Raw genomic sequence first — 72,089 nt, forward strand, 5'->3', positions numbered from 1 at the left:
GCGTTCTGAACTTTCAAAGGGAGGATTTCGGCTCCAGGAATATATCCTGACCGTATACGAGTTGACCTTCTTGGCAGAGAGACGACGAAATCAGGGCAGGCGATCCCGGATCGAGCCCCCAAATTGTGGTGGAAGTCTAGGATTTACCACTCTGTACTTTAGCTCTTCGGAGGTAAGAATCAAGAAACAAGTCCTGAGTCGCCACAATATCTGAGTCCGGTATTTATTGCTTGCAAACAAGAGACAAGAGCGTAACAGCAGCCCAGCGTAGAACCGGGGTTCGTTCAGCACAAGTCTAAAGAGACAATGATCAGGTTCGTCTTTTATACAGTTTAAACATGATACAGGCGCCGCCAAGGCTATCGGCTGATGGGCCTGTGCTTACGTGAGAAAGGGCGGGAAAGAATGAACAATGGGGAGACTTTCTTATTGATTAATCGCCGTTCAACATTTCACACCTATCGACAGGATGCGCCTGTCCCCCCACTATTGCTCTCTCCTACCACCCCCTCAGAGATCACCGCTGTTCAAATGGTAAATCATACAGTGCTTCTCAGAACAATGGCTATAGAACTTTAGAGGAGTGGCAAGAGAAAATGTCATCACAGTAGTTACACAAGTTGTATCAGTCATATGAAAGTGTATAACCTGAAAATAGTTCTATGAATGTATTTTCCATAACAACACCTCATCACCTTTATCTGCAGCAGACGTTTTCGCCGGGCGCGGTGGCGCATGCCTGTAATCCAAGTCACCGGGAGGCTGAGGTTGGCGGATCGAGTGAGCTGAGGAGCTCTGCGCTGTAGTGGCCCATGTCGAATGGGTGTCCGCACTAAGTTCGGTATCGATATGGTGCTCCCGGGGGAGCCCGGGACCACCAGGTCGTCTAAGGAGGGGTGCACCGGCCCAGGCCGGGAACGGAGCAGGCCAAATCCCCCGTGCCGTCCAGTAGTGGGATCGCGCCTGTGAGTGGACGCTGCAGTGCAGCCTTGACAATAGATCGGAACACAATCTTTTCATTCATCCACTGAGGCTAAAGTCTTTATTTCAACTTTGGTGTCCTTCCCTCTGAGAGATGCTACAGCACACGCACACAATTCAGGCATACGATCACATTTATTATAGCCTATTCTATAATAATACCGCATAATGCGGTGATACATAAGTATAGGTAACAACAACAACTGTAGTTGCACTTAGTCCCAATTATTGAAACTATAGAATATTGAATTGATTTAGTTCACTAACTCAAATGGTTCACCATGTTTTTTTTTAATTTTTTTTTTTTTTATCTCCGTAATGTTGTCAATTGCGCGTCTGTATGGCAAGACGCCCATTATTCAGCCAAGTTTCGTCTAAATGTGGTATCGGAGATAAAGCGTGTGACTTTACCTGGATAGCTTCTATGAATTATTGTAAAGGACACCTCTCCTTGTACAATAAGACTGTTTGGGGTAAAACCCATGTCTTACTCCAATCTATATTCCCATAAAGATGACACCAAAAAAAAGGCTGTATAGCAGAGGGTAGCCTACTATGTCCCTTTGAATTGTATTCCATTTCTAAAGCACTTTTCATTTGACAAGAGTAATAGGAATTAAAAAGATGTATACATATCATAAAAGCACATCTAGGCTACTGTCAGGTCGCAAAATCCAAAATCCGAATGGTGTAATGGTTAACGCGGAAGACAATTCCGGGTGTTGGCAATCCGAAGGTCGCAGGTTCGAGACTGACTATGAACTCGGGTGCGACCTAGGTGCCCTCACCGTGGTGCCAAACAACTCACTTTCCCGAGAGCGGTCTTACCTTTTTCACAACATTTGATGACATGTATTCACCGTCAACTGTCTTCTTCGCTACTTTATTGGATGTTTTTGACCGCCAGATTTCAGCTATAATCAGAGACAACGGCCGGGAGCTACCGGTAAACTGGGCGGGGGGACTGGACCCTGTCGTCGTTAGCGGCTAGTTAGCATTCAACTGGAAGGGGAGTCTCCTATGCTAGGTGAAACTTGCAATCATGTCCAACTCTTTCTGATGAGCTAGCTAGCTAACTTAACATTGTTTACCTAGCTACTAACTAACGCTATGGTCAGCCTCATAGTCTTAAACATGGTCATGCTGATTCTTAATGTTAGCTTAGGCTAACTCATAATACGGCTAGCATTAACGTCAGGACAAGTCACATAATATATACGGCCCTGAGTAATTCGATATTGTTTAGAGAAATAATGACTTTGAAGTTGTAAAGACCAATTTATTTCCATGTCTAACCATATGATGTTAGCAAGCGGTGTGACTGTATTTGATAGCGAGTGATTCAGTCAACGTTCTGGCCATGACGAATTGACTAGGCCAGCAAGCGACCCTTTCATGTGAGGTTTAATGATAATGCTACTAATGCTAATGAGTCATGTGTGGGTGTCACTTGGTTTTTATTTCATTTGATCCAGATCTGTGCAGATGAGATTGCCATTGTTGCTCAATTCTATGCAGACAGTCAAGACACGGTGCTTGTGTTTTCTTCCAAGGTATGTAGCATTTTGAATGGAATATAACAATACAAGAGAAAAGAAAGACATCACTAAGTAATCTCTGCTCTGTTCTGCCAAATATGTTAAGGGTGCCTACCCCCTTTCAACACCAAATTCTTACTGAATAGATACTAAAGTTATCTCTTATAGTTGCCCAAATACTGCTGGGTTTTCAACGTAGCCCCTAGGGGCTCTAGACCATGTATCTATCTATAAATCAATCAATCAATCAATCAACCTACTTATCTATCTATCTATCTCTACCTATCTATATATATATATATATCATATCATATCACTTATCCTTAAAGCGAAATGCGAACCAGAACTGGAATCCTCATGTACAGGAATACTGGAGAACGCATTAGCTAGGTCGACCACTGAGAAATATGTAGCATTACTTCGTATATGTGTAATTAGTATATGGATCCGTAACAATAGGGGCGCGCGCTTGGACTGCTTCATTAACCTTTTTAAGATCCCGAACAAAGCGCCAGGTTTGTGGTTGGCCTTCCTGTTTGGCCTCTTTTATGGGGAACATGAGTACTACAAACGGCTGCCAGGACATGGAACAATAATGCCTCTTTCCAATAATGCCTAAAAAGCTAGTGTAAATATCCTCTATGGCTTCTCTCTGAACCAAACGTTTCCAACACTCATCCTGAATTTCCGAGACCTTAGCTATACAATGAAAATTATCTTTATCATACACTGTGAATCTCTCTTTTACCCCTCTTCCCTCTGCTCCGACTATGGTGATTACCCTTCCACTGAGTTTCGGTGGGGGTTGCCAATCTTCTGTTCTTAAGACAGAGTACCCTGCTCCTGAATCTATTAACAAATGTAACCGATCTGCCAGCCACCTTCAATGTTATTCTAGGTAGTACCTCATATGTACTTTCTTTCCTAATAGCCTGTATGTCTAGTTGTGGTGTACGTGTGTGCTTGCGTATTGGTTTTATCTCACCGGGTTATGCTGTCGATGGGACCTCTCCCGCCTCCTCTGACCGTCAACCGCCCTCTTGCTCCGTTCCCCTCGGATTGTTGACAGTAATCCCTTGTTTATAGCTCAGTTTCTTCTCCTTCCGCTGGCTCGGGACAGTCTTTTATCCAGTGGTCTTCCGCTCGGCAGCGGAAACACCCAGACCGTTTCTTGTACCTGTAATGATCGTTCTTGTTGCGCCTGCCTCCGAACTTTCCTCGCTCCCGATCACGTACTCCTCTGGCTTGGTCGTAGTGGTTAAGTTGGGCCAACTGCAACCTCGTTTCCCTTTTCTCTTTAGTTTTTCCTTTCTCGGCCTTCTGGTTTTCTACCACCCTCTCGGCGTGTTTAATGTACGGCCAGACCTCTCTCATCCTCCCGGTGTCATAGATGATGCAATTGTTCTTCACGTAATCCTGAATATCTGGCAAAAGTCCCGCTATAAAGTTATGTTTGCACTGTTGTTCCCAGGGAGTGTCATCCGCCCCATTGGGTCTGGCCTGGCCACTATGGTCCCCAAACACTTTCTCAAAGCGCAGTCGGAATTCGCTTACTTCCTCGCCCGCTTTCTGATGGCAGTCTTTGATTTTCTCCCAGTTCATTCGCAAAGGGAAAGTCTCTCTGATCCGATCATACAATGCGTGCACGGCCGTTCGGTAGTAGGTCCCCGCTTCGTTACTCCATACGACAGAATGCTGGGGCCAGGTCCCCTTTACTAATGTCCACCTGAGCATAAGGGCTTTCATCATTACCATCTCGATTTCGGCGGAGTTGGGTTTGTATTGGCTAATTAGCAGTTCGAGGGCTGTGACAAGCCTCTCTCCCCCTTCCATGTCGGGGTTCGGGAGTATTGCCGCCACCTCTCTCAGATCGGCGGGCGTCCAGGGGCGATACACCAGGACGGTATTTGGCTGACCGTCCACCCCGGCTTGTGGATTAGTCACCTCCACCATGGGGAAAGAGCCCTGGCTGTCCGGGTCGCGGTGGTGCTGTCTCGTTCTTGAAGATATAGGCGAGGTCAACGCTGGGTTCGGGCGAGCCGTATCTGCCCGTGGTGCTGTCAGGGGTCTGTAGGGTGGAGGACGGACAGAGGAGCAGTCGAGATCCGCATCAACCTGTTCGGACAAGAATACTACAGGACACTGGTTAGAAAGCCCTGGCCTATCTGACTCAACTGGCTTTGCCTTCTCTAATTCGACTTGTTTTACCTTCTTAAGCTGTTCAGCCTGTTCTTGTTGTGACTGTCTAATTGCCCCCTCCGCTTTCCATGCCCAAAACGCCTTCCAATCTACTCGACGTGACCCTTTTTGTAACTTCTTTATTTTACCCGCAGCATAATTTTCAAGCCTGTCTTCTAGCATGTTAATCTGTCGTTGGCTAAAACTCCCGTTCAATGGAAAACCCAAAATCTCCCACATAGGCAATTGTTCACATGTCCATCGACCATATTTTTCAATCATTATCTTAGCGCATCCCCCCGTGCTCAAAGGCAGCGGGTTGGCTTTACTGGCCGCTTCCCCCATTACCAATTAGTGTAGCAACTTTTTCAGGTATTTTAAAAAAGGTTAAGTGTCGTCAACAACAATAGGTGAGTTCCTTACCTTTTATTCACGTCTCCACACCGGTCTTTACGCGTTTCATAAACATTCTAACTATTAGGTATACCAAAAAATTATAATAGAAAATATATATATATTCATATATGTGTGCCTTCCACACGTTGAGTGCCCCCGACACCACTTCTCGAAGTGTCAATCAGCCCGTCGGCTCTTAGCAACACGTTTATCTAGATTAAAAACAAAAACAGAAACATACACAAACAACAAAACAAAAACAGAAACACAAACAACAAACTGCAGACCTATTACTAAAATAGGTTTTTCAACATTATTTTACAACTGCAGACCTATTACCAAAATAGGATTTTCAACAATACACCCACACCAAAATAGGATTTACACTGAATATCAGCGACCCAGCACCTAGCTGGGGTTTTTGCTAGCACCTCTCACCTTTTTTTTTTTTTTTTTTTTTACAAATATTGTGGTCTTACCTCTTCCGAGCTCAACGTCTTTTCGGACTCGCCATGCCTGAAAACGCCGCCTCTCTCCTTTCAGGCGCCTTTTCTCTCAACCTTTGCGTTCTGAACTTTCAAAGGGAGGATTTCGGCTCCAGGAATATATCCTGACCGTATACGAGTTGACCTTCTTGGCAGAGAGACGACGAAATCAGGGCAGGCGATCCCGGATCGAGCCCCCAAATTGTGGTGGAAGTCTAGGATTTACCACTCTGTACTTTAGCTCTTCGGAGGTAAGAATCAAGAAACAAGTCCTGAGTCGCCACAATATCTGAGTCCGGTATTTATTGCTTGCAAACAAGAGACAAGAGCGTAACAGCAGCCCAGCGTAGAACCGGGGTTCGTTCAGCACAAGTCTAAAGAGACAATGATCAGGTTCGTCTTTTATACAGTTTAAACATGATACAGGCGCCGCCAAGGCTATCGGCTGATGGGCCTGTGCTTACGTGAGAAAGGGCGGGAAAGAATGAACAATGGGGAGACTTTCTTATTGATTAATCGCCGTTCAACATTTCACACCTATCGACAGGATGCGCCTGTCCCCCCACTATTGCTCTCTCCTACCACCCCCTCAGAGATCACCGCTGTTCAAATGGTAAATCATACAGTGCTTCTCAGAACAATGGCTATAGAACTTTAGAGGAGTGGCAAGAGAAAATGTCATCACAGTAGTTACACAAGTTGTATCAGTCATATGAAAGTGTATAACCTGAAAATAGTTCTATGAATGTATTTTCCATAACAACACCTCATCACCTTTATCTGCAGCAGACGTTTTCGCCGGGCGCGGTGGCGCATGCCTGTAATCCAAGTCACCGGGAGGCTGAGGTTGGCGGATCGAGTGAGCTGAGGAGCTCTGCGCTGTAGTGGCCCATGTCGAATGGGTGTCCGCACTAAGTTCGGTATCGATATGGTGCTCCCGGGGGAGCCCGGGACCACCAGGTCGTCTAAGGAGGGGTGCACCGGCCCAGGCCGGGAACGGAGCAGGCCAAATCCCCCGTGCCGTCCAGTAGTGGGATCGCGCCTGTGAGTGGACGCTGCAGTGCAGCCTTGACAATAGATCGGAACACAATCTTTTCATTCATCCACTGAGGCTAAAGTCTTTATTTCAACTTTGGTGTCCTTCCCTCTGAGAGATGCTACAGCACACGCACACAATTCAGGCATACGATCACATTTATTATAGCCTATTCTATAATAATACCGCATAATGCGGTGATACATAAGTATAGGTAACAACAACAACTGTAGTTGCACTTAGTCCCAATTATTGAAACTATAGAATATTGAATTGATTTAGTTCACTAACTCAAATGGTTCACCATGTTTTTTTTTAATTTTTTTTTTTTTTATCTCCGTAATGTTGTCAATTGCGCGTCTGTATGGCAAGACGCCCATTATTCAGCCAAGTTTCGTCTAAATGTGGTATCGGAGATAAAGCGTGTGACTTTACCTGGATAGCTTCTATGAATTATTGTAAAGGACACCTCTCCTTGTACAATAAGACTGTTTGGGGTAAAACCCATGTCTTACTCCAATCTATATTCCCATAAAGATGACACCAAAAAAAAGGCTGTATAGCAGAGGGTAGCCTACTATGTCCCTTTGAATTGTATTCCATTTCTAAAGCACTTTTCATTTGACAAGAGTAATAGGAATTAAAAAGATGTATACATATCATAAAAGCACATCTAGGCTACTGTCAGGTCGCAAAATCCAAAATCCGAATGGTGTAATGGTTAACGCGGAAGACAATTCCGGGTGTTGGCAATCCGAAGGTCGCAGGTTCGAGACTGACTATGAACTCGGGTGCGACCTAGGTGCCCTCACCGTGGTGCCAAACAACTCACTTTCCCGAGAGCGGTCTTACCTTTTTCACAACATTTGATGACATGTATTCACCGTCAACTGTCTTCTTCGCTACTTTATTGGATGTTTTTGACCGCCAGATTTCAGCTATAATCAGAGACAACGGCCGGGAGCTACCGGTAAACTGGGCGGGGGGACTGGACCCTGTCGTCGTTAGCGGCTAGTTAGCATTCAACTGGAAGGGGAGTCTCCTATGCTAGGTGAAACTTGCAATCATGTCCAACTCTTTCTGATGAGCTAGCTAGCTAACTTAACATTGTTTACCTAGCTACTAACTAACGCTATGGTCAGCCTCATAGTCTTAAACATGGTCATGCTGATTCTTAATGTTAGCTTAGGCTAACTCATAATACGGCTAGCATTAACGTCAGGACAAGTCACATAATATATACGGCCCTGAGTAATTCGATATTGTTTAGAGAAATAATGACTTTGAAGTTGTAAAGACCAATTTATTTCCATGTCTAACCATATGATGTTAGCAAGCGGTGTGACTGTATTTGATAGCGAGTGATTCAGTCAACGTTCTGGCCATGACGAATTGACTAGGCCAGCAAGCGACCCTTTCATGTGAGGTTTAATGATAATGCTACTAATGCTAATGAGTCATGTGTGGGTGTCACTTGGTTTTTATTTCATTTGATCCAGATCTGTGCAGATGAGATTGCCATTGTTGCTCAATTCTATGCAGACAGTCAAGACACGGTGCTTGTGTTTTCTTCCAAGGTATGTAGCATTTTGAATGGAATATAACAATACAAGAGAAAAGAAAGACATCACTAAGTAATCTCTGCTCTGTTCTGCCAAATATGTTAAGGGTGCCTACCCCCTTTCAACACCAAATTCTTACTGAATAGATACTAAAGTTATCTCTTATAGTTGCCCAAATACTGCTGGGTTTTCAACGTAGCCCCTAGGGGCTCTAGACCATGTATCTATCTATAAATCAATCAATCAATCAATCAACCTACTTATCTATCTATCTATCTCTACCTATCTATATATATATATATATCATATCATATCACTTATCCTTAAAGCGAAATGCGAACCAGAACTGGAATCCTCATGTACAGGAATACTGGAGAACGCATTAGCTAGGTCGACCACTGAGAAATATGTAGCATTACTTCGTATATGTGTAATTAGTATATGGATCCGTAACAATAGGGGCGCGCGCTTGGACTGCTTCATTAACCTTTTTAAGATCCCGAACAAAGCGCCAGGTTTGTGGTTGGCCTTCCTGTTTGGCCTCTTTTATGGGGAACATGAGTACTACAAACGGCTGCCAGGACATGGAACAATAATGCCTCTTTCCAATAATGCCTAAAAAGCTAGTGTAAATATCCTCTATGGCTTCTCTCTGAACCAAACGTTTCCAACACTCATCCTGAATTTCCGAGACCTTAGCTATACAATGAAAATTATCTTTATCATACACTGTGAATCTCTCTTTTACCCCTCTTCCCTCTGCTCCGACTATGGTGATTACCCTTCCACTGAGTTTCGGTGGGGGTTGCCAATCTTCTGTTCTTAAGACAGAGTACCCTGCTCCTGAATCTATTAACAAATGTAACCGATCTGCCAGCCACCTTCAATGTTATTCTAGGTAGTACCTCATATGTACTTTCTTTCCTAATAGCCTGTATGTCTAGTTGTGGTGTACGTGTGTGCTTGCGTATTGGTTTTATCTCACCGGGTTATGCTGTCGATGGGACCTCTCCCGCCTCCTCTGACCGTCAACCGCCCTCTTGCTCCGTTCCCCTCGGATTGTTGACAGTAATCCCTTGTTTATAGCTCAGTTTCTTCTCCTTCCGCTGGCTCGGGACAGTCTTTTATCCAGTGGTCTTCCGCTCGGCAGCGGAAACACCCAGACCGTTTCTTGTACCTGTAATGATCGTTCTTGTTGCGCCTGCCTCCGAACTTTCCTCGCTCCCGATCACGTACTCCTCTGGCTTGGTCGTAGTGGTTAAGTTGGGCCAACTGCAACCTCGTTTCCCTTTTCTCTTTAGTTTTTCCTTTCTCGGCCTTCTGGTTTTCTACCACCCTCTCGGCGTGTTTAATGTACGGCCAGACCTCTCTCATCCTCCCGGTGTCATAGATGATGCAATTGTTCTTCACGTAATCCTGAATATCTGGCAAAAGTCCCGCTATAAAGTTATGTTTGCACTGTTGTTCCCAGGGAGTGTCATCCGCCCCATTGGGTCTGGCCTGGCCACTATGGTCCCCAAACACTTTCTCAAAGCGCAGTCGGAATTCGCTTACTTCCTCGCCCGCTTTCTGATGGCAGTCTTTGATTTTCTCCCAGTTCATTCGCAAAGGGAAAGTCTCTCTGATCCGATCATACAATGCGTGCACGGCCGTTCGGTAGTAGGTCCCCGCTTCGTTACTCCATACGACAGAATGCTGGGGCCAGGTCCCCTTTACTAATGTCCACCTGAGCATAAGGGCTTTCATCATTACCATCTCGATTTCGGCGGAGTTGGGTTTGTATTGGCTAATTAGCAGTTCGAGGGCTGTGACAAGCCTCTCTCCCCCTTCCATGTCGGGGTTCGGGAGTATTGCCGCCACCTCTCTCAGATCGGCGGGCGTCCAGGGGCGATACACCAGGACGGTATTTGGCTGACCGTCCACCCCGGCTTGTGGATTAGTCACCTCCACCATGGGGAAAGAGCCCTGGCTGTCCGGGTCGCGGTGGTGCTGTCTCGTTCTTGAAGATATAGGCGAGGTCAACGCTGGGTTCGGGCGAGCCGTATCTGCCCGTGGTGCTGTCAGGGGTCTGTAGGGTGGAGGACGGACAGAGGAGCAGTCGAGATCCGCATCAACCTGTTCGGACAAGAATACTACAGGACACTGGTTAGAAAGCCCTGGCCTATCTGACTCAACTGGCTTTGCCTTCTCTAATTCGACTTGTTTTACCTTCTTAAGCTGTTCAGCCTGTTCTTGTTGTGACTGTCTAATTGCCCCCTCCGCTTTCCATGCCCAAAACGCCTTCCAATCTACTCGACGTGACCCTTTTTGTAACTTCTTTATTTTACCCGCAGCATAATTTTCAAGCCTGTCTTCTAGCATGTTAATCTGTCGTTGGCTAAAACTCCCGTTCAATGGAAAACCCAAAATCTCCCACATAGGCAATTGTTCACATGTCCATCGACCATATTTTTCAATCATTATCTTAGCGCATCCCCCCGTGCTCAAAGGCAGCGGGTTGGCTTTACTGGCCGCTTCCCCCATTACCAATTAGTGTAGCAACTTTTTCAGGTATTTTAAAAAAGGTTAAGTGTCGTCAACAACAATAGGTGAGTTCCTTACCTTTTATTCACGTCTCCACACCGGTCTTTACGCGTTTCATAAACATTCTAACTATTAGGTATACCAAAAAATTATAATAGAAAATATATATATATTCATATATGTGTGCCTTCCACACGTTGAGTGCCCCCGACACCACTTCTCGAAGTGTCAATCAGCCCGTCGGCTCTTAGCAACACGTTTATCTAGATTAAAAACAAAAACAGAAACATACACAAACAACAAAACAAAAACAGAAACACAAACAACAAACTGCAGACCTATTACTAAAATAGGTTTTTCAACATTATTTTACAACTGCAGACCTATTACCAAAATAGGATTTTCAACAATACACCCACACCAAAATAGGATTTACACTGAATATCAGCGACCCAGCACCTAGCTGGGGTTTTTGCTAGCACCTCTCACCTTTTTTTTTTTTTTTTTTTTTACAAATATTGTGGTCTTACCTCTTCCGAGCTCAACGTCTTTTCGGACTCGCCATGCCTGAAAACGCCGCCTCTCTCCTTTCAGGCGCCTTTTCTCTCAACCTTTGCGTTCTGAACTTTCAAAGGGAGGATTTCGGCTCCAGGAATATATCCTGACCGTATACGAGTTGACCTTCTTGGCAGAGAGACGACGAAATCAGGGCAGGCGATCCCGGATCGAGCCCCCAAATTGTGGTGGAAGTCTAGGATTTACCACTCTGTACTTTAGCTCTTCGGAGGTAAGAATCAAGAAACAAGTCCTGAGTCGCCACAATATCTGAGTCCGGTATTTATTGCTTGCAAACAAGAGACAAGAGCGTAACAGCAGCCCAGCGTAGAACCGGGGTTCGTTCAGCACAAGTCTAAAGAGACAATGATCAGGTTCGTCTTTTATACAGTTTAAACATGATACAGGCGCCGCCAAGGCTATCGGCTGATGGGCCTGTGCTTACGTGAGAAAGGGCGGGAAAGAATGAACAATGGGGAGACTTTCTTATTGATTAATCGCCGTTCAACATTTCACACCTATCGACAGGATGCGCCTGTCCCCCCACTATTGCTCTCTCCTACCACCCCCTCAGAGATCACCGCTGTTCAAATGGTAAATCATACAGTGCTTCTCAGAACAATGGCTATAGAACTTTAGAGGAGTGGCAAGAGAAAATGTCATCACAGTAGTTACACAAGTTGTATCAGTCATATGAAAGTGTATAACCTGAAAATAGTTCTATGAATGTATTTTCCATAACAACACCTCATCACCTTTATCTGCAGCAGACGTTTTCGCCGGGCGCGGTGGCGCATGCCTGTAATCCAAGTCACCGGGAGGCTGAGGTTGGCGGATCGAGTGAGCTGAGGAGCTCTGCGCTGTAGTGGCCCATGTCGAATGGGTGTCCGCACTAAGTTCGGTATCGATATGGTGCTCCCGGGGGAGCCCGGGACCACCAGGTCGTCTAAGGAGGGGTGCACCGGCCCAGGCCGGGAACGGAGCAGGCCAAATCCCCCGTGCCGTCCAGTAGTGGGATCGCGCCTGTGAGTGGACGCTGCAGTGCAGCCTTGACAATAGATCGGAACACAATCTTTTCATTCATCCACTGAGGCTAAAGTCTTTATTTCAACTTTGGTGTCCTTCCCTCTGAGAGATGCTACAGCACACGCACACAATTCAGGCATACGATCACATTTATTATAGCCTATTCTATAATAATACCGCATAATGCGGTGATACATAAGTATAGGTAACAACAACAACTGTAGTTGCACTTAGTCCCAATTATTGAAACTATAGAATATTGAATTGATTTAGTTCACTAACTCAAATGGTTCACCATGTTTTTTTTTAATTTTTTTTTTTTTTATCTCCGTAATGTTGTCAATTGCGCGTCTGTATGGCAAGACGCCCATTATTCAGCCAAGTTTCGTCTAAATGTGGTATCGGAGATAAAGCGTGTGACTTTACCTGGATAGCTTCTATGAATTATTGTAAAGGACACCTCTCCTTGTACAATAAGACTGTTTGGGGTAAAACCCATGTCTTACTCCAATCTATATTCCCATAAAGATGACACCAAAAAAAAGGCTGTATAGCAGAGGGTAGCCTACTATGTCCCTTTGAATTGTATTCCATTTCTAAAGCACTTTTCATTTGACAAGAGTAATAGGAATTAAAAAGATGTATACATATCATAAAAGCACATCTAGGCTACTGTCAGGTCGCAAAATCCAAAATCCGAATGGTGTAATGGTTAACGCGGAAGACAATTCCGGGTGTTGGCAATCCGAAGGTCGCAGGTTCGAGACTGACTATGAACTCGGGTGCGACCTAGGTGCCCTCACCGTGGTGCCAAACAACTCACTTTCCCGAGAGCGGTCTTACCTTTTTCACAACATTTGATGACATGTATTCACCGTCAACTGTCTTCTTCGCTACTTTATTGGATGTTTTTGACCGCCAGATTTCAGCTATAATCAGAGACAACGGCCGGGAGCTACCGGTAAACTGGGCGGGGGGACTGGACCCTGTCGTCGTTAGCGGCTAGTTAGCATTCAACTGGAAGGGGAGTCTCCTATGCTAGGTGAAACTTGCAATCATGTCCAACTCTTTCTGATGAGCTAGCTAGCTAACTTAACATTGTTTACCTAGCTACTAACTAACGCTATGGTCAGCCTCATAGTCTTAAACATGGTCATGCTGATTCTTAATGTTAGCTTAGGCTAACTCATAATACGGCTAGCATTAACGTCAGGACAAGTCACATAATATATACGGCCCTGAGTAATTCGATATTGTTTAGAGAAATAATGACTTTGAAGTTGTAAAGACCAATTTATTTCCATGTCTAACCATATGATGTTAGCAAGCGGTGTGACTGTATTTGATAGCGAGTGATTCAGTCAACGTTCTGGCCATGACGAATTGACTAGGCCAGCAAGCGACCCTTTCATGTGAGGTTTAATGATAATGCTACTAATGCTAATGAGTCATGTGTGGGTGTCACTTGGTTTTTATTTCATTTGATCCAGATCTGTGCAGATGAGATTGCCATTGTTGCTCAATTCTATGCAGACAGTCAAGACACGGTGCTTGTGTTTTCTTCCAAGGTATGTAGCATTTTGAATGGAATATAACAATACAAGAGAAAAGAAAGACAAGTTTAATTTCCAATGCTGGAGATCTGTGCAGATTGCCATTGTTCATTTCTATGAGGACAGACTTGACTTGAAGTGTCTTCTTCCCAGCTTCCAGAATGAATTCTGGAAAGAGAGAAAGCCAAGTCCTGTCTGTCCATTATCACTGACCATATGACCACCATTACTTCTATCCACATGCATTTTGCGTCTGTGTTTGTTTAGGTGCCGTTCCTAAGAACAAGCCAGGGCAGCCCTGGTTGGACGGACTCTGGGAGTCAGGGCTGGGTGCCGAATGAGAGAGCTATGGTACCACCAAGGGAAACGCGCGTTCTTGTTTGTATATGTGTCAATATCGGACGTGCATTCTATCAATGTGATTTGAGTGAGTATGGTGCAAGAGTTGAACACAGTCTGTTTTTGTACAAATTGCCAAATTTCTACTTTAAAAGAAACACACACACACACACACACACACACACACATTAGTATTGTATATTTGCTTGTCTTGCTTTCATTAGACGGCCACACATATGTTTTGTATTTATTGCATGTCTCACTTTCATTACACTAGACTAACTTACTAAATGATGTTTATTCTTATTTTTATTCTTATTAATAATAATAACAATAAAAGTAATTGGACAGCTGGCTCATAAATAAACCCCTAAAGGGTTCATTGAGGAACCATTTCAAGGAGTTCTTTGAAGAACAACAGTTTCAACTTGAAGAACCTCTAAAAGAGCCTCCAGGAACCTTTTGTTTTTCGAGACCAAACTTCTTATCGCCTGTTTGCATTGTACAGTGCAGGCTATTGTATGATTTTCTATAGACCTAAAACACGTTTTGGATTCCTATGTAGGCTCAAAATAAGACCCCCACCTCACTTTTCTTGGACATGTTTTTGTATTGGACATTGTTTTTCAAACCACTGGATTATAGAAACGCTATTCATTTCAATAAATCTTCCTGCAAAAAATGTAGCCCGCAGTCTGCTTCAAATCCCCACCAATATTGTCACCCCTTCATGAAGGCTCGACTACGGCACTTTGGAAATGGTGACGTCAGTAGCGGACACCTCATCACCTTTATCTGCAGCAGATGTTTTCGCCGGGCGCGGTGGCGCGTGCCTGTAATCCAAGTCACCGGGAGGCTGAGGTTGGCGGATCGAGTGAGCTGAGGAGCTCTGCGCTGTAGTGGCCCATGTCGAATGGGTGTCCGCACTAAGTTCGGTATCGATATGGTGCTCCCGGGGGAGCCCGGAACCACCAGGTCGTCTAAGGAGGGGTGCACCGGCCCAGGCCGGGAACGGAGCAGGCCAAATCCCCCGTGCCGTCCAGTAGTGGGATCGCGCCTGTGAGTGGACGCTGCAGTGCAGCCTTGACAATAGATCGGAACACAATCTTTTCATTCATCCACTAAGGCTAAAGTCTTTATTTCAACTTTGGTGTCCTTCCCTCTGAGAGATGCTACAGCACACGCACACAATTCAGGCATACGATCACATTTATTATAGCCTATTCTATAATAATACCGCATAATGCGGTGATACATAAGTATAGGTAACAACAACAACTGTAGTTGCACTTAGTCACAAATTTTAGAATATTGAATTGATTTAGTTCACTAACTCAAATGGTTCACCATGTTTTTTTTAAATTATATTTTTTTTTATCTCCGTAATGTTGTCAATTGCGCGTCTGTATGGCAAGACGCCCATTATTCAGCCAAGTTTCGTCTAAATGTGGTATCGGAGATAAAGCGTGTGACTTTACCTGAGTAGCTTCTATGAATTATTGTAAAGGACCCTTTACAATAACCCTAACCCTCATTATGGCAATTTTCAGGAAGTTAACCATTACAAAAAAGCATTACGGTTAGGCTATAGGGTTTAGGGTAGGGACGTTCCAATGATCCCATTTAGCTTAGACCATTTACGAATCTGACTATACGTTTGTAAAGTGGAACGTCACTGGAGACACCCAAACAAGCGCGCACCGCTGTAACACTGACATGATAATGCAGATATTTGGCTGTCAAACTAGATACCACTGTAATTAAATTGACACGTGTTAATTATTTCGCTTTCCCCATCATCCCAGAAACGGAGACGGCGTTAAACATTGTGCAGGTTTTTCAACTATATTAGCGACTGGGCACGGTACTTCTACCAGTACAATGAATGGGTGTATGGAGTGTCAAATAAAAAATATGATATCACGCTCAAAAAATAGGTAGAATAGCTTTATTGATGAGTGTCGTAGAGAGCTTCCAACAGTACACACTTTCTATGTTTGTCCCAAGACAGCTTCGTTGTCATGGTGTTCTTTGATTATGGTCATTATGACGTCAAGTGGTCACTATCAAGATTTTGTCGTCAGTTGCGGTCAATATAATTACAGTGTTTGTCATACATTGAACACTATTGATACTAGTTGCATACTATTAGCTTATTGGTGTCTTTTTCAGTGATTTTTCTTCGCAATGGATGAACGTGCTTCACTTCAGTCTCTTACTGTAGACACTCTCTCTGAAGAAATGTCTCAACTTGTCCAGGAGGTTAGTGACCTCACTGGGCTCTTGGTGAGCGAAGTCCTGGACTCCTCTACTACCTTGAACAGACCAAGGCCTTCTGTTGATCAATTGCTGGCCTCTGTAATGTCCCTGAGCGCACCACCTCTGCCCAGAGAGGCCTGGGATACCAATGATAAGGAGGCTGAGGACCCTGAGATCCTAAGCCAGTCCTCCTCCGTGGACATATCCTGGCCCTTCGCCGTCTACCCTCGATGTGAGGAAAGAATGCCTGTGTTGGAGAAGTACCCCACCAGCCTTATTGTGAGGAAGGTATCCAAGAACAGGGCCAGATCTTCCCTGTCAGTGGGGTCAGGCTGCTCTGAGCAGACCCTGCCCAGTATCCAGGAAGAGGAGGAGATTCATGTGTTCTCCCTCATTGGGCAAGCTGTCCCTGAGAAAACGACTATGGAAACGGCTGTGGTGGAAGACATGGCTAGTAACACCAAAGAGAAGACCTCTCTCTGGAGGAGGCTGAGAAGTTTCTGCAGTCTGTGGAAGAGGGGGAGGGCTGCAACTTCAGATAAGAAGACCAAGGTGGTGCAGGAGTGCAAGAAGGTGAAATAGTCACTCTACTCATCAAGTCACTGATGTTGAGATACTGTGTATCATGTCTCTCTTTTATAATCTTTCTTCCCTTCTTCTATAGTCTCTGTTCGTTTTACAGGAGGAGGAGGAGGAGGAGGAGGAGGAGGACACAGAGGAGACACATGGATGCTGTTTTCCTTACATGGATTTCATTAAATTGCTTAAGAGATGATGTTCTTATTCTTCTTCAAAATGTTCCTAATAAAAAGTATGAACATTTAGACCCACAGTGTGGACAATAGTTTCCTTGGGTCAGAGGCAGAGGATTGAATTTTGGAATGGTAGTAATCTATTTTGTTATTCAACAGACAATTTCTTCCAATAACTTACAGTCTGTAAACGCAATAAAGGGGATGGACAACAACATAGATAAACAATCATTGATCCAATACAGTTCTAGCAAGTCACAAGGCAAGGTGGTGACAGTCTATTCTCTTGCCCTTGGTTCTTTGATGCCCTGCAGAGTGTAACAAATGGCCACAGGAATAGATTGGTTTTACTTTGTTATGAAGGAATTAGATTTCAGTAAACAAAACATTTGTTTAAACCACTTTTAATCATGGCATACTCAGATACTGTAAGTGGCAGAATACTCACCATTTCTAAAACATTAAAACATTACCGCGCAATTCTCTACCCCCGCTTGAAATGAAACCGTTCGTTAACAACTGCCCTACCAATATAATAATACCGCATAATGCGGTGATACATACGTATAGGTTGTCGATAGCGGACACCTCATCACCTTTATCTGCAGCAGACGTTTTCGCCGGGCGCGGTGGCGCATGCCTGTAATCCAAGTCACCGGGAGGCTGAGGTTGGCGGATCGAGTGAGCTGAGGAGCTCTGCGCTGTAGTGGCCCATGTCGAATGGGTGTCCGCACTAAGTTCGGTATCGATATGGTGCTCCCGGGGGAGCCCGGGACCACCAGGTCGTCTAAGGAGGGGTGCACCGGCCCAGGCCGGGAACGGAGCAGGCCAAATCCCCCGTGCCGTCCAGTAGTGGGATCGCGCCTGTGAGTGGACGCTGCAGTGCAGCCTTGACAATAGATCGGAACACAATCTTTTCATTCATCCACTGAGGCTAAAGTCTTTATTTCAACTTTGGTGTCCTTCCCTCTGAGAGATGCTACAGCACACGCACACAATTCAGGCATACGATCACATTTATTATAGCCTATTCTATAATAATACCGCATAATGCGGTGATACATAAGTATAGGTAACAACAACAACTGTAGTTGCACTTAGTCCCAATTATTGAAACTATAGAATATTGAATTGATTTAGTTCACTAACTCAAATGGTTCACCATGTTTTTTTTTAATTTTTTTTTTTTTTATCTCCGTAATGTTGTCAATTGCGCGTCTGTATGGCAAGACGCCCATTATTCAGCCAAGTTTCGTCTAAATGTGGTATCGGAGATAAAGCGTGTGACTTTACCTGGATAGCTTCTATGAATTATTGTAAAGGACACCTCTCCTTGTACAATAAGACTGTTTGGGGTAAAACCCATGTCTTACTCCAATCTATATTCCCATAAAGATGACACCAAAAAAAAGGCTGTATAGCAGAGGGTAGCCTACTATGTCCCTTTGAATTGTATTCCATTTCTAAAGCACTTTTCATTTGACAAGAGTAATAGGAATTAAAAAGATGTATACATATCATAAAAGCACATCTAGGCTACTGTCAGGTCGCAAAATCCAAAATCCGAATGGTGTAATGGTTAACGCGGAAGACAATTCCGGGTGTTGGCAATCCGAAGGTCGCAGGTTCGAGACTGACTATGAACTCGGGTGCGACCTAGGTGCCCTCACCGTGGTGCCAAACAACTCACTTTCCCGAGAGCGGTCTTACCTTTTTCACAACATTTGATGACATGTATTCACCGTCAACTGTCTTCTTCGCTACTTTATTGGATGTTTTTGACCGCCAGATTTCAGCTATAATCAGAGACAACGGCCGGGAGCTACCGGTAAACTGGGCGGGGGGACTGGACCCTGTCGTCGTTAGCGGCTAGTTAGCATTCAACTGGAAGGGGAGTCTCCTATGCTAGGTGAAACTTGCAATCATGTCCAACTCTTTCTGATGAGCTAGCTAGCTAACTTAACATTGTTTACCTAGCTACTAACTAACGCTATGGTCAGCCTCATAGTCTTAAACATGGTCATGCTGATTCTTAATGTTAGCTTAGGCTAACTCATAATACGGCTAGCATTAACGTCAGGACAAGTCACATAATATATACGGCCCTGAGTAATTCGATATTGTTTAGAGAAATAATGACTTTGAAGTTGTAAAGACCAATTTATTTCCATGTCTAACCATATGATGTTAGCAAGCGGTGTGACTGTATTTGATAGCGAGTGATTCAGTCAACGTTCTGGCCATGACGAATTGACTAGGCCAGCAAGCGACCCTTTCATGTGAGGTTTAATGATAATGCTACTAATGCTAATGAGTCATGTGTGGGTGTCACTTGGTTTTTATTTCATTTGATCCAGATCTGTGCAGATGAGATTGCCATTGTTGCTCAATTCTATGCAGACAGTCAAGACACGGTGCTTGTGTTTTCTTCCAAGGTATGTAGCATTTTGAATGGAATATAACAATACAAGAGAAAAGAAAGACAAGTTTAATTTCCAATGCTGGAGATCTGTGCAGATTGCCATTGTTCATTTCTATGAGGACAGACTTGACTTGAAGTGTCTTCTTCCCAGCTTCCAGAATGAATTCTGGAAAGAGAGAAAGCCAAGTCCTGTCTGTCCATTATCACTGACCATATGACCACCATTACTTCTATCCACATGCATTTTGCGTCTGTGTTTGTTTAGGTGCCGTTCCTAAGAACAAGCCAGGGCAGCCCTGGTTGGACGGACTCTGGGAGTCAGGGCTGGGTGCCGAATGAGAGAGCTATGGTACCACCAAGGGAAACGCGCGTTCTTGTTTGTATATGTGTCAATATCGGACGTGCATTCTATCAATGTGATTTGAGTGAGTATGGTGCAAGAGTTGAACACAGTCTGTTTTTGTACAAATTGCCAAATTTCTACTTTAAAAGAAACACACACACACACACACACACACACACACATTAGTATTGTATATTTGCTTGTCTTGCTTTCATTAGACGGCCACACATATGTTTTGTATTTATTGCATGTCTCACTTTCATTACACTAGACTAACTTACTAAATGATGTTTATTCTTATTTTTATTCTTATTAATAATAATAACAATAAAAGTAATTGGACAGCTGGCTCATAAATAAACCCCTAAAGGGTTCATTGAGGAACCATTTCAAGGAGTTCTTTGAAGAACAACAGTTTCAACTTGAAGAACCTCTAAAAGAGCCTCCAGGAACCTTTTGTTTTTCGAGACCAAACTTCTTATCGCCTGTTTGCATTGTACAGTGCAGGCTATTGTATGATTTTCTATAGACCTAAAACACGTTTTGGATTCCTATGTAGGCTCAAAATAAGACCCCCACCTCACTTTTCTTGGACATGTTTTTGTATTGGACATTGTTTTTCAAACCACTGGATTATAGAAACGCTATTCATTTCAATAAATCTTCCTGCAAAAAATGTAGCCCGCAGTCTGCTTCAAATCCCCACCAATATTGTCACCCCTTCATGAAGGCTCGACTACGGCACTTTGGAAATGGTGACGTCAGTAGCGGACACCTCATCACCTTTATCTGCAGCAGATGTTTTCGCCGGGCGCGGTGGCGCGTGCCTGTAATCCAAGTCACCGGGAGGCTGAGGTTGGCGGATCGAGTGAGCTGAGGAGCTCTGCGCTGTAGTGGCCCATGTCGAATGGGTGTCCGCACTAAGTTCGGTATCGATATGGTGCTCCCGGGGGAGCCCGGAACCACCAGGTCGTCTAAGGAGGGGTGCACCGGCCCAGGCCGGGAACGGAGCAGGCCAAATCCCCCGTGCCGTCCAGTAGTGGGATCGCGCCTGTGAGTGGACGCTGCAGTGCAGCCTTGACAATAGATCGGAACACAATCTTTTCATTCATCCACTAAGGCTAAAGTCTTTATTTCAACTTTGGTGTCCTTCCCTCTGAGAGATGCTACAGCACACGCACACAATTCAGGCATACGATCACATTTATTATAGCCTATTCTATAATAATACCGCATAATGCGGTGATACATAAGTATAGGTAACAACAACAACTGTAGTTGCACTTAGTCACAAATTTTAGAATATTGAATTGATTTAGTTCACTAACTCAAATGGTTCACCATGTTTTTTTTAAATTATATTTTTTTTTATCTCCGTAATGTTGTCAATTGCGCGTCTGTATGGCAAGACGCCCATTATTCAGCCAAGTTTCGTCTAAATGTGGTATCGGAGATAAAGCGTGTGACTTTACCTGAGTAGCTTCTATGAATTATTGTAAAGGACCCTTTACAATAACCCTAACCCTCATTATGGCAATTTTCAGGAAGTTAACCATTACAAAAAAGCATTACGGTTAGGCTATAGGGTTTAGGGTAGGGACGTTCCAATGATCCCATTTAGCTTAGACCATTTACGAATCTGACTATACGTTTGTAAAGTGGAACGTCACTGGAGACACCCAAACAAGCGCGCACCGCTGTAACACTGACATGATAATGCAGATATTTGGCTGTCAAACTAGATACCACTGTAATTAAATTGACACGTGTTAATTATTTCGCTTTCCCCATCATCCCAGAAACGGAGACGGCGTTAAACATTGTGCAGGTTTTTCAACTATATTAGCGACTGGGCACGGTACTTCTACCAGTACAATGAATGGGTGTATGGAGTGTCAAATAAAAAATATGATATCACGCTCAAAAAATAGGTAGAATAGCTTTATTGATGAGTGTCGTAGAGAGCTTCCAACAGTACACACTTTCTATGTTTGTCCCAAGACAGCTTCGTTGTCATGGTGTTCTTTGATTATGGTCATTATGACGTCAAGTGGTCACTATCAAGATTTTGTCGTCAGTTGCGGTCAATATAATTACAGTGTTTGTCATACATTGAACACTATTGATACTAGTTGCATACTATTAGCTTATTGGTGTCTTTTTCAGTGATTTTTCTTCGCAATGGATGAACGTGCTTCACTTCAGTCTCTTACTGTAGACACTCTCTCTGAAGAAATGTCTCAACTTGTCCAGGAGGTTAGTGACCTCACTGGGCTCTTGGTGAGCGAAGTCCTGGACTCCTCTACTACCTTGAACAGACCAAGGCCTTCTGTTGATCAATTGCTGGCCTCTGTAATGTCCCTGAGCGCACCACCTCTGCCCAGAGAGGCCTGGGATACCAATGATAAGGAGGCTGAGGACCCTGAGATCCTAAGCCAGTCCTCCTCCGTGGACATATCCTGGCCCTTCGCCGTCTACCCTCGATGTGAGGAAAGAATGCCTGTGTTGGAGAAGTACCCCACCAGCCTTATTGTGAGGAAGGTATCCAAGAACAGGGCCAGATCTTCCCTGTCAGTGGGGTCAGGCTGCTCTGAGCAGACCCTGCCCAGTATCCAGGAAGAGGAGGAGATTCATGTGTTCTCCCTCATTGGGCAAGCTGTCCCTGAGAAAACGACTATGGAAACGGCTGTGGTGGAAGACATGGCTAGTAACACCAAAGAGAAGACCTCTCTCTGGAGGAGGCTGAGAAGTTTCTGCAGTCTGTGGAAGAGGGGGAGGGCTGCAACTTCAGATAAGAAGACCAAGGTGGTGCAGGAGTGCAAGAAGGTGAAATAGTCACTCTACTCATCAAGTCACTGATGTTGAGATACTGTGTATCATGTCTCTCTTTTATAATCTTTCTTCCCTTCTTCTATAGTCTCTGTTCGTTTTACAGGAGGAGGAGGAGGAGGAGGAGGAGGAGGACACAGAGGAGACACATGGATGCTGTTTTCCTTACATGGATTTCATTAAATTGCTTAAGAGATGATGTTCTTATTCTTCTTCAAAATGTTCCTAATAAAAAGTATGAACATTTAGACCCACAGTGTGGACAATAGTTTCCTTGGGTCAGAGGCAGAGGATTGAATTTTGGAATGGTAGTAATCTATTTTGTTATTCAACAGACAATTTCTTCCAATAACTTACAGTCTGTAAACGCAATAAAGGGGATGGACAACAACATAGATAAACAATCATTGATCCAATACAGTTCTAGCAAGTCACAAGGCAAGGTGGTGACAGTCTATTCTCTTGCCCTTGGTTCTTTGATGCCCTGCAGAGTGTAACAAATGGCCACAGGAATAGATTGGTTTTACTTTGTTATGAAGGAATTAGATTTCAGTAAACAAAACATTTGTTTAAACCACTTTTAATCATGGCATACTCAGATACTGTAAGTGGCAGAATACTCACCATTTCTAAAACATTAAAACATTACCGCGCAATTCTCTACCCCCGCTTGAAATGAAACCGTTCGTTAACAACTGCCCTACCAATATAATAATACCGCATAATGCGGTGATACATACGTATAGGTTGTCGATAGCGGACACCTCATCACCTTTATCTGCAGCAGACGTTTTCGCCGGGCGCGGTGGCGCATGCCTGTAATCCAAGTCACCGGGAGGCTGAGGTTGGCGGATCGAGTGAGCTGAGGAGCTCTGCGCTGTAGTGGCCCATGTCGAATGGGTGTCCGCACTAAGTTCGGTATCGATATGGTGCTCCCGGGGGAGCCCGGGACCACCAGGTCGTCTAAGGAGGGGTGCACCGGCCCAGGCCGGGAACGGAGCAGGCCAAATCCCCCGTGCCGTCCAGTAGTGGGATCGCGCCTGTGAGTGGACGCTGCAGTGCAGCCTTGACAATAGATCGGAACACAATCTTTTCATTCATCCACTGAGGCTAAAGTCTTTATTTCAACTTTGGTGTCCTTCCCTCTGAGAGATGCTACAGCACACGCACACAATTCAGGCATACGATCACATTTATTATAGCCTATTCTATAATAATACCGCATAATGCGGTGATACATAAGTATAGGTAACAACAACAACTGTAGTTGCACTTAGTCCCAATTATTGAAACTATAGAATATTGAATTGATTTAGTTCACTAACTCAAATGGTTCACCATGTTTTTTTTTAATTATTATTTTTTTTATCTCCGTAATGTTGTCAATTGCGCGTCTGTATGGCAAGACGCCCATTATTCAGCCAAGTTTCGTCTAAATGTGGTATCGGAGATAAAGCGTGTGACTTTACCTGGATAGCTTCTATGAATTATTGTAAAGGACACCTCTCCTTGTACAATAAGACTGTTTGGGGTAAAACCCATGTCTTACTCCAATCTATATTCCCATAAAGATGACACCAAAAAAAAGGCTGTATAGCAGAGGGTAGCCTACTATGTCCCTTTGAATTGTATTCCATTTCTAAAGCACTTTTCATTTGACAAGAGTAATGGGAATTAAAAAGATGTATACATATCATAAAAGCACATCTAGGCTACTGTCAGGTCGCAAAATCCGAAATCCGAATGGTGTAATGGTTAACGCGGAAGACAATTCCGGGTGTTGGCAATCCGAAGGTCGCAGGTTCGAGACTGACTATGAACTCGGGTGCGACCTAGGTGCCCTCACCGTGGTGCCAAACAACTCACTTTCCCGAGAGCGGTCTTACCTTTTTCACAACATTTGATGACATGTATTCACCGTCAACTGTCTTCTTCGCTACTTTATTGGATGTTTTTGACCGCCAGATTTCAGCTATAATCAGAGACAACGGCCGGGAGCTACCGGTAAACTGGGCGGGGGGACTGGACCCTGTCGTCGTTAGCGGCTAGTTAGCATTCAACTGGAAGGGGAGTCTCCTATGCTAGGTGAAACTTGCAATCATGTCCAACTCTTTCTGATGAGCTAGCTAGCTAACTTAACATTGTTTACCTAGCTACTAACTAACGCTATGGTCAGCCTCATAGTCTTAAACATGGTCATGCTGATTCTTAATGTTAGCTTAGGCTAACTCATAATACGGCTAGCATTAACGTCAGGACAAGTCACATAATATATACGGCCCTGAGTAATTCGATATTGTTTAGAGAAATAATGACTTTGAAGTTGTAAAGACCAATTTATTTCCATGTCTAACCATATGATGTTAGCAAGCGGTGTGACTGTATTTGATAGCGAGTGATTCAGTCAACGTTCTGGCCATGACGAATTGACTAGGCCAGCAAGCGACCCTTTCATGTGAGGTTTAATGATAATGCTACTAATGCTAATGAGTCATGTGTGGGTGTCACTTGGTTTTTATTTCATTTGATCCAGATCTGTGCAGATGAGATTGCCATTGTTGCTCAATTCTATGCAGACAGTCAAGACACGGTGCTTGTGTTTTCTTCCAAGGTATGTAGCATTTTGAATGGAATATAACAATACAAGAGAAAAGAAAGACATCACTAAGTAATCTCTGCTCTGTTCTGCCAAATATGTTAAGGGTGCCTACCCCCTTTCAACACCAAATTCTTACTGAATAGATACTAAAGTTATCTCTTATAGTTGCCCAAATACTGCTGGGTTTTCAACGTAGCCCCTAGGGGCTCTAGACCATGTATCTATCTATAAATCAATCAATCAATCAATCAACCTACTTATCTATCTATCTATCTCTACCTATCTATATATATATATATATCATATCATATCACTTATCCTTAAAGCGAAATGCGAACCAGAACTGGAATCCTCATGTACAGGAATACTGGAGAACGCATTAGCTAGGTCGACCACTGAGAAATATGTAGCATTACTTCGTATATGTGTAATTAGTATATGGATCCGTAACAATAGGGGCGCGCGCTTGGACTGCTTCATTAACCTTTTTAAGATCCCGAACAAAGCGCCAGGTTTGTGGTTGGCCTTCCTGTTTGGCCTCTTTTATGGGGAACATGAGTACTACAAACGGCTGCCAGGACATGGAACAATAATGCCTCTTTCCAATAATGCCTAAAAAGCTAGTGTAAATATCCTCTATGGCTTCTCTCTGAACCAAACGTTTCCAACACTCATCCTGAATTTCCGAGACCTTAGCTATACAATGAAAATTATCTTTATCATACACTGTGAATCTCTCTTTTACCCCTCTTCCCTCTGCTCCGACTATGGTGATTACCCTTCCACTGAGTTTCGGTGGGGGTTGCCAATCTTCTGTTCTTAAGACAGAGTACCCTGCTCCTGAATCTATTAACAAATGTAACCGATCTGCCAGCCACCTTCAATGTTATTCTAGGTAGTACCTCATATGTACTTTCTTTCCTAATAGCCTGTATGTCTAGTTGTGGTGTACGTGTGTGCTTGCGTATTGGTTTTATCTCACCGGGTTATGCTGTCGATGGGACCTCTCCCGCCTCCTCTGACCGTCAACCGCCCTCTTGCTCCGTTCCCCTCGGATTGTTGACAGTAATCCCTTGTTTATAGCTCAGTTTCTTCTCCTTCCGCTGGCTCGGGACAGTCTTTTATCCAGTGGTCTTCCGCTCGGCAGCGGAAACACCCAGACCGTTTCTTGTACCTGTAATGATCGTTCTTGTTGCGCCTGCCTCCGAACTTTCCTCGCTCCCGATCACGTACTCCTCTGGCTTGGTCGTAGTGGTTAAGTTGGGCCAACTGCAACCTCGTTTCCCTTTTCTCTTTAGTTTTTCCTTTCTCGGCCTTCTGGTTTTCTACCACCCTCTCGGCGTGTTTAATGTACGGCCAGACCTCTCTCATCCTCCCGGTGTCATAGATGATGCAATTGTTCTTCACGTAATCCTGAATATCTGGCAAAAGTCCCGCTATAAAGTTATGTTTGCACTGTTGTTCCCAGGGAGTGTCATCCGCCCCATTGGGTCTGGCCTGGCCACTATGGTCCCCAAACACTTTCTCAAAGCGCAGTCGGAATTCGCTTACTTCCTCGCCCGCTTTCTGATGGCAGTCTTTGATTTTCTCCCAGTTCATTCGCAAAGGGAAAGTCTCTCTGATCCGATCATACAATGCGTGCACGGCCGTTCGGTAGTAGGTCCCCGCTTCGTTACTCCATACGACAGAATGCTGGGGCCAGGTCCCCTTTACTAATGTCCACCTGAGCATAAGGGCTTTCATCATTACCATCTCGATTTCGGCGGAGTTGGGTTTGTATTGGCTAATTAGCAGTTCGAGGGCTGTGAGAAGCCTCTCTCCCCCTTCCATGTCGGGGTTCGGGAGTATTGCCGCCACCTCTCTCAGATCGGCGGGCGTCCAGGGGCGATACACCAGGACGGTATTTGGCTGACCGTCCACCCCGGCTTGTGGATTAGTCACCTCCACCATGGGGAAAGAGCCCTGGCTGTCCGGGTCGCGGTGGTGCTGTCTCGTTCTTGAAGATATAGGCGAGGTCAACGCTGGGTTCGGGCGAGCCGTATCTGCCCGTGGTGCTGTCAGGGGTCTGTAGGGTGGAGGACGGACAGAGGAGCAGTCGAGATCCGCATCAACCTGTTCGGACAAGAATACTACAGGACACTGGTTAGAAAGCCCTGGCCTATCTGACTCAACTGGCTTTGCCTTCTCTAATTCGACTTGTTTTACCTTCTTAAGCTGTTCAGCCTGTTCTTGTTGTGACTGTCTAATTGCCCCCTCCGCTTTCCATGCCCAAAACGCCTTCCAATCTACTCGACGTGACCCTTTTTGTAACTTCTTTATTTTACCCGCAGCATAATTTTCAAGCCTGTCTTCTAGCATGTTAATCTGTCGTTGGCTAAAACTCCCGTTCAATGGAAAACCCAAAATCTCCCACATAGGCAATTGTTCACATGTCCATCGACCATATTTTTCAATCATTATCTTAGCGCATCCCCCCGTGCTCAAAGGCAGCGGGTTGGCTTTACTGGCCGCTTCCCCCATTACCAATTAGTGTAGCAACTTTTTCAGGTATTTTAAAAAAGGTTAAGTGTCGTCAACAACAATAGGTGAGTTCCTTACCTTTTATTCACGTCTCCACACCGGTCTTTACGCGTTTCATAAACATTCTAACTATTAGGTATACCAAAAAATTATAATAGAAAATATATATATATTCATATATGTGTGCCTTCCACACGTTGAGTGCCCCCGACACCACTTCTCGAAGTGTCAATCAGCCCGTCGGCTCTTAGCAACACGTTTATCTAGATTAAAAACAAAAACAGAAACATACACAAACAACAAAACAAAAACAGAAACACAAACAACAAACTGCAGACCTATTACTAAAATAGGTTTTTCAACATTATTTTACAACTGCAGACCTATTACCAAAATAGGATTTTCAACAATACACCCACACCAAAATAGGATTTACACTGAATATCAGCGACCCAGCACCTAGCTGGGGTTTTTGCTAGCACCTCTCACCTTTTTTTTTTTTTTTTTTTTTACAAATATTGTGGTCTTACCTCTTCCGAGCTCAACGTCTTTTCGGACTCGCCATGCCTGAAAACGCCGCCTCTCTCCTTTCAGGCGCCTTTTCTCTCAACCTTTGCGTTCTGAACTTTCAAAGGGAGGATTTCGGCTCCAGGAATATATCCTGACCGTATACGAGTTGACCTTCTTGGCAGAGAGACGACGAAATCAGGGCAGGCGATCCCGGATCGAGCCCCCAAATTGTGGTGGAAGTCTAGGATTTACCACTCTGTACTTTAGCTCTTCGGAGGTAAGAATCAAGAAACAAGTCCTGAGTCGCCACAATATCTGAGTCCGGTATTTATTGCTTGCAAACAAGAGACAAGAGCGTAACAGCAGCCCAGCGTAGAACCGGGGTTCGTTCAGCACAAGTCTAAAGAGACAATGATCAGGTTCGTCTTTTATACAGTTTAAACATGATACAGGCGCCGCCAAGGCTATCGGCTGATGGGCCTGTGCTTACGTGAGAAAGGGCGGGAAAGAATGAACAATGGGGAGACTTTCTTATTGATTAATCGCCGTTCAACATTTCACACCTATCGACAGGATGCGCCTGTCCCCCCACTATTGCTCTCTCCTACCACCCCCTCAGAGATCACCGCTGTTCAAATGGTAAATCATACAGTGCTTCTCAGAACAATGGCTATAGAACTTTAGAGGAGTGGCAAGAGAAAATGTCATCACAGTAGTTACACAAGTTGTATCAGTCATATGAAAGTGTATAACCTGAAAATAGTTCTATGAATGTATTTTCCATAACAACACCTCATCACCTTTATCTGCAGCAGACGTTTTCGCCGGGCGCGGTGGCGCATGCCTGTAATCCAAGTCACCGGGAGGCTGAGGTTGGCGGATCGAGTGAGCTGAGGAGCTCTGCGCTGTAGTGGCCCATGTCGAATGGGTGTCCGCACTAAGTTCGGTATCGATATGGTGCTCCCGGGGGAGCCCGGGACCACCAGGTCGTCTAAGGAGGGGTGCACCGGCCCAGGCCGGGAACGGAGCAGGCCAAATCCCCCGTGCCGTCCAGTAGTGGGATCGCGCCTGTGAGTGGACGCTGCAGTGCAGCCTTGACAATAGATCGGAACACAATCTTTTCATTCATCCACTGAGGCTAAAGTCTTTATTTCAACTTTGGTGTCCTTCCCTCTGAGAGATGCTACAGCACACGCACACAATTCAGGCATACGATCACATTTATTATAGCCTATTCTATAATAATACCGCATAATGCGGTGATACATAAGTATAGGTAACAACAACAACTGTAGTTGCACTTAGTCCCAATTATTGAAACTATAGAATATTGAATTGATTTAGTTCACTAACTCAAATGGTTCACCATGTTTTTTTTTAATTTTTTTTTTTTTTATCTCCGTAATGTTGTCAATTGCGCGTCTGTATGGCAAGACGCCCATTATTCAGCCAAGTTTCGTCTAAATGTGGTATCGGAGATAAAGCGTGTGACTTTACCTGGATAGCTTCTATGAATTATTGTAAAGGACACCTCTCCTTGTACAATAAGACTGTTTGGGGTAAAACCCATGTCTTACTCCAATCTATATTCCCATAAAGATGACACCAAAAAAAAGGCTGTATAGCAGAGGGTAGCCTACTATGTCCCTTTGAATTGTATTCCATTTCTAAAGCACTTTTCATTTGACAAGAGTAATAGGAATTAAAAAGATGTATACATATCATAAAAGCACATCTAGGCTACTGTCAGGTCGCAAAATCCAAAATCCGAATGGTGTAATGGTTAACGCGGAAGACAATTCCGGGTGTTGGCAATCCGAAGGTCGCAGGTTCGAGACTGACTATGAACTCGGGTGCGACCTAGGTGCCCTCACCGTGGTGCCAAACAACTCACTTTCCCGAGAGCGGTCTTACCTTTTTCACAACATTTGATGACATGTATTCACCGTCAACTGTCTTCTTCGCTACTTTATTGGATGTTTTTGACCGCCAGATTTCAGCTATAATCAGAGACAACGGCCGGGAGCTACCGGTAAACTGGGCGGGGGGACTGGACCCTGTCGTCGTTAGCGGCTAGTTAGCATTCAACTGGAAGGGGAGTCTCCTATGCTAGGTGAAACTTGCAATCATGTCCAACTCTTTCTGATGAGCTAGCTAGCTAACTTAACATTGTTTACCTAGCTACTAACTAACGCTATGGTCAGCCTCATAGTCTTAAACATGGTCATGCTGATTCTTAATGTTAGCTTAGGCTAACTCATAATACGGCTAGCATTAACGTCAGGACAAGTCACATAATATATACGGCCCTGAGTAATTCGATATTGTTTAGAGAAATAATGACTTTGAAGTTGTAAAGACCAATTTATTTCCATGTCTAACCATATGATGTTAGCAAGCGGTGTGACTGTATTTGATAGCGAGTGATTCAGTCAACGTTCTGGCCATGACGAATTGACTAGGCCAGCAAGCGACCCTTTCATGTGAGGTTTAATGATAATGCTACTAATGCTAATGAGTCATGTGTGGGTGTCACTTGGTTTTTATTTCATTTGATCCAGATCTGTGCAGATGAGATTGCCATTGTTGCTCAATTCTATGCAGACAGTCAAGACACGGTGCTTGTGTTTTCTTCCAAGGTATGTAGCATTTTGAATGGAATATAACAATACAAGAGAAAAGAAAGACAAGTTTAATTTCCAATGCTGGAGATCTGTGCAGATTGCCATTGTTCATTTCTATGAGGACAGACTTGACTTGAAGTGTCTTCTTCCCAGCTTCCAGAATGAATTCTGGAAAGAGAGAAAGCCAAGTCCTGTCTGTCCATTATCACTGACCATATGACCACCATTACTTCTATCCACATGCATTTTGCGTCTGTGTTTGTTTAGGTGCCGTTCCTAAGAACAAGCCAGGGCAGCCCTGGTTGGACGGACTCTGGGAGTCAGGGCTGGGTGCCGAATGAGAGAGCTATGGTACCACCAAGGGAAACGCGCGTTCTTGTTTGTATATGTGTCAATATCGGACGTGCATTCTATCAATGTGATTTGAGTGAGTATGGTGCAAGAGTTGAACACAGTCTGTTTTTGTACAAATTGCCAAATTTCTACTTTAAAAGAAACACACACACACACACACACACACACACACATTAGTATTGTATATTTGCTTGTCTTGCTTTCATTAGACGGCCACACATATGTTTTGTATTTATTGCATGTCTCACTTTCATTACACTAGACTAACTTACTAAATGATGTTTATTCTTATTTTTATTCTTATTAATAATAATAACAATAAAAGTAATTGGACAGCTGGCTCATAAATAAACCCCTAAAGGGTTCATTGAGGAACCATTTCAAGGAGTTCTTTGAAGAACAACAGTTTCAACTTGAAGAACCTCTAAAAGAGCCTCCAGGAACCTTTTGTTTTTCGAGACCAAACTTCTTATCGCCTGTTTGCATTGTACAGTGCAGGCTATTGTATGATTTTCTATAGACCTAAAACACGTTTTGGATTCCTATGTAGGCTCAAAATAAGACCCCCACCTCACTTTTCTTGGACATGTTTTTGTATTGGACATTGTTTTTCAAACCACTGGATTATAGAAACGCTATTCATTTCAATAAATCTTCCTGCAAAAAATGTAGCCCGCAGTCTGCTTCAAATCCCCACCAATATTGTCACCCCTTCATGAAGGCTCGACTACGGCACTTTGGAAATGGTGACGTCAGTAGCGGACACCTCATCACCTTTATCTGCAGCAGATGTTTTCGCCGGGCGCGGTGGCGCGTGCCTGTAATCCAAGTCACCGGGAGGCTGAGGTTGGCGGATCGAGTGAGCTGAGGAGCTCTGCGCTGTAGTGGCCCATGTCGAATGGGTGTCCGCACTAAGTTCGGTATCGATATGGTGCTCCCGGGGGAGCCCGGAACCACCAGGTCGTCTAAGGAGGGGTGCACCGGCCCAGGCCGGGAACGGAGCAGGCCAAATCCCCCGTGCCGTCCAGTAGTGGGATCGCGCCTGTGAGTGGACGCTGCAGTGCAGCCTTGACAATAGATCGGAACACAATCTTTTCATTCATCCACTAAGGCTAAAGTCTTTATTTCAACTTTGGTGTCCTTCCCTCTGAGAGATGCTACAGCACACGCACACAATTCAGGCATACGATCACATTTATTATAGCCTATTCTATAATAATACCGCATAATGCGGTGATACATAAGTATAGGTAACAACAACAACTGTAGTTGCACTTAGTCACAAATTTTAGAATATTGAATTGATTTAGTTCACTAACTCAAATGGTTCACCATGTTTTTTTTAAATTATATTTTTTTTTATCTCCGTAATGTTGTCAATTGCGCGTCTGTATGGCAAGACGCCCATTATTCAGCCAAGTTTCGTCTAAATGTGGTATCGGAGATAAAGCGTGTGACTTTACCTGAGTAGCTTCTATGAATTATTGTAAAGGACCCTTTACAATAACCCTAACCCTCATTATGGCAATTTTCAGGAAGTTAACCATTACAAAAAAGCATTACGGTTAGGCTATAGGGTTTAGGGTAGGGACGTTCCAATGATCCCATTTAGCTTAGACCATTTACGAATCTGACTATACGTTTGTAAAGTGGAACGTCACTGGAGACACCCAAACAAGCGCGCACCGCTGTAACACTGACATGATAATGCAGATATTTGGCTGTCAAACTAGATACCACTGTAATTAAATTGACACGTGTTAATTATTTCGCTTTCCCCATCATCCCAGAAACGGAGACGGCGTTAAACATTGTGCAGGTTTTTCAACTATATTAGCGACTGGGCACGGTACTTCTACCAGTACAATGAATGGGTGTATGGAGTGTCAAATAAAAAATATGATATCACGCTCAAAAAATAGGTAGAATAGCTTTATTGATGAGTGTCGTAGAGAGCTTCCAACAGTACACACTTTCTATGTTTGTCCCAAGACAGCTTCGTTGTCATGGTGTTCTTTGATTATGGTCATTATGACGTCAAGTGGTCACTATCAAGATTTTGTCGTCAGTTGCGGTCAATATAATTACAGTGTTTGTCATACATTGAACACTATTGATACTAGTTGCATACTATTAGCTTATTGGTGTCTTTTTCAGTGATTTTTCTTCGCAATGGATGAACGTGCTTCACTTCAGTCTCTTACTGTAGACACTCTCTCTGAAGAAATGTCTCAACTTGTCCAGGAGGTTAGTGACCTCACTGGGCTCTTGGTGAGCGAAGTCCTGGACTCCTCTACTACCTTGAACAGACCAAGGCCTTCTGTTGATCAATTGCTGGCCTCTGTAATGTCCCTGAGCGCACCACCTCTGCCCAGAGAGGCCTGGGATACCAATGATAAGGAGGCTGAGGACCCTGAGATCCTAAGCCAGTCCTCCTCCGTGGACATATCCTGGCCCTTCGCCGTCTACCCTCGATGTGAGGAAAGAATGCCTGTGTTGGAGAAGTACCCCACCAGCCTTATTGTGAGGAAGGTATCCAAGAACAGGGCCAGATCTTCCCTGTCAGTGGGGTCAGGCTGCTCTGAGCAGACCCTGCCCAGTATCCAGGAAGAGGAGGAGATTCATGTGTTCTCCCTCATTGGGCAAGCTGTCCCTGAGAAAACGACTATGGAAACGGCTGTGGTGGAAGACATGGCTAGTAACACCAAAGAGAAGACCTCTCTCTGGAGGAGGCTGAGAAGTTTCTGCAGTCTGTGGAAGAGGGGGAGGGCTGCAACTTCAGATAAGAAGACCAAGGTGGTGCAGGAGTGCAAGAAGGTGAAATAGTCACTCTACTCATCAAGTCACTGATGTTGAGATACTGTGTATCATGTCTCTCTTTTATAATCTTTCTTCCCTTCTTCTATAGTCTCTGTTCGTTTTACAGGAGGAGGAGGAGGAGGAGGAGGAGGAGGACACAGAGGAGACACATGGATGCTGTTTTCCTTACATGGATTTCATTAAATTGCTTAAGAGATGATGTTCTTATTCTTCTTCAAAATGTTCCTAATAAAAAGTATGAACATTTAGACCCACAGTGTGGACAATAGTTTCCTTGGGTCAGAGGCAGAGGATTGAATTTTGGAATGGTAGTAATCTATTTTGTTATTCAACAGACAATTTCTTCCAATAACTTACAGTCTGTAAACGCAATAAAGGGGATGGACAACAACATAGATAAACAATCATTGATCCAATACAGTTCTAGCAAGTCACAAGGCAAGGTGGTGACAGTCTATTCTCTTGCCCTTGGTTCTTTGATGCCCTGCAGAGTGTAACAAATGGCCACAGGAATAGATTGGTTTTACTTTGTTATGAAGGAATTAGATTTCAGTAAACAAAACATTTGTTTAAACCACTTTTAATCATGGCATACTCAGATACTGTAAGTGGCAGAATACTCACCATTTCTAAAACATTAAAACATTACCGCGCAATTCTCTACCCCCGCTTGAAATGAAACCGTTCGTTAACAACTGCCCTACCAATATAATAATACCGCATAATGCGGTGATACATACGTATAGGTTGTCGATAGCGGACACCTCATCACCTTTATCTGCAGCAGACGTTTTCGCCGGGCGCGGTGGCGCATGCCTGTAATCCAAGTCACCGGGAGGCTGAGGTTGGCGGATCGAGTGAGCTGAGGAGCTCTGCGCTGTAGTGGCCCATGTCGAATGGGTGTCCGCACTAAGTTCGGTATCGATATGGTGCTCCCGGGGGAGCCCGGGACCACCAGGTCGTCTAAGGAGGGGTGCACCGGCCCAGGCCGGGAACGGAGCAGGCCAAATCCCCCGTGCCGTCCAGTAGTGGGATCGCGCCTGTGAGTGGACGCTGCAGTGCAGCCTTGACAATAGATCGGAACACAATCTTTTCATTCATCCACTGAGGCTAAAGTCTTTATTTCAACTTTGGTGTCCTTCCCTCTGAGAGATGCTACAGCACACGCACACAATTCAGGCATACGATCACATTTATTATAGCCTATTCTATAATAATACCGCATAATGCGGTGATACATAAGTATAGGTAACAACAACAACTGTAGTTGCACTTAGTCCCAATTATTGAAACTATAGAATATTGAATTGATTTAGTTCACTAACTCAAATGGTTCACCATGTTTTTTTTTAATTATTATTTTTTTTATCTCCGTAATGTTGTCAATTGCGCGTCTGTATGGCAAGACGCCCATTATTCAGCCAAGTTTCGTCTAAATGTGGTATCGGAGATAAAGCGTGTGACTTTACCTGGATAGCTTCTATGAATTATTGTAAAGGACACCTCTCCTTGTACAATAAGACTGTTTGGGGTAAAACCCATGTCTTACTCCAATCTATATTCCCATAAAGATGACACCAAAAAAAAGGCTGTATAGCAGAGGGTAGCCTACTATGTCCCTTTGAATTGTATTCCATTTCTAAAGCACTTTTCATTTGACAAGAGTAATGGGAATTAAAAAGATGTATACATATCATAAAAGCACATCTAGGCTACTGTCAGGTCGCAAAATCCGAAATCCGAATGGTGTAATGGTTAACGCGGAAGACAATTCCGGGTGTTGGCAATCCGAAGGTCGCAGGTTCGAGACTGACTATGAACTCGGGTGCGACCTAGGTGCCCTCACCGTGGTGCCAAACAACTCACTTTCCCGAGAGCGGTCTTACCTTTTTCACAACATTTGATGACATGTATTCACCGTCAACTGTCTTCTTCGCTACTTTATTGGATGTTTTTGACCGCCAGATTTCAGCTATAATCAGAGACAACGGCCGGGAGCTACCGGTAAACTGGGCGGGGGGACTGGACCCTGTCGTCGTTAGCGGCTAGTTAGCATTCAACTGGAAGGGGAGTCTCCTATGCTAGGTGAAACTTGCAATCATGTCCAACTCTTTCTGATGAGCTAGCTAGCTAACTTAACATTGTTTACCTAGCTACTAACTAACGCTATGGTCAGCCTCATAGTCTTAAACATGGTCATGCTGATTCTTAATGTTAGCTTAGGCTAACTCATAATACGGCTAGCATTAACGTCAGGACAAGTCACATAATATATACGGCCCTGAGTAATTCGATATTGTTTAGAGAAATAATGACTTTGAAGTTGTAAAGACCAATTTATTTCCATGTCTAACCATATGATGTTAGCAAGCGGTGTGACTGTATTTGATAGCGAGTGATTCAGTCAACGTTCTGGCCATGACGAATTGACTAGGCCAGCAAGCGACCCTTTCATGTGAGGTTTAATGATAATGCTACTAATGCTAATGAGTCATGTGTGGGTGTCACTTGGTTTTTATTTCATTTGATCCAGATCTGTGCAGATGAGATTGCCATTGTTGCTCAATTCTATGCAGACAGTCAAGACACGGTGCTTGTGTTTTCTTCCAAGGTATGTAGCATTTTGAATGGAATATAACAATACAAGAGAAAAGAAAGACAAGTTTAATTTCCAATGCTGGAGATCTGTGCAGATTTCCATTGTTCATTTCTATGAGGACAGACTTGACTTGAAGTGTCTTCTTCCCAGCTTCCAGAATGAATTCTGGAAAGAGAGAAAGCCAAGTCCTGTCTGTCCATTATCACTGACCATATGACCACCATTACTTCTATCCACATGCATTTTGCGTCTGTGTTTGTTTAGGTGCCGTTCCTAAGAACAAGCCAGGGCAGCCCTGGTTGGACGGACTCTGGGAGTCAGGGCTGGGTGCCGAATGAGAGAGCTATGGTACCACCAAGGGAAACGCGCGTTCTTGTTTGTATATGTGTCAATATCGGACGTGCATTCTATCAATGTGATTTGAGTGAGTATGGTGCAAGAGTTGAACACAGTCTGTTTTTGTACAAATTGCCAAATTTCTACTTTAAAAGAAACACACACACACACACACACACACACACACACACACACACACACATTAGTATTGTATATTTGCTTGTCTTGCTTTCATTAGACGGCCACACATATGTTTTGTATTTATTGCATGTCTCACTTTCATTACACTAGACTAACTTACTAAATGATGTTTATTCTTATTTTTATTCTTATTAATAATAATAACAATAAAAGTAATTGGACAGCTGGCTCATAAATAAACCCCTAAAGGGTTCATTGAGGAACCATTTCAAGGAGTTCTTTGAAGAACAACAGTTTCAACTTGAAGAACCTCTAAAAGAGCCTCCAGGAACCTTTTGTTTTTCGAGACCAAACTTCTTATCGCCTGTTTGCATTGCACAGTGCAGGCTATTGTATGATTTTCTATAGACCTAAAACACGTTTTGGATTCCTATGTAGGCTCAAAATAAGACCCCCACCTCACTTTTCTTGGACATGTTTTTGTATTGGACATTGTTTTTCAAACCACTGGATTATAGAAACGCTATTCATTTCAATAAATCTTCCTGCAAAAAATGTAGCCCGCAGTCTGCTTCAAATCCCCACCAATATTGTCACCCCTTCATGAAGGCTCGACTACGGCACTTTGGAAATGGTGACGTCAGTAGCGGACACCTCATCACCTTTATCTGCAGCAGATGTTTTCGCCGGGCGCGGTGGCGCGTGCCTGTAATCCAAGTCACCGGGAGGCTGAGGTTGGCGGATCGAGTGAGCTGAGGAGCTCTGCGCTGTAGTGGCCCATGTCGAATGGGTGTCCGCACTAAGTTCGGTATCGATATGGTGCTCCCGGGGGAGCCCGGAACCACCAGGTCGTCTAAGGAGGGGTGCACCGGCCCAGGCCGGGAACGGAGCAGGCCAAATCCCCCGTGCCGTCCAGTAGTGGGATCGCGCCTGTGAGTGGACGCTGCAGTGCAGCCTTGACAATAGATCGGAACACAATCTTTTCATTCATCCACTGAGGCTAAAGTCTTTATTTCAACTTTGGTGTCCTTCCCTCTGAGAGATGCTACAGCACACGCACACAATTCAGGCATACGATCACATTTATTATAGCCTATTCTATAATAATACCGCATAATGCGGTGATACATAAGTATAGGTAACAACAACAACTGTAGTTGCACTTAGTCACAAATTTTAGAATATTGAATTGATTTAGTTCACTAACTCAAATGGTTCACCATGTTTTTTTTAAATTATAATTTTTTTTATCTCCGTAATGTTGTCAATTGCGCGTCTGTATGGCAAGACGCCCATTATTCAGCCAAGTTTCGTCTAAATGTGGTATCGGAGATAAAGCGTGTGACTTTACCTGAGTAGCTTCTATGAATTATTGTAAAGGACCCTTTACAATAACCCTAACCCTCATTATGGCAATTTTCAGGAAGTTAACCATTACAAAAAAGCATTACGGTTAGGCTATAGGGTTTAGGGTAGGGACGTTCCAATGATCCCATTTAGCTTAGACCATTTACGAATCTGACTATACGTTTGTAAAGTGGAACGTCACTGGAGACACCCAAACAAGCGCGCACCGCTGTAACACTGACATGATAATGCAGATATTTGGCTGTCAAACTAGATACCACTGTAATTAAATTGACACGTGTTAATTATTTCGCTTTCCCCATCATCCCAGAAACGGAGACGGCGTTAAACATTGTGCAGGTTTTTCAACTATATTAGCGACTGGGCACGGTACTTCTACCAGTACAATGAATGGGTGTATGGAGTGTCAAATAAAAAATATGATATCACGCTCAAAAAATAGGTAGAATAGCTTTATTGATGAGTGTCGTAGAGAGCTTCCAACAGTACACACTTTCTATGTTTGTCCCAAGACAGCTTCGTTGTCATGGTGTTCTTTGATTATGGTCATTATGACGTCAAGTGGTCACTATCAAGATTTTGTCGTCAGTTGCGGTCAATATAATTACAGTGTTTGTCATACATTGAACACTATTGATACTAGTTGCATACTATTAGCTTATTGGTGTCTTTTTCAGTGATTTTTCTTCGCAATGGATGAACGTGCTTCACTTCAGTCTCTTACTGTAGACACTCTCTCTGAAGAAATGTCTCAACTTGTCCAGGAGGTGAGTGACCTCACTGGGCTCTTGGTGAGCGAAGTCCTGGACTCCTCTACTACCTTGAACAGACCAAGGCCTTCTGTTGATCAATTGCTGGCCTCTGTAATGTCCCTGAGCGCACCACCTCTGCCCAGAGAGGCCTGGGATACCAATGATAAGGAGGCTGAGGACCCTGAGATCCTAAGCCAGTCCTCCTCCGTGGACATATCCTGGCCCTTCGCCGTCTACCCTCGATGTGAGGAAAGAATGCCTGTGTTGGAGAAGTACCCCACCAGCCTTATTGTGAGGAAGGTATCCAAGAACAGGGCCAGATCTTCCCTGTCAGCGGGGTCAGGCTGCTCTGAGCAGACCCTGCCCAGTATCCAGGAAGAGGAGGAGATTCATGTGTTCTCCCTCATTGGGCAAGCTGTCCCTGAGAAAACGACTATGGAAACGGCTGTGGTGGAAGACATGGCTAGTAACACCAAAGAGAAGACCTCTCTCTGGAGGAGGCTGAGAAGTTTCTGCAGTCTGTGGAAGAGGGGGAGGGCTGCAACTTCAGATAAGAAGACCAAGGTGGTGCAGGAGTGCAAGAAGGTGAAATAGTCACTCTACTCATCAAGTCACTGATGTTGAGATACTGTGTATCATGTCTCTCTTTTATAATCTTTCTTCCCTTCTTCTATAGTCTCTGTTCGTTTTACAGGAGGAGGAGGAGGAGGAGGAGGAGGAGGACACAGAGGAGACACATGGATGCTGTTTTCCTTACATGGATTTCATTAAATTGCTTAAGAGATGATGTTCTTATTCTTCTTCAAAATGTTCCTAATAAAAAGCATGAACATTTAGACCCACAGTGTGGACAATAGTTTCCTTGGGTCAGAGGCAGAGGATTGAATTTTGGAATGGTAGTAATCTATTTTGTTATTCAACAGACAATTTCTTCCAATAACTTACAGTCTGTAAACGCAATAAAGGGGATGGACAACAACATAGATAAACAATCATTGATCCAATACAGTTCTAGCAAGTCACAAGGCAAGGTGGTGACAGTCTATTCTCTTGCCCTTGGTTCTTTGATGCCCTGCAGAGTGTAACAAATGGCCACAGGAATAGATTGGTTTTACTTTGTTATGAAGGAATTAGATTTCAGTAAACAAAACATTTGTTTAAACCACTTTTAATCATGGCATACTCAGATACTGTAAGTGGCAGAATACTCACCATTTCTAAAACATTAAAACATTACCGCGCAATTCTCTACCCCCGCTTGAAATGAAACCGTTCGTTAACAACTGCCCTACCAATATAATAATACCGCATAATGCGGTGATACATACGTATAGGTTGTCGATAGCGGACACCTCATCACCTTTATCTGCAGCAGACGTTTTCGCCGGGCGCGGTGGCGCATGCCTGTAATCCAAGTCACCGGGAGGCTGAGGTTGGCGGATCGAGTGAGCTGAGGAGCTCTGCGCTGTAGTGGCCCATGTCGAATGGGTGTCCGCACTAAGTTCGGTATCGATATGGTGCTCCCGGGGGAGCCCGGGACCACCAGGTCGTCTAAGGAGGGGTGCACCGGCCCAGGCCGGGAACGGAGCAGGCCAAATCCCCCGTGCCGTCCAGTAGTGGGATCGCGCCTGTGAGTGGACGCTGCAGTGCAGCCTTGACAATAGATCGGAACACAATCTTTTCATTCATCCACTGAGGCTAAAGTCTTTATTTCAACTTTGGTGTCCTTCCCTCTGAGAGATGCTACAGCACACGCACACAATTCAGGCATACGATCACATTTATTATAGCCTATTCTATAATAATACCGCATAATGCGGTGATACATAAGTATAGGTAACAACAACAACTGTAGTTGCACTTAGTCCCAATTATTGAAACTATAGAATATTGAATTGATTTAGTTCACTAACTCAAATGGTTCACCATGTTTTTTTTTAATTATTATTTTTTTTATCTCCGTAATGTTGTCAATTGCGCGTCTGTATGGCAAGACGCCCATTATTCAGCCAAGTTTCGTCTAAATGTGGTATCGGAGATAAAGCGTGTGACTTTACCTGGATAGCTTCTATGAATTATTGTAAAGGACACCTCTCCTTGTACAATAAGACTGTTTGGGGTAAAACCCATGTCTTACTCCAATCTATATTCCCATAAAGATGACACCAAAAAAAAGGCTGTATAGCAGAGGGTAGCCTACTATGTCCCTTTGAATTGTATTCCATTTCTAAAGCACTTTTCATTTGACAAGAGTAATGGGAATTAAAAAGATGTATACATATCATAAAAGCACATCTAGGCTACTGTCAGGTCGCAAAATCCGAAATCCGAATGGTGTAATGGTTAACGCGGAAGACAATTCCGGGTGTTGGCAATCCGAAGGTCGCAGGTTCGAGACTGACTATGAACTCGGGTGCGACCTAGGTGCCCTCACCGTGGTGCCAAACAACTCACTTTCCCGAGAGCGGTCTTACCTTTTTCACAACATTTGATGACATGTATTCACCGTCAACTGTCTTCTTCGCTACTTTATTGGATGTTTTTGACCGCCAGATTTCAGCTATAATCAGAGACAACGGCCGGGAGCTACCGGTAAACTGGGCGGGGGGACTGGACCCTGTCGTCGTTAGCGGCTAGTTAGCATTCAACTGGAAGGGGAGTCTCCTATGCTAGGTGAAACTTGCAATCATGTCCAACTCTTTCTGATGAGCTAGCTAGCTAACTTAACATTGTTTACCTAGCTACTAACTAACGCTATGGTCAGCCTCATAGTCTTAAACATGGTCATGCTGATTCTTAATGTTAGCTTAGGCTAACTCATAATACGGCTAGCATTAACGTCAGGACAAGTCACATAATATATACGGCCCTGAGTAATTCGATATTGTTTAGAGAAATAATGACTTTGAAGTTGTAAAGACCAATTTATTTCCATGTCTAACCATATGATGTTAGCAAGCGGTGTGACTGTATTTGATAGCGAGTGATTCAGTCAACGTTCTGGCCATGACGAATTGACTAGGCCAGCAAGCGACCCTTTCATGTGAGGTTTAATGATAATGCTACTAATGCTAATGAGTCATGTGTGGGTGTCACTTGGTTTTTATTTCATTTGATCCAGATCTGTGCAGATGAGATTGCCATTGTTGCTCAATTCTATGCAGACAGTCAAGACACGGTGCTTGTGTTTTCTTCCAAGGTATGTAGCATTTTGAATGGAATATAACAATACAAGAGAAAAGAAAGACAAGTTTAATTTCCAATGCTGGAGATCTGTGCAGATTTCCATTGTTCATTTCTATGAGGACAGACTTGACTTGAAGTGTCTTCTTCCCAGCTTCCAGAATGAATTCTGGAAAGAGAGAAAGCCAAGTCCTGTCTGTCCATTATCACTGACCATATGACCACCATTACTTCTATCCACATGCATTTTGCGTCTGTGTTTGTTTAGGTGCCGTTCCTAAGAACAAGCCAGGGCAGCCCTGGTTGGACGGACTCTGGGAGTCAGGGCTGGGTGCCGAATGAGAGAGCTATGGTACCACCAAGGGAAACGCGCGTTCTTGTTTGTATATGTGTCAATATCGGACGTGCATTCTATCAATGTGATTTGAGTGAGTATGGTGCAAGAGTTGAACACAGTCTGTTTTTGTACAAATTGCCAAATTTCTACTTTAAAAGAAACACACACACACACACACACACACACACACACACACACACACACATTAGTATTGTATATTTGCTTGTCTTGCTTTCATTAGACGGCCACACATATGTTTTGTATTTATTGCATGTCTCACTTTCATTACACTAGACTAACTTACTAAATGATGTTTATTCTTATTTTTATTCTTATTAATAATAATAACAATAAAAGTAATTGGACAGCTGGCTCATAAATAAACCCCTAAAGGGTTCATTGAGGAACCATTTCAAGGAGTTCTTTGAAGAACAACAGTTTCAACTTGAAGAACCTCTAAAAGAGCCTCCAGGAACCTTTTGTTTTTCGAGACCAAACTTCTTATCGCCTGTTTGCATTGCACAGTGCAGGCTATTGTATGATTTTCTATAGACCTAAAACACGTTTTGGATTCCTATGTAGGCTCAAAATAAGACCCCCACCTCACTTTTCTTGGACATGTTTTTGTATTGGACATTGTTTTTCAAACCACTGGATTATAGAAACGCTATTCATTTCAATAAATCTTCCTGCAAAAAATGTAGCCCGCAGTCTGCTTCAAATCCCCACCAATATTGTCACCCCTTCATGAAGGCTCGACTACGGCACTTTGGAAATGGTGACGTCAGTAGCGGACACCTCATCACCTTTATCTGCAGCAGATGTTTTCGCCGGGCGCGGTGGCGCGTGCCTGTAATCCAAGTCACCGGGAGGCTGAGGTTGGCGGATCGAGTGAGCTGAGGAGCTCTGCGCTGTAGTGGCCCATGTCGAATGGGTGTCCGCACTAAGTTCGGTATCGATATGGTGCTCCCGGGGGAGCCCGGAACCACCAGGTCGTCTAAGGAGGGGTGCACCGGCCCAGGCCGGGAACGGAGCAGGCCAAATCCCCCGTGCCGTCCAGTAGTGGGATCGCGCCTGTGAGTGGACGCTGCAGTGCAGCCTTGACAATAGATCGGAACACAATCTTTTCATTCATCCACTGAGGCTAAAGTCTTTATTTCAACTTTGGTGTCCTTCCCTCTGAGAGATGCTACAGCACACGCACACAATTCAGGCATACGATCACATTTATTATAGCCTATTCTATAATAATACCGCATAATGCGGTGATACATAAGTATAGGTAACAACAACAACTGTAGTTGCACTTAGTCACAAATTTTAGAATATTGAATTGATTTAGTTCACTAACTCAAATGGTTCACCATGTTTTTTTTAAATTATAATTTTTTTTATCTCCGTAATGTTGTCAATTGAAGCTTCCCATTCCATTTAGCTTAGACCATTTACGATTCTGACTATACGTTTGTAAAGTGGAACGTCACTGGAGACACCCAAACAAGCGCGCACCGCTGTAACACTGACATGATAATGCAGATATTTGGCTGTCAAACTAGATACCACTGTAATTAAATTGACACGTGTTAATTATTTCGCTTTCCCCATCATCCCAGAAACGGAGACGGCGTTAAACATTGTGCAGGTTTTTCAACTATATTAGCGACTGGGCACGGTACTTCTACCAGTACAATGAATGGGTGTATGGAGTGTCAAATAAAAAATATGATATCACGCTCAAAAAATAGGTAGAATAGCTTTATTGATGAGTGTCGTAGAGAGCTTCCAACAGTACACACTTTCTATGTTTGTCCCAAGACAGCTTCGTTGTCATGGTGTTCTTTGATTATGGTCATTATGACGTCAAGTGGTCACTATCAAGATTTTGTCGTCAGTTGCGGTCAATATAATTACAGTGTTTGTCATACATTGAACACTATTGATACTAGTTGCATACTATTAGCTTATTGGTGTCTTTTTCAGTGATTTTTCTTCGCAATGGATGAACGTGCTTCACTTCAGTCTCTTACTGTAGACACTCTCTCTGAAGAAATGTCTCAACTTGTCCAGGAGGTGAGTGACCTCACTGGGCTCTTGGTGAGCGAAGTCCTGGACTCCTCTACTACCTTGAACAGACCAAGGCCTTCTGTTGATCAATTGCTGGCCTCTGTAATGTCCCTGAGCGCACCACCTCTGCCCAGAGAGGCCTGGGATACCAATGATAAGGAGGCTGAGGACCCTGAGATCCTAAGCCAGTCCTCCTCCGTGGACATATCCTGGCCCTTCGCCGTCTACCCTCGATGTGAGGAAAGAATGCCTGTGTTGGAGAAGTACCCCACCAGCCTTATTGTGAGGAAGGTATCCAAGAACAGGGCCAGATCTTCCCTGTCAGCGGGGTCAGGCTGCTCTGAGCAGACCCTGCCCAGTATCCAGGAAGAGGAGGAGATTCATGTGTTCTCCCTCATTGGGCAAGCTGTCCCTGAGAAAACGACTATGGAAACGGCTGTGGTGGAAGACATGGCTAGTAACACCAAAGAGAAGACCTCTCTCTGGAGGAGGCTGAGAAGTTTCTGCAGTCTGTGGAAGAGGGGGAGGGCTGCAACTTCAGATAAGAAGACCAAGGTGGTGCAGGAGTGCAAGAAGGTGAAATAGTCACTCTACTCATCAAGTCACTGATGTTGAGATACTGTGTATCATGTCTCTCTTTTATAATCTTTCTTCCCTTCTTCTATAGTCTCTGTTCGTTTTACAGGAGGAGGAGGAGGAGGAGGAGGAGGAGGACACAGAGGAGACACATGGATGCTGTTTTCCTTACATGGATTTCATTAAATTGCTTAAGAGATGATGTTCTTATTCTTCTTCAAAATGTTCCTAATAAAAAGCATGAACATTTAGACCCACAGTGTGGACAATAGTTTCCTTGGGTCAGAGGCAGAGGATTGAATTTTGGAATGGTAGTAATCTATTTTGTTATTCAACAGACAATTTCTTCCAATAACTTACAGTCTGTAAACGCAATAAAGGGGATGGACAACAACATAGATAAACAATCATTGATCCAATACAGTTCTAGCAAGTCACAAGGCAAGGTGGTGACAGTCTATTCTCTTGCCCTTGGTTCTTTGATGCCCTGCAGAGTGTAACAAATGGCCACAGGAATAGATTGGTTTTACTTTGTTATGAAGGAATTAGATTTCAGTAAACAAAACATTTGTTTAAACCACTTTTAATCATGGCATACTCAGATACTGTAAGTGGCAGAATACTCACCATTTCTAAAACATTAAAACATTACCGCGCAATTCTCTACCCCCGCTTGAAATGAAACCGTTCGTTAACAACTGCCCTACCAATATAATAATACCGCATAATGCGGTGATACATACGTATAGGTTGTCGATAGCGGACACCTCATCACCTTTATCTGCAGCAGACGTTTTCGCCGGGCGCGGTGGCGCATGCCTGTAATCCAAGTCACCGGGAGGCTGAGGTTGGCGGATCGAGTGAGCTGAGGAGCTCTGCGCTGTAGTGGCCCATGTCGAATGGGTGTCCGCACTAAGTTCGGTATCGATATGGTGCTCCCGGGGGAGCCCGGGACCACCAGGTCGTCTAAGGAGGGGTGCACCGGCCCAGGCCGGGAACGGAGCAGGCCAAATCCCCCGTGCCGTCCAGTAGTGGGATCGCGCCTGTGAGTGGACGCTGCAGTGCAGCCTTGACAATAGATCGGAACACAATCTTTTCATTCATCCACTGAGGCTAAAGTCTTTATTTCAACTTTGGTGTCCTTCCCTCTGAGAGATGCTACAGCACACGCACACAATTCAGGCATACGATCACATTTATTATAGCCTATTCTATAATAATACCGCATAATGCGGTGATACATAAGTATAGGTAACAACAACAACTGTAGTTGCACTTAGTCCCAATTATTGAAACTATAGAATATTGAATTGATTTAGTTCACTAACTCAAATGGTTCACCATGTTTTTTTTTAATTATTATTTTTTTTATCTCCGTAATGTTGTCAATTGCGCGTCTGTATGGCAAGACGCCCATTATTCAGCCAAGTTTCGTCTAAATGTGGTATCGGAGATAAAGCGTGTGACTTTACCTGGATAGCTTCTATGAATTATTGTAAAGGACACCTCTCCTTGTACAATAAGACTGTTTGGGGTAAAACCCATGTCTTACTCCAATCTATATTCCCATAAAGATGACACCAAAAAAAAGGCTGTATAGCAGAGGGTAGCCTACTATGTCCCTTTGAATTGTATTCCATTTCTAAAGCACTTTTCATTTGACAAGAGTAATGGGAATTAAAAAGATGTATACATATCATAAAAGCACATCTAGGCTACTGTCAGGTCGCAAAATCCGAAATCCGAATGGTGTAATGGTTAACGCGGAAGACAATTCCGGGTGTTGGCAATCCGAAGGTCGCAGGTTCGAGACTGACTATGAACTCGGGTGCGACCTAGGTGCCCTCACCGTGGTGCCAAACAACTCACTTTCCCGAGAGCGGTCTTACCTTTTTCACAACATTTGATGACATGTATTCACCGTCAACTGTCTTCTTCGCTACTTTATTGGATGTTTTTGACCGCCAGATTTCAGCTATAATCAGAGACAACGGCCGGGAGCTACCGGTAAACTGGGCGGGGGGACTGGACCCTGTCGTCGTTAGCGGCTAGTTAGCATTCAACTGGAAGGGGAGTCTCCTATGCTAGGTGAAACTTGCAATCATGTCCAACTCTTTCTGATGAGCTAGCTAGCTAACTTAACATTGTTTACCTAGCTACTAACTAACGCTATGGTCAGCCTCATAGTCTTAAACATGGTCATGCTGATTCTTAATGTTAGCTTAGGCTAACTCATAATACGGCTAGCATTAACGTCAGGACAAGTCACATAATATATACGGCCCTGAGTAATTCGATATTGTTTAGAGAAATAATGACTTTGAAGTTGTAAAGACCAATTTATTTCCATGTCTAACCATATGATGTTAGCAAGCGGTGTGACTGTATTTGATAGCGAGTGATTCAGTCAACGTTCTGGCCATGACGAATTGACTAGGCCAGCAAGCGACCCTTTCATGTGAGGTTTAATGATAATGCTACTAATGCTAATGAGTCATGTGTGGGTGTCACTTGGTTTTTATTTCATTTGATCCAGATCTGTGCAGATGAGATTGCCATTGTTGCTCAATTCTATGCAGACAGTCAAGACACGGTGCTTGTGTTTTCTTCCAAGGTATGTAGCATTTTGAATGGAATATAACAATACAAGAGAAAAGAAAGACAAGTTTAATTTCCAATGCTGGAGATCTGTGCAGATTTCCATTGTTCATTTCTATGAGGACAGACTTGACTTGAAGTGTCTTCTTCCCAGCTTCCAGAATGAATTCTGGAAAGAGAGAAAGCCAAGTCCTGTCTGTCCATTATCACTGACCATATGACCACCATTACTTCTATCCACATGCATTTTGCGTCTGTGTTTGTTTAGGTGCCGTTCCTAAGAACAAGCCAGGGCAGCCCTGGTTGGACGGACTCTGGGAGTCAGGGCTGGGTGCCGAATGAGAGAGCTATGGTACCACCAAGGGAAACGCGCGTTCTTGTTTGTATATGTGTCAATATCGGACGTGCATTCTATCAATGTGATTTGAGTGAGTATGGTGCAAGAGTTGAACACAGTCTGTTTTTGTACAAATTGCCAAATTTCTACTTTAAAAGAAACACACACACACACACACACACACACACACACACACACACACACATTAGTATTGTATATTTGCTTGTCTTGCTTTCATTAGACGGCCACACATATGTTTTGTATTTATTGCATGTCTCACTTTCATTACACTAGACTAACTTACTAAATGATGTTTATTCTTATTTTTATTCTTATTAATAATAATAACAATAAAAGTAATTGGACAGCTGGCTCATAAATAAACCCCTAAAGGGTTCATTGAGGAACCATTTCAAGGAGTTCTTTGAAGAACAACAGTTTCAACTTGAAGAACCTCTAAAAGAGCCTCCAGGAACCTTTTGTTTTTCGAGACCAAACTTCTTATCGCCTGTTTGCATTGCACAGTGCAGGCTATTGTATGATTTTCTATAGACCTAAAACACGTTTTGGATTCCTATGTAGGCTCAAAATAAGACCCCCACCTCACTTTTCTTGGACATGTTTTTGTATTGGACATTGTTTTTCAAACCACTGGATTATAGAAACGCTATTCATTTCAATAAATCTTCCTGCAAAAAATGTAGCCCGCAGTCTGCTTCAAATCCCCACCAATATTGTCACCCCTTCATGAAGGCTCGACTACGGCACTTTGGAAATGGTGACGTCAGTAGCGGACACCTCATCACCTTTATCTGCAGCAGATGTTTTCGCCGGGCGCGGTGGCGCGTGCCTGTAATCCAAGTCACCGGGAGGCTGAGGTTGGCGGATCGAGTGAGCTGAGGAGCTCTGCGCTGTAGTGGCCCATGTCGAATGGGTGTCCGCACTAAGTTCGGTATCGATATGGTGCTCCCGGGGGAGCCCGGAACCACCAGGTCGTCTAAGGAGGGGTGCACCGGCCCAGGCCGGGAACGGAGCAGGCCAAATCCCCCGTGCCGTCCAGTAGTGGGATCGCGCCTGTGAGTGGACGCTGCAGTGCAGCCTTGACAATAGATCGGAACACAATCTTTTCATTCATCCACTGAGGCTAAAGTCTTTATTTCAACTTTGGTGTCCTTCCCTCTGAGAGATGCTACAGCACACGCACACAATTCAGGCATACGATCACATTTATTATAGCCTATTCTATAATAATACCGCATAATGCGGTGATACATAAGTATAGGTAACAACAACAACTGTAGTTGCACTTAGTCACAAATTTTAGAATATTGAATTGATTTAGTTCACTAACTCAAATGGTTCACCATGTTTTTTTTAAATTATAATTTTTTTTATCTCCGTAATGTTGTCAATTGCGCGTCTGTATGGCAAGACGCCCATTATTCAGCCAAGTTTCGTCTAAATGTGGTATCGGAGATAAAGCGTGTGACTTTACCTGAGTAGCTTCTATGAATTATTGTAAAGGACCCTTTACAATAACCCTAACCCTCATTATGGCAATTTTCAGGAAGTTAACCATTACAAAAAAGCATTACGGTTAGGCTATAGGGTTTAGGGTAGGGACGTTCCAATGATCCCATTTAGCTTAGACCATTTACGAATCTGACTATACGTTTGTAAAGTGGAACGTCACTGGAGACACCCAAACAAGCGCGCACCGCTGTAACACTGACATGATAATGCAGATATTTGGCTGTCAAACTAGATACCACTGTAATTAAATTGACACGTGTTAATTATTTCGCTTTCCCCATCATCCCAGAAACGGAGACGGCGTTAAACATTGTGCAGGTTTTTCAACTATATTAGCGACTGGGCACGGTACTTCTACCAGTACAATGAATGGGTGTATGGAGTGTCAAATAAAAAATATGATATCACGCTCAAAAAATAGGTAGAATAGCTTTATTGATGAGTGTCGTAGAGAGCTTCCAACAGTACACACTTTCTATGTTTGTCCCAAGACAGCTTCGTTGTCATGGTGTTCTTTGATTATGGTCATTATGACGTCAAGTGGTCACTATCAAGATTTTGTCGTCAGTTGCGGTCAATATAATTACAGTGTTTGTCATACATTGAACACTATTGATACTAGTTGCATACTATTAGCTTATTGGTGTCTTTTTCAGTGATTTTTCTTCGCAATGGATGAACGTGCTTCACTTCAGTCTCTTACTGTAGACACTCTCTCTGAAGAAATGTCTCAACTTGTCCAGGAGGTGAGTGACCTCACTGGGCTCTTGGTGAGCGAAGTCCTGGACTCCTCTACTACCTTGAACAGACCAAGGCCTTCTGTTGATCAATTGCTGGCCTCTGTAATGTCCCTGAGCGCACCACCTCTGCCCAGAGAGGCCTGGGATACCAATGATAAGGAGGCTGAGGACCCTGAGATCCTAAGCCAGTCCTCCTCCGTGGACATATCCTGGCCCTTCGCCGTCTACCCTCGATGTGAGGAAAGAATGCCTGTGTTGGAGAAGTACCCCACCAGCCTTATTGTGAGGAAGGTATCCAAGAACAGGGCCAGATCTTCCCTGTCAGCGGGGTCAGGCTGCTCTGAGCAGACCCTGCCCAGTATCCAGGAAGAGGAGGAGATTCATGTGTTCTCCCTCATTGGGCAAGCTGTCCCTGAGAAAACGACTATGGAAACGGCTGTGGTGGAAGACATGGCTAGTAACACCAAAGAGAAGACCTCTCTCTGGAGGAGGCTGAGAAGTTTCTGCAGTCTGTGGAAGAGGGGGAGGGCTGCAACTTCAGATAAGAAGACCAAGGTGGTGCAGGAGTGCAAGAAGGTGAAATAGTCACTCTACTCATCAAGTCACTGATGTTGAGATACTGTGTATCATGTCTCTCTTTTATAATCTTTCTTCCCTTCTTCTATAGTCTCTGTTCGTTTTACAGGAGGAGGAGGAGGAGGAGGAGGAGGAGGACACAGAGGAGACACATGGATGCTGTTTTCCTTACATGGATTTCATTAAATTGCTTAAGAGATGATGTTCTTATTCTTCTTCAAAATGTTCCTAATAAAAAGCATGAACATTTAGACCCACAGTGTGGACAATAGTTTCCTTGGGTCAGAGGCAGAGGATTGAATTTTGGAATGGTAGTAATCTATTTTGTTATTCAACAGACAATTTCTTCCAATAACTTACAGTCTGTAAACGCAATAAAGGGGATGGACAACAACATAGATAAACAATCATTGATCCAATACAGTTCTAGCAAGTCACAAGGCAAGGTGGTGACAGTCTATTCTCTTGCCCTTGGTTCTTTGATGCCCTGCAGAGTGTAACAAATGGCCACAGGAATAGATTGGTTTTACTTTGTTATGAAGGAATTAGATTTCAGTAAACAAAACATTTGTTTAAACCACTTTTAATCATGGCATACTCAGATACTGTAAGTGGCAGAATACTCACCATTTCTAAAACATTAAAACATTACCGCGCAATTCTCTACCCCCGCTTGAAATGAAACCGTTCGTTAACAACTGCCCTACCAATATAATAATACCGCATAATGCGGTGATACATACGTATAGGTTGTCGATAGCGGACACCTCATCACCTTTATCTGCAGCAGACGTTTTCGCCGGGCGCGGTGGCGCATGCCTGTAATCCAAGTCACCGGGAGGCTGAGGTTGGCGGATCGAGTGAGCTGAGGAGCTCTGCGCTGTAGTGGCCCATGTCGAATGGGTGTCCGCACTAAGTTCGGTATCGATATGGTGCTCCCGGGGGAGCCCGGGACCACCAGGTCGTCTAAGGAGGGGTGCACCGGCCCAGGCCGGGAACGGAGCAGGCCAAATCCCCCGTGCCGTCCAGTAGTGGGATCGCGCCTGTGAGTGGACGCTGCAGTGCAGCCTTGACAATAGATCGGAACACAATCTTTTCATTCATCCACTGAGGCTAAAGTCTTTATTTCAACTTTGGTGTCCTTCCCTCTGAGAGATGCTACAGCACACGCACACAATTCAGGCATACGATCACATTTATTATAGCCTATTCTATAATAATACCGCATAATGCGGTGATACATAAGTATAGGTAACAACAACAACTGTAGTTGCACTTAGTCCCAATTATTGAAACTATAGAATATTGAATTGATTTAGTTCACTAACTCAAATGGTTCACCATGTTTTTTTTTAATTATTATTTTTTTTATCTCCGTAATGTTGTCAATTGCGCGTCTGTATGGCAAGACGCCCATTATTCAGCCAAGTTTCGTCTAAATGTGGTATCGGAGATAAAGCGTGTGACTTTACCTGGATAGCTTCTATGAATTATTGTAAAGGACACCTCTCCTTGTACAATAAGACTGTTTGGGGTAAAACCCATGTCTTACTCCAATCTATATTCCCATAAAGATGACACCAAAAAAAAGGCTGTATAGCAGAGGGTAGCCTACTATGTCCCTTTGAATTGTATTCCATTTCTAAAGCACTTTTCATTTGACAAGAGTAATGGGAATTAAAAAGATGTATACATATCATAAAAGCACATCTAGGCTACTGTCAGGTCGCAAAATCCGAAATCCGAATGGTGTAATGGTTAACGCGGAAGACAATTCCGGGTGTTGGCAATCCGAAGGTCGCAGGTTCGAGACTGACTATGAACTCGGGTGCGACCTAGGTGCCCTCACCGTGGTGCCAAACAACTCACTTTCCCGAGAGCGGTCTTACCTTTTTCACAACATTTGATGACATGTATTCACCGTCAACTGTCTTCTTCGCTACTTTATTGGATGTTTTTGACCGCCAGATTTCAGCTATAATCAGAGACAACGGCCGGGAGCTACCGGTAAACTGGGCGGGGGGACTGGACCCTGTCGTCGTTAGCGGCTAGTTAGCATTCAACTGGAAGGGGAGTCTCCTATGCTAGGTGAAACTTGCAATCATGTCCAACTCTTTCTGATGAGCTAGCTAGCTAACTTAACATTGTTTACCTAGCTACTAACTAACGCTATGGTCAGCCTCATAGTCTTAAACATGGTCATGCTGATTCTTAATGTTAGCTTAGGCTAACTCATAATACGGCTAGCATTAACGTCAGGACAAGTCACATAATATATACGGCCCTGAGTAATTCGATATTGTTTAGAGAAATAATGACTTTGAAGTTGTAAAGACCAATTTATTTCCATGTCTAACCATATGATGTTAGCAAGCGGTGTGACTGTATTTGATAGCGAGTGATTCAGTCAACGTTCTGGCCATGACGAATTGACTAGGCCAGCAAGCGACCCTTTCATGTGAGGTTTAATGATAATGCTACTAATGCTAATGAGTCATGTGTGGGTGTCACTTGGTTTTTATTTCATTTGATCCAGATCTGTGCAGATGAGATTGCCATTGTTGCTCAATTCTATGCAGACAGTCAAGACACGGTGCTTGTGTTTTCTTCCAAGGTATGTAGCATTTTGAATGGAATATAACAATACAAGAGAAAAGAAAGACAAGTTTAATTTCCAATGCTGGAGATCTGTGCAGATTGCCATTGTTCATTTCTATGAGGACAGACTTGACTTGAAGTGTCTTCTTCCCAGCTTCCAGAATGAATTCTGGAAAGAGAGAAAGCCAAGTCCTGTCTGTCCATTATCACTGACCATATGACCACCATTACTTCTATCCACATGCATTTTGCGTCTGTGTTTGTTTAGGTGCCGTTCCTAAGAACAAGCCAGGGCAGCCCTGGTTGGACGGACTCTGGGAGTCAGGGCTGGGTGCCGAATGAGAGAGCTATGGTACCACCAAGGGAAACGCGCGTTCTTGTTTGTATATGTGTCAATATCGGACGTGCATTCTATCAATGTGATTTGAGTGAGTATGGTGCAAGAGCTGAACACAGTCTGTTTTTGTACAAATTGCCAAATTTCTACTTTAAAAGAAACACACACACACACACACACACACACACACACACACACACACATTAGTATTGTATATTTGCTTGTCTTGCTTTCATTAGACGGCCACACATATGTTTTGTATTTATTGCATGTCTCACTTTCATTACACTAGACTAACTTACTAAATGATGTTTATTCTTATTTTTATTCTTATTAATAATAATAACAATAAAAGTAATTGGACAGCTGGCTCATAAATAAACCCCTAAAGGGTTCATTGAGGAACCATTTCAAGGAGTTCTTTGAAGAACAACAGTTTCAACTTGAAGAACCTCTAAAAGAGCCTCCAGGAACCTTTTGTTTTTCGAGACCAAACTTCTTATCGCCTGTTTGCATTGCACAGTGCAGGCTATTGTATGATTTTCTATAGACCTAAAACACGTTTTGGATTCCTATGTAGGCTCAAAATAAGACCCCCACCTCACTTTTCTTGGACATGTTTTTGTATTGGACATTGTTTTTCAAACCACTGGATTATAGAAACGCTATTCATTTCAATAAATCTTCCTGCAAAAAATGTAGCCCGCAGTCTGCTTCAAATCCCCACCAATATTGTCACCCCTTCATGAAGGCTCGACTACGGCACTTTGGAAATGGTGACGTCAGTAGCGGACACCTCATCACCTTTATCTGCAGCAGATGTTTTCGCCGGGCGCGGTGGCGCGTGCCTGTAATCCAAGTCACCGGGAGGCTGAGGTTGGCGGATCGAGTGAGCTGAGGAGCTCTGCGCTGTAGTGGCCCATGTCGAATGGATGTCCGCACTAAGTTCGGTATCGATATGGTGCTCCCGGGGGAGCCCGGAACCACCAGGTCGTCTAAGGAGGGGTGCACCGGCCCAGGCCGGGAACGGAGCAGGCCAAATCCCCCGTGCCGTCCAGTAGTGGGATCGCGCCTGTGAGTGGACGCTGCAGTGCAGCCTTGACAATAGATCGGAACACAATCTTTTCATTCATCCACTGAGGCTAAAGTCTTTATTTCAACTTTGGTGTCCTTCCCTCTGAGAGATGCTACAGCACACGCACACAATTCAGGCATACGATCACATTTATTATAGCCTATTCTATAATAATACCGCATAATGCGGTGATACATAAGTATAGGTAACAACAACAACAACTGTAGTTGCACTTAGTCACAAATTTTAGAATATTGAATTGATTTAGTTCACTAACTCAAATGGTTCACCATGTTTTTTTTAAATTATAATTTTTTTTATCTCCGTAATGTTGTCAATTGCGCGTCTGTATGGCAAGACGCCCATTATTCAGCCAAGTTTCGTCTAAATGTGGTATCGGAGATAAAGCGTGTGACTTTACCTGAGTAGCTTCTATGAATTATTGTAAAGGACCCTTTACAATAACCCTAACCCTCATTATGGCAATTTTCAGGAAGTTAACCAATACAAAAAAGCATTACGGTTAGGCTATAGGGTTTAGGGTAGGGACGTTCCAATGATCCCATTTAGCTTAGACCATTTACGAATCTGACTATACGTTTGTAAAGTGGAACGTCACTGGAGACACCCAAACAAGCGCGCACCGCTGTAACACTGACATGATAATGCAGATATTTGGCTGTCAAACTAGATACCACTGTAATTAAATTGACACGTGTTAATTATTTCGCTTTCCCCATCATCCCAGAAACGGAGACGGCGTTAAACATTGTGCAGGTTTTTCAACTATATTAGCGACTGGGCACGGTACTTCTACCAGTACAATGAATGGGTGTATGGAGTGTCAAATAAAAAATATGATATCACGCTCAAAAAATAGGTAGAATAGCTTTATTGATGAGTGTCGTAGAGAGCTTCCAACAGTACACACTTTCTATGTTTGTCCCAAGACAGCTTCGTTGTCATGGTGTTCTTTGATTATGGTCATTATGACGTCAAGTGGTCACTATCAAGATTTTGTCGTCAGTTGCGGTCAATATAATTACAGTGTTTGTCATACATTGAACACTATTGATACTAGTTGCATACTATTAGCTTATTGGTGTCTTTTTCAGTGATTTTTCTTCGCAATGGATGAACGTGCTTCACTTCAGTCTCTTACTGTAGACACTCTCTCTGAAGAAATGTCTCAACTTGTCCAGGAGGTGAGTGACCTCACTGGGCTCTTGGTGAGCGAAGTCCTGGACTCCTCTACTACCTTGAACAGACCAAGGCCTTCTGTTGATCAATTGCTGGCCTCTGTAATGTCCCTGAGCGCACCACCTCTGCCCAGAGAGGCCTGGGATACCAATGATAAGGAGGCTGAGGACCCTGAGATCCTAAGCCAGTCCTCCTCCGTGGACATATCCTGGCCCTTCGCCGTCTACCCTCGATGTGAGGAAAGAATGCCTGTGTTGGAGAAGTACCCCACCAGCCTTATTGTGAGGAAGGTATCCAAGAACAGGGCCAGATCTTCCCTGTCAGCGGGGTCAGGCTGCTCTGAGCAGACCCTGCCCAGTATCCAGGAAGAGGAGGAGATTCATGTGTTCTCCCTCATTGGGCAAGCTGTCCCTGAGAAAACGACTATGGAAACGGCTGTGGTGGAAGACATGGCTAGTAACACCAAAGAGAAGACCTCTCTCTGGAGGAGGCTGAGAAGTTTCTGCAGTCTGTGGAAGAGGGGGAGGGCTGCAACTTCAGATAAGAAGACCAAGGTGGTGCAGGAGTGCAAGAAGGTGAAATAGTCACTCTACTCATCAAGTCACTGATGTTGAGATACTGTGTATCATGTCTCTCTTTTATAATCTTTCTTCCCTTCTTCTATAGTCTCTGTTCGTTTTACAGGAGGAGGAGGAGGAGGAGGAGGAGGAGGACACAGAGGAGACACATGGATGCTGTTTTCCTTACATGGATTTCATTAAATTGCTTAAGAGATGATGTTCTTATTCTTCTTCAAAATGTTCCTAATAAAAAGCATGAACATTTAGACCCACAGTGTGGACAATAGTTTCCTTGGGTCAGAGGCAGAGGATTGAATTTTGGAATGGTAGTAATCTATTTTGTTATTCAACAGACAATTTCTTCCAATAACTTACAGTCTGTAAACGCAATAAAGGGGATGGACAACAACATAGATAAACAATCATTGATCCAATACAGTTCTAGCAAGTCACAAGGCAAGGTGGTGACAGTCTATTCTCTTGCCCTTGGTTCTTTGATGCCCTGCAGAGTGTAACAAATGGCCACAGGAATAGATTGGTTTTACTTTGTTATGAAGGAATTAGATTTCAGTAAACAAAACATTTGTTTAAACCACTTTTAATCATGGCATACTCAGATACTGTAAGTGGCAGAATACTCACCATTTCTAAAACATTAAAACATTACCGCGCAATTCTCTACCCCCGCTTGAAATGAAACCGTTCGTTAACAACTGCCCTACCAATATAATAATACCGCATAATGCGGTGATACATACGTATAGGTTGTCGATAGCGGACACCTCATCACCTTTATCTGCAGCAGACGTTTTCGCCGGGCGCGGTGGCGCATGCCTGTAATCCAAGTCACCGGGAGGCTGAGGTTGGCGGATCGAGTGAGCTGAGGAGCTCTGCGCTGTAGTGGCCCATGTCGAATGGGTGTCCGCACTAAGTTCGGTATCGATATGGTGCTCCCGGGGGAGCCCGGGACCACCAGGTCGTCTAAGGAGGGGTGCACCGGCCCAGGCCGGGAACGGAGCAGGCCAAATCCCCCGTGCCGTCCAGTAGTGGGATCGCGCCTGTGAGTGGACGCTGCAGTGCAGCCTTGACAATAGATCGGAACACAATCTTTTCATTCATCCACTGAGGCTAAAGTCTTTATTTCAACTTTGGTGTCCTTCCCTCTGAGAGATGCTACAGCACACGCACACAATTCAGGCATACGATCACATTTATTATAGCCTATTCTATAATAATACCGCATAATGCGGTGATACATAAGTATAGGTAACAACAACAACTGTAGTTGCACTTAGTCCCAATTATTGAAACTATAGAATATTGAATTGATTTAGTTCACTAACTCAAATGGTTCACCATGTTTTTTTTTAATTATTATTTTTTTTATCTCCGTAATGTTGTCAATTGCGCGTCTGTATGGCAAGACGCCCATTATTCAGCCAAGTTTCGTCTAAATGTGGTATCGGAGATAAAGCGTGTGACTTTACCTGGATAGCTTCTATGAATTATTGTAAAGGACACCTCTCCTTGTACAATAAGACTGTTTGGGGTAAAACCCATGTCTTACTCCAATCTATATTCCCATAAAGATGACACCAAAAAAAAGGCTGTATAGCAGAGGGTAGCCTACTATGTCCCTTTGAATTGTATTCCATTTCTAAAGCACTTTTCATTTGACAAGAGTAATGGGAATTAAAAAGATGTATACATATCATAAAAGCACATCTAGGCTACTGTCAGGTCGCAAAATCCGAAATCCGAATGGTGTAATGGTTAACGCGGAAGACAATTCCGGGTGTTGGCAATCCGAAGGTCGCAGGTTCGAGACTGACTATGAACTCGGGTGCGACCTAGGTGCCCTCACCGTGGTGCCAAACAACTCACTTTCCCGAGAGCGGTCTTACCTTTTTCACAACATTTGATGACATGTATTCACCGTCAACTGTCTTCTTCGCTACTTTATTGGATGTTTTTGACCGCCAGATTTCAGCTATAATCAGAGACAACGGCCGGGAGCTACCGGTAAACTGGGCGGGGGGACTGGACCCTGTCGTCGTTAGCGGCTAGTTAGCATTCAACTGGAAGGGGAGTCTCCTATGCTAGGTGAAACTTGCAATCATGTCCAACTCTTTCTGATGAGCTAGCTAGCTAACTTAACATTGTTTACCTAGCTACTAACTAACGCTATGGTCAGCCTCATAGTCTTAAACATGGTCATGCTGATTCTTAATGTTAGCTTAGGCTAACTCATAATACGGCTAGCATTAACGTCAGGACAAGTCACATAATATATACGGCCCTGAGTAATTCGATATTGTTTAGAGAAATAATGACTTTGAAGTTGTAAAGACCAATTTATTTCCATGTCTAACCATATGATGTTAGCAAGCGGTGTGACTGTATTTGATAGCGAGTGATTCAGTCAACGTTCTGGCCATGACGAATTGACTAGGCCAGCAAGCGACCCTTTCATGTGAGGTTTAATGATAATGCTACTAATGCTAATGAGTCATGTGTGGGTGTCACTTGGTTTTTATTTCATTTGATCCAGATCTGTGCAGATGAGATTGCCATTGTTGCTCAATTCTATGCAGACAGTCAAGACACGGTGCTTGTGTTTTCTTCCAAGGTATGTAGCATTTTGAATGGAATATAACAATACAAGAGAAAAGAAAGACAAGTTTAATTTCCAATGCTGGAGATCTGTGCAGATTGCCATTGTTCATTTCTATGAGGACAGACTTGACTTGAAGTGTCTTCTTCCCAGCTTCCAGAATGAATTCTGGAAAGAGAGAAAGCCAAGTCCTGTCTGTCCATTATCACTGACCATATGACCACCATTACTTCTATCCACATGCATTTTGCGTCTGTGTTTGTTTAGGTGCCGTTCCTAAGAACAAGCCAGGGCAGCCCTGGTTGGACGGACTCTGGGAGTCAGGGCTGGGTGCCGAATGAGAGAGCTATGGTACCACCAAGGGAAACGCGCGTTCTTGTTTGTATATGTGTCAATATCGGACGTGCATTCTATCAATGTGATTTGAGTGAGTATGGTGCAAGAGCTGAACACAGTCTGTTTTTGTACAAATTGCCAAATTTCTACTTTAAAAGAAACACACACACACACACACACACACACACATTAGTATTGTATATTTGCTTGTCTTGCTTTCATTAGACGGCCACACATATGTTTTGTATTTATTGCATGTCTCACTTTCATTACACTAGACTAACTTACTAAATGATGTTTATTCTTATTTTTATTCTTATTAATAATAATAACAATAAAAGTAATTGGACAGCTGGCTCATAAATAAACCCCTAAAGGGTTCATTGAGGAACCATTTCAAGGAGTTCTTTGAAGAACAACAGTTTCAACTTGAAGAACCTCTAAAAGAGCCTCCAGGAACCTTTTGTTTTTCGAGACCAAACTTCTTATCGCCTGTTTGCATTGCACAGTGCAGGCTATTGTATGATTTTCTATAGACCTAAAACACGTTTTGGATTCCTATGTAGGCTCAAAATAAGACCCCCACCTCACTTTTCTTGGACATGTTTTTGTATTGGACATTGTTTTTCAAACCACTGGATTATAGAAACGCTATTCATTTCAATAAATCTTCCTGCAAAAAATGTAGCCCGCAGTCTGCTTCAAATCCCCACCAATATTGTCACCCCTTCATGAAGGCTCGACTACGGCACTTTGGAAATGGTGACGTCAGTAGCGGACACCTCATCACCTTTATCTGCAGCAGATGTTTTCGCCGGGCGCGGTGGCGCGTGCCTGTAATCCAAGTCACCGGGAGGCTGAGGTTGGCGGATCGAGTGAGCTGAGGAGCTCTGCGCTGTAGTGGCCCATGTCGAATGGGTGTCCGCACTAAGTTCGGTATCGATATGGTGCTCCCGGGGGAGCCCGGAACCACCAGGTCGTCTAAGGAGGGGTGCACCGGCCCAGGCCGGGAACGGAGCAGGCCAAATCCCCCGTGCCGTCCAGTAGTGGGATCGCGCCTGTGAGTGGACGCTGCAGTGCAGCCTTGACAATAGATCGGAACACAATCTTTTCATTCATCCACTGAGGCTAAAGTCTTTATTTCAACTTTGGTGTCCTTCCCTCTGAGAGATGCTACAGCACACGCACACAATTCAGGCATACGATCACATTTATTATAGCCTATTCTATAATAATACCGCATAATGCGGTGATACATAAGTATAGGTAACAACAACAACAACTGTAGTTGCACTTAGTCACAAATTTTAGAATATTGAATTGATTTAGTTCACTAACTCAAATGGTTCACCATGTTTTTTTTAAATTATAATTTTTTTTATCTCCGTAATGTTGTCAATTGCGCGTCTGTATGGCAAGACGCCCATTATTCAGCCAAGTTTCGTCTAAATGTGGTATCGGAGATAAAGCGTGTGACTTTACCTGAGTAGCTTCTATGAATTATTGTAAAGGACCCTTTACAATAACCCTAACCCTCATTATGGCAATTTTCAGGAAGTTAACCAATACAAAAAAGCATTACGGTTAGGCTATAGGGTTTAGGGTAGGGACGTTCCAATGATCCCATTTAGCTTAGACCATTTACGAATCTGACTATACGTTTGTAAAGTGGAACGTCACTGGAGACACCCAAACAAGCGCGCACCGCTGTAACACTGACATGATAATGCAGATATTTGGCTGTCAAACTAGATACCACTGTAATTAAATTGACACGTGTTAATTATTTCGCTTTCCCCATCATCCCAGAAACGGAGACGGCGTTAAACATTGTGCAGGTTTTTCAACTATATTAGCGACTGGGCACGGTACTTCTACCAGTACAATGAATGGGTGTATGGAGTGTCAAATAAAAAATATGATATCACGCTCAAAAAATAGGTAGAATAGCTTTATTGATGAGTGTCGTAGAGAGCTTCCAACAGTACACACTTTCTATGTTTGTCCCAAGACAGCTTCGTTGTCATGGTGTTCTTTGATTATGGTCATTATGACGTCAAGTGGTCACTATCAAGATTTTGTCGTCAGTTGCGGTCAATATAATTACAGTGTTTGTCATACATTGAACACTATTGATACTAGTTGCATACTATTAGCTTATTGGTGTCTTTTTCAGTGATTTTTCTTCGCAATGGATGAACGTGCTTCACTTCAGTCTCTTACTGTAGACACTCTCTCTGAAGAAATGTCTCAACTTGTCCAGGAGGTGAGTGACCTCACTGGGCTCTTGGTGAGCGAAGTCCTGGACTCCTCTACTACCTTGAACAGACCAAGGCCTTCTGTTGATCAATTGCTGGCCTCTGTAATGTCCCTGAGCGCACCACCTCTGCCCAGAGAGGCCTGGGATACCAATGATAAGGAGGCTGAGGACCCTGAGATCCTAAGCCAGTCCTCCTCCGTGGACATATCCTGGCCCTTCGCCGTCTACCCTCGATGTGAGGAAAGAATGCCTGTGTTGGAGAAGTACCCCACCAGCCTTATTGTGAGGAAGGTATCCAAGAACAGGGCCAGATCTTCCCTGTCAGCGGGGTCAGGCTGCTCTGAGCAGACCCTGCCCAGTATCCAGGAAGAGGAGGAGATTCATGTGTTCTCCCTCATTGGGCAAGCTGTCCCTGAGAAAACGACTATGGAAACGGCTGTGGTGGAAGACATGGCTAGTAACACCAAAGAGAAGACCTCTCTCTGGAGGAGGCTGAGAAGTTTCTGCAGTCTGTGGAAGAGGGGGAGGGCTGCAACTTCAGATAAGAAGACCAAGGTGGTGCAGGAGTGCAAGAAGGTGAAATAGTCACTCTACTCATCAAGTCACTGATGTTGAGATACTGTGTATCATGTCTCTCTTTTATAATCTTTCTTCCCTTCTTCTATAGTCTCTGTTCGTTTTACAGGAGGAGGAGGAGGAGGAGGAGGAGGAGGACACAGAGGAGACACATGGATGCTGTTTTCCTTACATGGATTTCATTAAATTGCTTAAGAGATGATGTTCTTATTCTTCTTCAAAATGTTCCTAATAAAAAGCATGAACATTTAGACCCACAGTGTGGACAATAGTTTCCTTGGGTCAGAGGCAGAGGATTGAATTTTGGAATGGTAGTAATCTATTTTGTTATTCAACAGACAATTTCTTCCAATAACTTACAGTCTGTAAACGCAATAAAGGGGATGGACAACAACATAGATAAACAATCATTGATCCAATACAGTTCTAGCAAGTCACAAGGCAAGGTGGTGACAGTCTATTCTCTTGCCCTTGGTTCTTTGATGCCCTGCAGAGTGTAACAAATGGCCACAGGAATAGATTGGTTTTACTTTGTTATGAAGGAATTAGATTTCAGTAAACAAAACATTTGTTTAAACCACTTTTAATCATGGCATACTCAGATACTGTAAGTGGCAGAATACTCACCATTTCTAAAACATTAAAACATTACCGCGCAATTCTCTACCCCCGCTTGAAATGAAACCGTTCGTTAACAACTGCCCTACCAATATAATAATACCGCATAATGCGGTGATACATACGTATAGGTTGTCGATAGCGGACACCTCATCACCTTTATCTGCAGCAGACGTTTTCGCCGGGCGCGGTGGCGCATGCCTGTAATCCAAGTCACCGGGAGGCTGAGGTTGGCGGATCGAGTGAGCTGAGGAGCTCTGCGCTGTAGTGGCCCATGTCGAATGGGTGTCCGCACTAAGTTCGGTATCGATATGGTGCTCCCGGGGGAGCCCGGGACCACCAGGTCGTCTAAGGAGGGGTGCACCGGCCCAGGCCGGGAACGGAGCAGGCCAAATCCCCCGTGCCGTCCAGTAGTGGGATCGCGCCTGTGAGTGGACGCTGCAGTGCAGCCTTGACAATAGATCGGAACACAATCTTTTCATTCATCCACTGAGGCTAAAGTCTTTATTTCAACTTTGGTGTCCTTCCCTCTGAGAGATGCTACAGCACACGCACACAATTCAGGCATACGATCACATTTATTATAGCCTATTCTATAATAATACCGCATAATGCGGTGATACATAAGTATAGGTAACAACAACAACTGTAGTTGCACTTAGTCCCAATTATTGAAACTATAGAATATTGAATTGATTTAGTTCACTAACTCAAATGGTTCACCATGTTTTTTTTTAATTATTATTTTTTTTATCTCCGTAATGTTGTCAATTGCGCGTCTGTATGGCAAGACGCCCATTATTCAGCCAAGTTTCGTCTAAATGTGGTATCGGAGATAAAGCGTGTGACTTTACCTGGATAGCTTCTATGAATTATTGTAAAGGACACCTCTCCTTGTACAATAAGACTGTTTGGGGTAAAACCCATGTCTTACTCCAATCTATATTCCCATAAAGATGACACCAAAAAAAAGGCTGTATAGCAGAGGGTAGCCTACTATGTCCCTTTGAATTGTATTCCATTTCTAAAGCACTTTTCATTTGACAAGAGTAATGGGAATTAAAAAGATGTATACATATCATAAAAGCACATCTAGGCTACTGTCAGGTCGCAAAATCCGAAATCCGAATGGTGTAATGGTTAACGCGGAAGACAATTCCGGGTGTTGGCAATCCGAAGGTCGCAGGTTCGAGACTGACTATGAACTCGGGTGCGACCTAGGTGCCCTCACCGTGGTGCCAAACAACTCACTTTCCCGAGAGCGGTCTTACCTTTTTCACAACATTTGATGACATGTATTCACCGTCAACTGTCTTCTTCGCTACTTTATTGGATGTTTTTGACCGCCAGATTTCAGCTATAATCAGAGACAACGGCCGGGAGCTACCGGTAAACTGGGCGGGGGGACTGGACCCTGTCGTCGTTAGCGGCTAGTTAGCATTCAACTGGAAGGGGAGTCTCCTATGCTAGGTGAAACTTGCAATCATGTCCAACTCTTTCTGATGAGCTAGCTAGCTAACTTAACATTGTTTACCTAGCTACTAACTAACGCTATGGTCAGCCTCATAGTCTTAAACATGGTCATGCTGATTCTTAATGTTAGCTTAGGCTAACTCATAATACGGCTAGCATTAACGTCAGGACAAGTCACATAATATATACGGCCCTGAGTAATTCGATATTGTTTAGAGAAATAATGACTTTGAAGTTGTAAAGACCAATTTATTTCCATGTCTAACCATATGATGTTAGCAAGCGGTGTGACTGTATTTGATAGCGAGTGATTCAGTCAACGTTCTGGCCATGACGAATTGACTAGGCCAGCAAGCGACCCTTTCATGTGAGGTTTAATGATAATGCTACTAATGCTAATGAGTCATGTGTGGGTGTCACTTGGTTTTTATTTCATTTGATCCAGATCTGTGCAGATGAGATTGCCATTGTTGCTCAATTCTATGCAGACAGTCAAGACACGGTGCTTGTGTTTTCTTCCAAGGTATGTAGCATTTTGAATGGAATATAACAATACAAGAGAAAAGAAAGACAAGTTTAATTTCCAATGCTGGAGATCTGTGCAGATTGCCATTGTTCATTTCTATGAGGACAGACTTGACTTGAAGTGTCTTCTTCCCAGCTTCCAGAATGAATTCTGGAAAGAGAGAAAGCCAAGTCCTGTCTGTCCATTATCACTGACCATATGACCACCATTACTTCTATCCACATGCATTTTGCGTCTGTGTTTGTTTAGGTGCCGTTCCTAAGAACAAGCCAGGGCAGCCCTGGTTGGACGGACTCTGGGAGTCAGGGCTGGGTGCCGAATGAGAGAGCTATGGTACCACCAAGGGAAACGCGCGTTCTTGTTTGTATATGTGTCAATATCGGACGTGCATTCTATCAATGTGATTTGAGTGAGTATGGTGCAAGAGCTGAACACAGTCTGTTTTTGTACAAATTGCCAAATTTCTACTTTAAAAGAAACACACACACACACACACACACACACACACATTAGTATTGTATATTTGCTTGTCTTGCTTTCATTAGACGGCCACACATATGTTTTGTATTTATTGCATGTCTCACTTTCATTACACTAGACTAACTTACTAAATGATGTTTATTCTTATTTTTATTCTTATTAATAATAATAACAATAAAAGTAATTGGACAGCTGGCTCATAAATAAACCCCTAAAGGGTTCATTGAGGAACCATTTCAAGGAGTTCTTTGAAGAACAACAGTTTCAACTTGAAGAACCTCTAAAAGAGCCTCCAGGAACCTTTTGTTTTTCGAGACCAAACTTCTTATCGCCTGTTTGCATTGCACAGTGCAGGCTATTGTATGATTTTCTATAGACCTAAAACACGTTTTGGATTCCTATGTAGGCTCAAAATAAGACCCCCACCTCACTTTTCTTGGACATGTTTTTGTATTGGACATTGTTTTTCAAACCACTGGATTATAGAAACGCTATTCATTTCAATAAATCTTCCTGCAAAAAATGTAGCCCGCAGTCTGCTTCAAATCCCCACCAATATTGTCACCCCTTCATGAAGGCTCGACTACGGCACTTTGGAAATGGTGACGTCAGTAGCGGACACTTCATCACCTTTATCTGCAGCAGATGTTTTCGCCGGGCGCGGTGGCGCGTGCCTGTAATCCAAGTCACCGGGAGGCTGAGGTTGGCGGATCGAGTGAGCTGAGGAGCTCTGCGCTGTAGTGGCCCATGTCGAATGGGTGTCCGCACTAAGTTCGGTATCGATATGGTGCTCCCGGGGGAGCCCGGAACCACCAGGTCGTCTAAGGAGGGGTGCACCGGCCCAGGCCGGGAACGGAGCAGGCCAAATCCCCCGTGCCGTCCAGTAGTGGGATCGCGCCTGTGAGTGGACGCTGCAGTGCAGCCTTGACAATAGATCGGAACACAATCTTTTCATTCATCCACTGAGGCTAAAGTCTTTATTTCAACTTTGGTGTCCTTCCCTCTGAGAGATGCTACAGCACACGCACACAATTCAGGCATACGATCACATTTATTATAGCCTATTCTATAATAATACCGCATAATGCGGTGATACATAAGTATAGGTAACAACAACAACTGTAGTTGCACTTAGTCACAAATTTTAGAATATTGAATTGATTTAGTTCACTAACTCAAATGGTTCACCATGTTTTTTTTAAATTATAATTTTTTTTATCTCCGTAATGTTGTCAATTGCGCGTCTGTATGGCAAGACGCCCATTATTCAGCCAAGTTTCGTCTAAATGTGGTATCGGAGATAAAGCGTGTGACTTTACCTGAGTAGCTTCTATGAATTATTGTAAAGGACCCTTTACAATAACCCTAACCCTCATTATGGCAATTTTCAGGAAGTTAACCAATACAAAAAAGCATTACGGTTAGGCTATAGGGTTTAGGGTAGGGACGTTCCAATGATCCCATTTAGCTTAGACCATTTACGAATCTGACTATACGTTTGTAAAGTGGAACGTCACTGGAGACACCCAAACAAGCGCGCACCGCTGTAACACTGACATGATAATGCAGATATTTGGCTGTCAAACTAGATACCACTGTAATTAAATTGACACGTGTTAATTATTTCGCTTTCCCCATCATCCCAGAAACGGAGACGGCGTTAAACATTGTGCAGGTTTTTCAACTATATTAGCGACTGGGCACGGTACTTCTACCAGTACAATGAATGGGTGTATGGAGTGTCAAATAAAAAATATGATATCACGCTCAAAAAATAGGTAGAATAGCTTTATTGATGAGTGTCGTAGAGAGCTTCCAACAGTACACACTTTCTATGTTTGTCCCAAGACAGCTTCGTTGTCATGGTGTTCTTTGATTATGGTCATTATGACGTCAAGTGGTCACTATCAAGATTTTGTCGTCAGTTGCGGTCAATATAATTACAGTGTTTGTCATACATTGAACACTATTGATACTAGTTGCATACTATTAGCTTATTGGTGTCTTTTTCAGTGATTTTTCTTCGCAATGGATGAACGTGCTTCACTTCAGTCTCTTACTGTAGACACTCTCTCTGAAGAAATGTCTCAACTTGTCCAGGAGGTGAGTGACCTCACTGGGCTCTTGGTGAGCGAAGTCCTGGACTCCTCTACTACCTTGAACAGACCAAGGCCTTCTGTTGATCAATTGCTGGCCTCTGTAATGTCCCTGAGCGCACCACCTCTGCCCAGAGAGGCCTGGGATACCAATGATAAGGAGGCTGAGGACCCTGAGATCCTAAGCCAGTCCTCCTCCGTGGACATATCCTGGCCCTTCGCCGTCTACCCTCGATGTGAGGAAAGAATGCCTGTGTTGGAGAAGTACCCCACCAGCCTTATTGTGAGGAAGGTATCCAAGAACAGGGCCAGATCTTCCCTGTCAGCGGGGTCAGGCTGCTCTGAGCAGACCCTGCCCAGTATCCAGGAAGAGGAGGAGATTCATGTGTTCTCCCTCATTGGGCAAGCTGTCCCTGAGAAAACGACTATGGAAACGGCTGTGGTGGAAGACATGGCTAGTAACACCAAAGAGAAGACCTCTCTCTGGAGGAGGCTGAGAAGTTTCTGCAGTCTGTGGAAGAGGGGGAGGGCTGCAACTTCAGATAAGAAGACCAAGGTGGTGCAGGAGTGCAAGAAGGTGAAATAGTCACTCTACTCATCAAGTCACTGATGTTGAGATACTGTGTATCATGTCTCTCTTTTATAATCTTTCTTCCCTTCTTCTATAGTCTCTGTTCGTTTTACAGGAGGAGGAGGAGGAGGAGGACACAGAGGAGACACATGGATGCTGTTTTCCTTACATGGATTTCATTAAATTGCTTAAGAGATGATGTTCTTATTCTTCTTCAAAATGTTCCTAATAAAAAGCATGAACATTTAGACCCACAGTGTGGACAATAGTTTCCTTGGGTCAGAGGCAGAGGATTGAATTTTGGAATGGTAGTAATCTATTTTGTTATTCAACAGACAATTTCTTCCAATAACTTACAGTCTGTAAACGCAATAAAGGGGATGGACAACAGCATAGATAAACAATCATTGATCCAATACAGTTCTAGCAAGTCACAAGGCAAGGTGGTGACAGTCTATTCTCTTGCCCTTGGTTCTTTGATGCCCTGCAGAGTGTAACAAATGGCCACAGGAATAGATTGGTTTTACTTTGTTATGAAGGAATTAGATTTCAGTAAACAAAACATTTGTTTAAACCACTTTTAATCATGGCATACTCAGATACTGTAAGTGGCAGAATACTCACCATTTCTAAAACATTAAAACATTACCGCGCAATTCTCTACCCCCGCTTGAAATGAAACCGTTCGTTAACAACTGCCCTACCAATATAATAATACCGCATAATGCGGTGATACATACGTATAGGTTGTCGATAGCGGACACCTCATCACCTTTATCTGCAGCAGACGTTTTCGCCGGGCGCGGTGGCGCATGCCTGTAATCCAAGTCACCGGGAGGCTGAGGTTGGCGGATCGAGTGAGCTGAGGAGCTCTGCGCTGTAGTGGCCCATGTCGAATGGGTGTCCGCACTAAGTTCGGTATCGATATGGTGCTCCCGGGGGAGCCCGGGACCACCAGGTCGTCTAAGGAGGGGTGCACCGGCCCAGGCCGGGAACGGAGCAGGCCAAATCCCCCGTGCCGTCCAGTAGTGGGATCGCGCCTGTGAGTGGACGCTGCAGTGCAGCCTTGACAATAGATCGGAACACAATCTTTTCATTCATCCACTGAGGCTAAAGTCTTTATTTCAACTTTGGTGTCCTTCCCTCTGAGAGATGCTACAGCACACGCACACAATTCAGGCATACGATCACATTTATTATAGCCTATTCTATAATAATACCGCATAATGCGGTGATACATAAGTATAGGTAACAACAACAACTGTAGTTGCACTTAGTCCCAATTATTGAAACTATAGAATATTGAATTGATTTAGTTCACTAACTCAAATGGTTCACCATGTTTTTTTTTAATTATTATTTTTTTTATCTCCGTAATGTTGTCAATTGCGCGTCTGTATGGCAAGACGCCCATTATTCAGCCAAGTTTCGTCTAAATGTGGTATCGGAGATAAAGCGTGTGACTTTACCTGGATAGCTTCTATGAATTATTGTAAAGGACACCTCTCCTTGTACAATAAGACTGTTTGGGGTAAAACCCATGTCTTACTCCAATCTATATTCCCATAAAGATGACACCAAAAAAAAGGCTGTATAGCAGAGGGTAGCCTACTATGTCCCTTTGAATTGTATTCCATTTCTAAAGCACTTTTCATTTGACAAGAGTAATGGGAATTAAAAAGATGTATACATATCATAAAAGCACATCTAGGCTACTGTCAGGTCGCAAAATCCGAAATCCGAATGGTGTAATGGTTAACGCGGAAGACAATTCCGGGTGTTGGCAATCCGAAGGTCGCAGGTTCGAGACTGACTATGAACTCGGGTGCGACCTAGGTGCCCTCACCGTGGTGCCAAACAACTCACTTTCCCGAGAGCGGTCTTACCTTTTTCACAACATTTGATGACATGTATTCTTCGCTACTTTATTGGATGTTTTTGACCGCCAGATTTCAGCTATAATCAGAGACAACGGCCGGGAGCTACCGGTAAACTGGGCGGGGGGACTGGACCCTGTCGTCGTTAGCGGCTAGTTAGCATTCAACTGGAAGGGGAGTCTCCTATGCTAGGTGAAACTTGCAATCATGTCCAACTCTTTCTGATGAGCTAGCTAGCTAACTTAACATTGTTTACCTAGCTACTAACTAACGCTATGGTCAGCCTCATAGTCTTAAACATGGTCATGCTGATTCTTAATGTTAGCTTAGGCTAACTCATAATACGGCTAGCATTAACGTCAGGACAAGTCACATAATATATACGGCCCTGAGTAATTCGATATTGTTTAGAGAAATAATGACTTTGAAGTTGTAAAGACCAATTTATTTCCATGTCTAACCATATGATGTTAGCAAGCGGTGTGACTGTATTTGATAGCGAGTGATTCAGTCAACGTTCTGGCCATGACGAATTGACTAGGCCAGCAAGCGACCCTTTCATGTGAGGTTTAATGATAATGCTACTAATGCTAATGAGTCATGTGTGGGTGTCACTTGGTTTTTATTTCATTTGATCCAGATCTGTGCAGATGAGATTGCCATTGTTGCTCAATTCTATGCAGACAGTCAAGACACGGTGCTTGTGTTTTCTTCCAAGGTATGTAGCATTTTGAATGGAATATAACAATACAAGAGAAAAGAAAGACAAGTTTAATTTCCAATGCTGGAGATCTGTGCAGATTGCCATTGTTCATTTCTATGAGGACAGACTTGACTTGAAGTGTCTTCTTCCCAGCTTCCAGAATGAATTCTGGAAAGAGAGAAAGCCAAGTCCTGTCTGTCCATTATCACTGACCATATGACCACCATTACTTCTATCCACATGCATTTTGCGTCTGTGTTTGTTTAGGTGCCGTTCCTAAGAACAAGCCAGGGCAGCCCTGGTTGGACGGACTCTGGGAGTCAGGGCTGGGTGCCGAATGAGAGAGCTATGGTACCACCAAGGGAAACGCGCGTTCTTGTTTGTATATGTGTCAATATCGGACGTGCATTCTATCAATGTGATTTGAGTGAGTATGGTGCAAGAGTTGAACACAGTCTGTTTTTGTACAAATTGCCAAATTTCTACTTTAAAAGAAACACACACACACACACACACACACACACACACACACACACACACATTAGTATTGTATATTTGCTTGTCTTGCTTTCATTAGACGGCCACACATATGTTTTGTATTTATTGCATGTCTCACTTTCATTACACTAGACTAACTTACTAAATGATGTTTATTCTTATTTTTATTCTTATTAATAATAATAACAATAAAAGTAATTGGACAGCTGGCTCATAAATAAACCCCTAAAGGGTTCATTGAGGAACCATTTCAAGGAGTTCTTTGAAGAACAACAGTTTCAACTTGAAGAACCTCTAAAAGAGCCTCCAGGAACCTTTTGTTTTTCGAGACCAAACTTCTTATCGCC

The sequence above is a fragment of the Argentina silus genome, assembly GCF_951799395.1.
Source record: "Argentina silus genome assembly, chromosome: 14".
NCBI classification, from domain to species: domain Eukaryota; kingdom Metazoa; phylum Chordata; class Actinopteri; order Argentiniformes; family Argentinidae; genus Argentina; species Argentina silus.